Genomic DNA, 72,089 nt, shown 5'->3' with positions numbered 1-72,089 from the left:
TCGATGCTTAATTTTGAGGAATTGTGTTAGTAGAAAATTACCGGAGTGATGAACTTGAATTTCAACCCCAGTGAACTTTAATTCATCTATTTTTACCTCTTTAATTTCATCTGTATGCAAATCTTACTTGTGTTGTAAAATTAATCGCTAAATTAGTAAACTTTAATCAATCTGTGAATCAAAACAAATCCCTTGGGAAAACGATATTCGGACTTACTGATTTATTACTTGAACGATCCGGTACGCTTGCCGAGGTCTCAACAAGTTTTTGGCGCCATTTGGAAAGCACTTTGAAAGTCTCAATTAATATTCCAAAAACTTGTGATAGAAGACAACCTGTTAAACACACTTGTTGAATAGAGAAGAACCTAAAAGCATTTATAAAAAATAGACGATACCATGAGCTAAATGATCTACTTCATCCAACAATGAAGTCTTCGATGAATGCTTGGTATCTTAGTGAGAAACTTAAATGATAAAATCTCACTTGAACGGTAGAAAACGTAAAAAGAACTTTGTTGTTTTGAACATGCATTAAATGCTCAACGTTTAAAAATAACAAAAGTGATAAGAGAAAAGACATATTCTCTGCATGCATATCTACTCTACTTTGTGCAGCTTGCCTATTACACGCATCCACCTGCTTCATCCGATACAAATCAGAAGTGGACGTTAGGAACAAAGAAGACATTCACAGAATGTTCTTTCCATCATAAGTCGTGCTAGAAAAATAGTACAACCTACTTCTATCAAAGTACTGAAAAAACAAGCCTACTCTGACAAGTTGACTTTAACCAACGACTGCTTCATACGACAAGACTCAGAAGACTTAAGAATCAAGGCCAAAGCTTTTCCTAACAAATATCTTTTGAGAAGCCTTTTAATAGAAGATGATTCAAAGAAAGAATCAAGAGAATTGCTTACGAAGAGAAAAACATACAAAGAGGAAAAGAGTATAAGTAAATATAGTCGAGAGAAAAGCCCAAAAGAGCTCAAGAACTCAAAAGAAAATATCTGAGAAGAGAAAAATCTCAAGTATAGAAACATTCTCAAGCTTCATTTTTATATAAGCTTACTATTGTAAGGAAAGAGAAGGGAGAAAAACACTTAGCAAGTTTGTAGATTGAATTGTACTGAACATATATCCTTTTTGTGAGAGTAATCTTTTAAAGGACTTGTAAGCAATCTGTTAGATTGCACATTCTGAAGAGAATTCAAACACTTGTTAATTAACTCAGTTGAATTAAAGGATTATTAGGCAGTGTATCAAGTTGATACCAAGATTGCCTAGTGGAAACCAAGAGTGGGTGAAACTCAAGAAGACCACATCAGGTGGATACTTGGAGCGTCTAGGGATACCAGAAGTGGTGAAGAATATTGCGCAACCAAGAGTGGGTGAAACTCAATTACTCAGGGTAACAAGGGTCATTCATTGACTAGGGATGCAAATAATGGTGAAAATACTCAGTTGTAATCTTGTTGAAGATTATAGTGGAACCCTCTAAGGTGCTAGAAGAGACTGGACGTAGCTTAGTGGAGTGAACCAATATAAAAACGTCTGTGTACTTATTGCTTTGTTCTCTTAAATGCTTCTCTTACAAAACCTGTTGTTACACTTACTCTTGATATAAACGCTTCAACTGTTAAACAATTCTTTACTAAAAAGGAAGTTTTATTAAAACATTGAAACAATAATATTTTAACAACTGAAAAACACTTGAAAATATTTTATTGTTTTCCAAAGTCGAGCATCTAACAATTTGCATAAAATCTTTTAATCCTCGACTAAAGTGCTATTACACTATTTGCAAAAAAGTTTCCATTAATATTATTCACCCTTCCTCATAAAAATATATGAATATATGAATATTTGCTCCAATAAATATTTCTCATAAAAATTTCCAACCCTTTTAGGTTAGTAAGTAAAATGGGCCTAGTTAGGTTGCATTATTTAGCATATTTTTTGGGCTGAGTATGTACATAAGCCCCTAACTCAAAAGTTTGATCAGCATATTAGGAATTCTTTTGTGTGACTATAAATTTCCCTTTGGCCGAGTTGTAGCGGTCTTTAAGATTTGTAGGTGGACTGGTCATTTGGTTGGGTTGTTTGAGGTCGTCTTCGACCCTGCAAGTGAATTAGGTGGAATCTATTTCTGGTTATTTTAGTTGTCTTTATCGTATGAGTATTGTTAGAGCGGTGCAACGGAATGGTTAACGCGTTCAACAAACCAACGAAATGTTCTAACCTTAAACTTTTTATTTTCTTTTTAATTGTAAGAGTTTATTGGTTTGTGATAGTGAATCGTTAATTCTCATTTGAAATTAACAATTGGATGTAGGATCCTTGTGATCTGAACTAGTATAAAATCACCTATGCAATTTTCTCTCTTCCTTACACTTTTATTTGTTTTAATTTATCATTAAGCTTGTCTAATAGAAACCCTAGTCTTGGTTTTGAAGTTTAACAAAATAGCATGAAACAAAGAAGTCTCAGTGTATGGAAAGCTAACTCCAAACTAGAAATACACTTAGCAAACCAAATAGGGTGAAAAACATCTAGGCTAAGGAAACAAACAATTTTAAGATAGAAAAGACTAAGTTAAAATAGGGTGAAAACATTTAGCAAACCAAATAGGGTGAAAAACATCTAGGCTAAAGAAACAGACAATCTTAAGATAGAATAAGTTAAGAAAAACCCAAACCTAAACTAGGAAACCAACCTTCAGTTAGACACTAGGATAGAAAACAATCATCTAACACTGAGGTAAAACATCCTAGAAAACTAACTCTAAGCTAAAAGAAATATGAGATTAGAAAACCATAGATTAGAATAGAAGAACACAAAGCCATGAGCCAAGAAAGGGAAATGAAACTACAACTGCTCAAGAGATAGAGTAGAAAGCAAAAGGTCTGAAACAATAGGATAAAACTCTAGTTAGAAATAGGATAAAACTTTAGCTAAAAAGAACATACCTAAAAGTTGTAGATGATCATCTAGGAAAAAGGATTAAATAACGAAAAACTAGACTAAGAAAACTTAAGACATCAACCGAAGACAAACAACTCAAGACTCTAGAAAACAAGAAAACAACTTAGGATAATGATCAGAAAAACCTTAAGATAAAAACAAAAGACTTAGAGCCTAAACCTCAAACATACACAACCTAAAACCAGAATCCCCAAACATAGAAAAAGTTAGGTAAACACTTAGGCCTTAGGAAATAGAAAAATGTCTAGGTTAAAACACCCAAACGCATGGCTAAACGTTGTTGTGTCTATAGCGTCTAAGAAAAATTGAGTTAAACACTCAATGCTTATATAATACCCTAGAATAATTATTCAGCTTCTCTCGAAAACAAATAAGTCAAGACAATGTCTCTAACAAAACATATTAAAAGACATAATTATCAAAAAGAAAGCTTAAGCAAGTTAAACGTTATTTGTTTAAAAAGAGACAAAAGCTAAAGAAGCGTTTACTTGACTAAACGATGCCATGAGCTCAACCAAAACATCGTCTAACGATGAAGTAACTATATACGCTTGGTATAGAGCGAGAACTTTTACTAGATTTGATTTTGAGTGTTGTTGTTGTTGTTGAGTGAAGCTTGTCATCCTTTGTGAAGATTCAAAGGAAGTGTTCATCTTTTTTGAAGCATTCGAATGAGGTGTTCATCCCTTGTGGCCTTCATGAGAAGTGAGTTTCATCTCTTGTGGTAAGAAGAGAGGTGTTCTAAACCTTAAACTTGTTTTTCTTTTTAATTGTAACAATTTGTTTGTTTTGTGATAGTGGAATGTTAATTTTCATTTGGATTAACAACTAGACCTAGGATCTTTGTGATCTGAACCAATATAAAATTCTCTATGCAATTTTCTCTCTTCCTTACATTTTTTATAATAGTTTTAAATTTATCACTAAGGAAATTGGATTATAAAAGAAAATTATTAAAGACACGATTTGCAATAAGAAACCAATTCACCCCCTCTTAGTTTGTTGTTCACGCTAACCATTCCATGGCACCAAAATACAAATAAGGAATAATAACAAACTAAGTAAAGATAAAATATCTATCTAAGATATCTAATGATCTAATATAATTAACACTCTCTCTCGAAATAGTGCATACAAATATAACCAATTCTCGACCCTCGTAAAGACTTAGTGAAAATATTTATTTCTATACTCGAGTGATACCAAATTGTTAATGATTTGCGAACACAACATAAAAGACGACATACCAACCCAGAATACTCCCATTGAGCAACAAATTCAGGAGGTTGCTCCATATACATTTCTTCTTATAAATCACCATTAAGGAGCACACTATTGACATCCAGTTGATAAAGAGGATTGTTGAAGAGCCATCATGACTATAAATAAACTAAGAGAAGACATCTTTTCCACTGGAGAGAAAAAGTATATATGGACGAGTCAAACCCACTGATAATTGAAGAGAGGTTAAAAGAGACAATAACAAAAGAAGTCATGGACAAATAAGAGAGAGAGAGAGAGAGAAAGAGAGAAACCCTAAAAATTCAAGATTCTTCAATCAATACATTGGGCACAAATCCTAAAACAAAAGAAAGAGGCGACCTTGGCGCTCTGAATCGCTACCAGAGATGAGATGGGACTTGTTGCCACGCACAACAAAAAAGGGAGTAGATCCACAACTTTGGTAGGCGTGTGAGAGCAAGTAAGAGCTCTGATGGAGGCATTGTTGATGACACGATGATTTCCTGGTCGAGACGATCAAAACCGTGTGGTCATTAGTCAAAACTATAACTTCGACGACAGTAGTGGCAAAGACTACAATTTTTTTTCCTAAAATAACCTAGCTTTGATACCATGTTCAATATAGTAAAAACTATGTACGAAATTAATCTCTCTTGTATTGAATATACATATAGGGTATTGTATTTATAGTAAAAGAAATATAGACTAAACTCAAGATACAAATAAAAAATAATAACAAACTGACAGAAGATAAAAAATAAAAATAAGATATTTAATAATCTAATATAGCTAACAGTTTTCCAGCAAACATCACCAATACCAACAACCTTTGAAACACGATTACCCTTCTTCAACACTCCAAAATCACCATATGTCTAAGATGTGAAGAACTTCTTCCTCAGTGTAACATTCAATGTAACACCACTATTAATAATCCACATGTTCTCATCAGATACAAGATTAATAGACTCAATCACGAAGAAAAACAATATCACTACCTATAATAGTAGTATTAACACGACCATCATCATCATCATTCTCTTTCTATTTGTCCTTTTTATCTATGTTCTCCTTTTTCCTTTTAAAATAGTATTTTTTTAATGTAATCATTTTTATTACAATAATGACACTTCATATTCTTGTATCTTGACTGGGACTAGCTCGTGTTATTCTCTCTACCACCCTTTGGTTCCTTTTCTTGACTCCTCCCCTTATTTTTTGTGAAAAACACATCAAAGTAAGATGAAAAACACATCAAACTAGGATGAAAAACCATGTGTTTTCCTTCTCAACTCTTCATTAAAAGTACTGCTCTTTGCCATCTAGAAAGAAACAATGCCCTTAGGGGCTAAGTTTGTAACTCAAGACTCTAGAAGGGTGCTTAGTAACCATAATCCCACAAATTCATCTTGATACCCATTCTTGACAAACTGATCTAAGAACCCGTGAAACTCATTTAAATAATCTAAAATGGAAGAACTCTCCGTATATCTTAAATTCATCAAGCAATTCAACAAACATAGTCTATTATTGCCCAACTTAGAAGCATTCAAAGACTCAATCTTCTCCTACAAAGTTCTAGCATGTATGTCTCATTAGCTATATGATTATAAACATATAATATTTTTAACATGGAAAAACCCTCTCAATGTGAGAAGTAAAAATCCACTCCCACAAGCAAGTAAATAAAACTTTACTCAGATCAAGTATAAGTGCTAGAGGATCAAATCAAAAACACAAATAAGTGTCTAAACTAGCCAATACATAAAAACAATAATGCTCAAATAAGAAAAATAAAGAAAGAGAACTAGAAATAGAGCAATAGTGCAGAACTAATTTCTCAAGCCTCAAACATCCAATTGACAATCCCAATGGTCAAAATAAAGAATCCTATGTCGCAAACCTGTTGTCCAAATTTCAACCCAATCCAACCGTGAACAAAATAGGAATCGAAATTTTACTAAGATGGCTTAGTAAATATGCCAACAAATTTTCTCTCTCTTTTCTCTCCCCAAAGGTTTGCAAAAATAAACCTATCTCTTGTGACCATCCCTTTCCACTTAGATTAAATAATGAGACAAAATGGACTTGACTATGTTTGACTTTTTAAACACACAATTGAGAACTCAACCCAACATTTCCAAACAAGCATATATTTTCATTTTATCCAATTACAATCATCAACCCAAAAACAACTTACCATGTCACTAAATTTATGCCTAACATGTAGGCAACAAACTTGAAAATGTGCAATGACAATTTTGTAATTAAATAGTCACCATTTATGTTTGACCTATAGGCATCATTACATTTGACACTTATAAGTCAGACATAAAATTACGTCTATTATGTATACATTAGATGGACGTAAATTTAGATATGATCTATAAGCGTCAAATGAAAAACCCTTTTTTAATGCATGTGTTTAAAAAATCTTGTGTGCTACATTTCTCCTCACTTTCTCCCATGCACGAATCTCACCCTTGATAAAGGTGAGCATTTAATGCATTTTAGGTCTTCCATTGATGATTGAAAGATATGTTTTTGGCCATTCTCGTGTGTGGTGCATTGGAAAACATCATTCTCATGTGGGGTGCATTGGGAAACATTTTTCCCTTTGAATATTTTCTACATTAAGTTTATGCTTTGGATATGAACATCTCTTACGTTTTCTTTCAATTTTTTCAATAGTTTCAAGAGTTCAAGTTAAGATCAAATAACTTTATGATAGCAAGTCCACCAAACATCTTTCCTAACCATTAAGTGGAGTTGTAATTTCAATCATAGGTACAAAAAATGTAATATCTTTTTCATAAGAATATATACTATAGTTAATTTTATTAACAACTAATGGGAATAATCTTCTTGTGATATTGTCTCAAGAGTGAAGACCATGTATGTTGCTTTGGATCATTCGTTTGCACTCTTAATAAAGGTAAATAGAAAATTGGTAATGTATTACTAGTACAAAAACAGCGTATAACGTTACGCATTCAACGTCCAACCACTAAATAACCAATGTTAAAAATGAGCGGTGGCATTTTTGTAAATAAATTCAATTATTAAATATCGTTTAGAATTGTAATTCGACGTAAAAGATATAAAACGTCGAATGACTTTTAAATTCGATGTCAAAAGGTTAGCAAATTCAATAAAAATTTGAGCGGGACATTGAAAATTCATTCACTTTATCTTAGCGTGTGATACCCTCTTCTCTTCTCAAACTTTTCTCGAACGAAGTTTGACGAGCATCACATGTAATCTTTCTTTCATTTGATACAAATGCATGTTAATTAATTACTTTATGTATGATTTTTGTTTGTTTTAACCAATTATTTTCGTGCTCTTGTCCTTCGTAGGCGCATTCTGCTTTCTCTCTCACTAGTGACGAAACTTTATTCCGACGAACCCACTTTTTGAAGGTTAGTTTTCGTTTTTGTTTTGAAGAACTTATTTGTTGTTTTTTTTGTTGAACTTGTTTGATGTTGTTGTTTGGTTGAACTTGTTTGTTGTTGTTGTTTGATTGAACTTGTTTGTTGTTGGTTATTATTGTTTGTTGTTGATACTACACTACACGTTCATAGTTCATGCTTTATAAAATACCAAAAACTGAAATTTGTTGTTTTTTCTGCTTTGCAGGTCTCGTAGAGTTGTAAAAAAGGATCACAATTAATTAAAAAAAACCAAAAAAAAAGTGGTTAACGTCGAATATTGACAAAATTCGATGTTAAGTTAACGTCGAATTTTTTAAATTCGAAGTCAAACTTACGTCTCCCACTATGACGTCGAACTCGAATGCGTAATGCGTATTTAAAAACTAAAAATATTCGACGTTGTACGCTGTTTTTGTACTAGTGTATATAAATGAATTAACTATGCTCAAAAAGTATATACTTTAACCAATGTCCTTAAATCTAATGTAACTTTCACACGTCTAGTATACCTATGCATGATTTTTGCATGGATAACTGAATTTCTCTCTAAATTTGATGCATAATTATAAAAAAAATAAAAAATTATAACATACATAAATATACACATATTGTATCATACGTAAATTTTCGTCTATTATTAGGCCAATAAACTATTACATCCAACCTATATTTAAGTTATATAAAAAAAAAACTAAAATAACAACCATAGAAAGCTTTCTTTTTATTATACATAGTATCAATCCCTAACACAATGTTACCTCGCTGTTAAAATATTCTCTCATAATATTTAAACCACTGAATATTTACTTTTTAAGTATACTAAACCACCACGTCTCACTTTCACTACATTCCAAAATATATTATAATCTACATACGATATTACCACTATATTATAATTTTCCAATCTACATACGATACGATATACCACTATATTAATTCCCCCCCCCCCCCCCCCCCCCCCCCCCCCCCCCCCCCCCCCCCCGCCCTCATTTTGTAACTACACAACATTCAAACACATTTATTATATTATATGAACTTATAATACATTACATTTTTAAACAAGCTTTCAAGTACTATAATCTCCACTAACCCACACTAATTTACTAATTTATTCTTAACTGATTTAAGAACTACTCCAAAATCTTTAGTAGCTAAGGTTGGCTTTTATATAATCCAAACTGACAATTTATCTCTAATAGATAAATTGATTTTTATGATATTTCCATCACCAATTTGTTTTACTCGCCTAAATTGTAATTTGTTATCCAAAGTCACCATACTACCCATGTTACCAAAAAAGATACTCTTTTAAAGACATTAATTAAAGTTCCCTCCAAAGAAATATACAAAAAGCTTTGCCCAATGACTAAAATCTGGCAGTAGCTATGCAACAAAATTCTTTTTCAAAAGAGGTGAAAAAGAAACTATTTCTCAACCTGCTAAAGACATCATGTTTGCCAATGAAACTGATGAACCAACTGAGGTAGCTACTCAGGAAATGGTAGCAGTATTTGAGAAAACAGTCAAGAGGAAGAAGTTGCCCCTTACCAGAAAAGCAAAGAAAATCAAATCATCCTCAACAACTGGAGTTCCTACAAAATCTAAAAGAAAATTGGTCCCACCTACAAGCTCAATGACCCTAACTATCCCATCTCCCTTAATGATCAAAGCACTATCACAAAACAGGCTTTCTAAATCTGTTATTTCGGAATTTTTAAGTCTATTTTACAACAGAGTTAGATTCGGTAAACTTAAATTTTAGAGGAAATCACCCAATAAACTTCTACTTATTTAGTTAAACTCTTTCTATCAAGATTGCACCTGATCTCATCTGTCCAAGAATAAGGGCATTAAATTTAAGAAAGAACAAGGCAAAAAGGCCACCACCTAGTAGACAAAGTACTTTCGTCCTTCATACAGAAATTGGTCCTCGATGTTCCATTCTGAGAAAGGATTTTTGCGGAAACTGACTCAGGAAGTTGCTTATGACACCTGGAATAAGATGTTGTGGAGACACAACGATAAAGCCTCTTCATCAAATAACAAAGAAACTCCAAGGGATCTATCTCCATTATTACTCATGCTCATACCTTCTCACCTGATGATGTGACAACCATGTTCCTCCAAGATCAAAACTTCAATGTAAGAGGATATTTGGAAACCATAAAAAAAGGGAGCTAGAGGATTCTACAGTGTCTGTGGAGATAATTACAAGAAACTGTCGGGGAAGAATGGCACTCCATTGTTTTTATCCAAAGCAATTCCTGCACACAGCTTGGAACAAATTGAAAGATTCAAGAGAAAGATGAAAGCTATCAATGAAAAATATGTTTCCTTCAGAGTCTATGTTCTTCATATTCTACCCCTACTTATCATCTTTTTCCTGATTGACAAAATGGGAGAAGTGGAAGTGAAACATTGAAGAAACATAAGCATAACAAGCACATATAAATCGGGGGGAGTAAAAAGGACTTAATAGAATACTATCTTAACAAATGGTAATTAACAAGTAGTATAAATAAGCAAAGGGAAAATGGTATAAATGTATATAATAACCAACAAGTAGTGTATCATTTATCTGTTGATGTATACTTGCTTATTCTTTGGTAAATTATTGCTTTACTCTGATAATTAAGTTTAACTCTGATATTGATACATGTTGAATCTTACAAGAAACATTTCAACAAGTGGTATCAATATAAGTTAATCAGTAAGTAATATCAAACTACAAATCAAATGATATTGTGATTAACAATAGAGTGAAAATTGATCATTAATTCTGCTGTCAACAAAAAGCAATAATTCTTTCAACATAAGCAAGATAGCCTGTTTCATATATAATTTGTCATAATAGAAAAGGGAGAGATTGTTAGCATTAGATGCTTCAAGATGCTGGAAACCCCATTAGACGAGCTTGAGAATGAATAAGTTTTGATGATAACAAAACATATAATGAACCAAGCAGGGATAAGACATTACACAAACGTTCTGGATAAGCTTTAGATTGATTAGAATTATATCTTAGATAAATCTCTGGACATAGGAAGAGTCAATCAAGGAATAGACTTCATTAGACATACACACATGACCATTAGACGACCCAGTAACTCGTGAATTGATTCCTTATGAATATGAATATGCATATGTTTTGTTCAACTAATGTGTTCAATGAGTTTAAGCCAAGCACATCAAAACAGAGAACAAGTTAATGCTTGAAGAAAGAAGCATACATACGATAAAGCAACGCTTAGAGAAGCTAAGTTAAAAGCACTGGTTAAACAAGTTAAAGGCTAGATCTAGACAACCAAGCCATCAGACAAATGAGGTTCTACACAAGTGTTAGACAATAAACACTACATGGTCAAAATACAAGGACTACATGACTCAACAATGCAAAGCAAAATGAATGTATCAGACAACCACGTTGACCAAACATGTCAACTTAAAGTGGTAAAGCATTGGACTTCTACAAAAAAGTAGACAAGTTAGGACATGCATTAGAACAAGCCAATATAATGCATTAGACAAGTTAATGTAGAAGCACACAAAAGATACTAGATAAGTATCTATCAGACAATGACAAAGTGATCAAGATCAATCGCAAATTGATCAATAAAATCTGAACGTTGAAATGGAATACACTCTAATTGATCATCAAGAACTTTCAAATGAAGAAATAAGAAGATATGTGAAGATACACAAAATATGCTAAATTAAATACACATCAACAATCAAAAGGCATATAACAACTATAAATACCAAGAGATGAAGAACAAGTTAAGAAAAAGAAAGAAAAAAAGGAGAAAGTGTCAAAGAGCTAAAGCATTGTCCAATATATTCTTGAAGAGAAAGAGAAAGAGAGAAAACATTGTGGGTTTATATTGTCATATCCAATTGTTAAAGATTGATATTGAGTTGATCGAAACCATTGTAACCATCCTGAGTGAGATCATTTTGATTATTATAATCGTGAGTTATTGATCTTAGGAGGAGATTGAGACATAATACCTAGAGAGGTGTTGAACTCCTAGTCCCATAGAAATTCAAACAAAACCTAATTTACCCCTTCTAATGTACAAAAGTGGTCAACCAGGAAATGTCCAAAAGTGTAGTGAATCAGTGTATGAAAATCTGAGATTATTCCTTAACACTGTGAAAAATGGATATCTATCTAAAAACAATTATAAAAGTTATTTTAATGCATGAAAATGGTATATAAACCATTGAGATGTGTATATGAATGACAATAAACCTAAACTAAACTAAAATAGTGGCTAAAATGATGGAAAGTGAAAACCAATAGTGTTTGCCAAAATGTCTAAGAAAATCTAACTATGTATAAGTGTTTGATGAAATGTTGTAAAGAAACTTATATGCTATTTTACAATGGAACTAATTCATATAGTCATCTAGAACTAAAAGTAACACGAAAATGAATTTAGAACGTACTAAAGACTTCAAAATATTGAAACACGAATCAAATGAAAAAGCTGTAAAATAGAAAATGTGAATACGTGACAGTTGTGGTGCAGGTATGATTTGAATGTGATTGAATAATTTGGAATTGGAACTAAGTGTGCGAATGAATGTTATATGGATTGAATTGAAGATAGAAATCAAAATTTTGAACAAACAATCATTAGAAAATGAAAATCCTAAACTAAGCAATCCTAGGTAAACAAAATGAACGAATTTAACAGAAATACCTGTCTAGGTTCTGGTTTCTTCAGTTTTTCAGTTTTTAATGAAAGATGATGAATTAGAAACATCAAAATGAAATGGATGTACTGAATAAGATGAATGGAAAATGATTGAAGCAATGAATCACAAAATCACAGATGAACACACAAATTAACTAAAAACAGAAATTCAAAGAGAAGAGATTATTTTTGGTCTTTTGAATTATGGTTGACATTGCAGTCACTTAATTCTCAATTGATGACATTGCAGTCACTTAATTCTCAATTGATGACATTGCATTCTCTAATTTCTAGAGTGAATCTACTAAAGAAATCAGTGTTGATTAAAGAACAAGAGCTATTTTCATAAATTTGAGTTTAAGCTTTGGTGAATTTGAAGAAACATATGAGAATAAGAGAAGAGATTAATTGAACAGTGGGAATTGCATAGACATGAAAATAAGAACTGAATTTGAATAAAGAAAACCAAATGTAGTTACTGGAAACTAAAACAGATTCAACTTCAAAGCTTCTCCATCACCATGCTCACTTTGTAGTATAGGCAAAGGAAGAAATCTAGAGAAAATCTTCTAGTCTAAGAAAGCTCTAAAGTGCAGAAATGTAAAAGTACGTTTCTGACAAGTGTAAGTAGCGTTGTCTAATCTAATTTTATCAATCCATCTCAACTTTTATCAATCCAACATGGCAGCTCATGCTTTAAATGGCAGTAGCAAGTCAGGTTTAGCATGGCATCTTTCGACTCTCATGGCAGCAACTATACTTCTTTTAAATTTTCAATTGAAGTGAACAATTCAAGAATAACACTAAATTAACACCAAAGACACTCTCACATCAGAAAACTACTTTTAAACTCTTTCTATTTACAATCTAAAATTTACACTATCAAAACTTACAATTTGAATACTATATAAACTTGATTGCTTCCTATGCTAAACTAATTGAATTTGTCTAACTAAAAAACTAATACTAAAATTATCATAAAAGAAACTAATCTTAGGCAAATTGATACAAGGTAACATTATTCTACTCTAAACTAAATCTTGTTAGCAACAAAGAAAAAATTGAAATTAAGAAAGTTTTGATGATGAAACTAACTTTGTGTTTGAAGATTAAAAGAATTTGTTGTTCGATTTGTTGATCAATTTAAAGGTTTTGTAATAAGTGTATAGTAGACTTAGCATAGAAAGATGCCCACTAGGTTAGAGAGCCCATCAAAGAAAAGCATTTTGTTTGTTTGTCCAAGATTACCAATAAAAGTAATCTGATAACATAAAATAGATAATCACTTACTGTACCAATAAATCAATGCACTCTACTACAAAATTTGCTATGATCATCCAAGCCTATAAGAGACACTTGTTACGATTAACCCCAGTGTTAATGTGTTATCATTAGTGGGTTAATGTCAAAACCCAACCAAAAGATAAGTGTTGCAATAAGAGAAAATATCTATAGAATCTTCTTAATTAGAGAAAATATCTATAGAATCTTTCTAATTAGAGAAAATATTTATAAGATATTCTAGATTATTTTTCAGTATATTGTTTCCTTATTTTCCTTTTTTCTAAGATTATATTGTTATAAATAGAGGTAAGGAGAATGTAATTGATATGAATGAAAATAATTAAGTCTCTCTCTTTTCCAAGTTGGTATCAGAGCTCCCAATCTTCGGAGCTCCATTTCCACTGCAACAGTACTCATCGCTGTCGCTGTCCAATATCCTATCATTTATGACTCTTGATATGAAAGCTTACAAGGAGGAACTCGAGCACTTGAAAAGAATGGTTGAATGAATGAGTAAGCTCTTTAGATCATGTACTTTGTCCATGAAAGGTAAGATTTGTCTCAATATTATTGGTTATGTGTCTCAGGGTATTTGGATTCTTAATTCAAGAACAATTGATCATATGACACCTTTTTGTGTGTCCTTCAACTCATATGGTAAAACAAATAGAGAAAAAGTTATTATAGTTGTGAATGGTCAAGGTATACTTATATGTCATTCTGGGACATATAATTTTGGACTCATCTATTGTATTAAAGGATGTTTTACATGTTCCACAATTAGCCAACAGTCTTATCTCTATGAAAAAATTCAAAGGATTTAAATTGTTCAGTAACATTTTTCTCAACTTATTGTGTTTTTCAGGACATTGCCACGGGGAAGACGATTTTAACTGTTAAGGAACAAAGTGGAATGTATCTGTGGGAGTCTAATGACCAAAACAAAACAAAAATCATGAGTCCACAAGTTACATTTGAGACGTGGTAAAATTCCCAAATGGTTTGTTAACTTTATTGACAATTGTACTATGTCATGTGGACATACCTTATGAAAAATAAATTAGAAGTTTTTCAAATCTTTGCTAATTTTTTTTCGTCTTGTCCAAAATCAATTTGGAAAAAATATCAAAAGAATCAGGTTTGATAATGGTATTGAATATGTGAATCATGAATTTTTCAATTTTTTCGCTTGGTTGATCCCAAAATCGAAGATGAAACGGATGATGATGATGATGGCCCATCATCAACATACCCCCGACTATTTTGCCCCACAGACTCCTCAAATGATGACAAGTTAACGATCAACATTATTATCTGTAAATTGAAAGAAGACGGGACAACACTCGATATGCAAAGGATAGAAGAAGGAAATGGTGAAAATGACGTTGAGGCTCACCACTATTTATAGCAAGGAGGGGGCCCTTAAGTGGACAGTTAAAAACCATTGGATGAAGTTGGATTTAATGAACCACGTCACGTGACACTTCATTTCCTAGAGTGCACGAATATCGAAACGCCTCATGCATTTATCTAAATGGTTATAACTTCTCTCCAACTATCATATCCCTTATGAAACGCAATGAACACCTCTAACCAAGCAGCAGAGCAGGTAAATATACTAAGGCACCCCAATAATGGCTGAGACAACCTACACCACAAACCCCTTCACTTGTCATGATAGACTCGGGCTTGGGGGACCTGTGTACCATATGATTGCATGGTCATACATGGACCAAGCAACTAAGGAGAGGGTGTTACTCCCTCCACCACCACCTTATACTTGCTCCACCTCCCCACATTATTTTAAATACAATTATATCCTTAAGTTAAAAAGATTTTTACTTTTACCCTATTTTAAATAATTTGAAACCCTAATTTTACTTTCCCAGCACCCACCCACGGAACTCTCTTCCCCTTTCCTCATTTTCGTTTCACCTCCCGCACTTTCATTCCTTTTTCTTTCCAGTTTTTTTTTGGTTTGAAAGCTTCTATTGCCGCCGTGGTGTGAAGGAGTGTCGTCGCCGTGGTGTGGAGGAACATCGAGGAACGTCCAGAGCATCAACCCGCATGAGGAAGTATACATCAACGGAGATGTCACCTAATAAAACAAACTCTAAAACAAAAAATGTAACCTTTAAACGGGAGGTGACATCTTCAACGGATGTCAACATCCGTTTAAGGTAAAACGGATGTCGACATTCGTTTTTCCTTAAACGGATGTTGACATCAGTTGAAGGATGTCACCTTCGTTTAAAGGTTACGTTTTTTATTTTAGGGTTTTATTTCAAGGTTTATTCGAATACGAGGAAGCACTCCACGCACTGCACCACTCCACGTACTGCACCACGAGAGGGAGACTGCTTGATAATTCTTTCCACCACCACCAACCTTTGCAACTTGTAGTATCTCACAACGACGAAAGAAAGAGAAGAAGAAATATAATGTTAAAATGAAAGAAAAGTATTTTACTCATGTACGAAACTAGAATAGGTTATTAATGAAATATGTTGTGAATGGGTAAAATTAAAAAATAATAACCCTAAAAATAAAATTTTACGGAGGGACAAAATAGTAAAGGGGAGGTGGAGAGAGAAATGTGTGGTGGTGGAGGGAGCAACACCCCTAAGGAGAAAGGCCGAATGATTAGCTTACAAAGGAATTAGGCCCAACACAAATCATTTTAAGACAAAGCACGATTATAAATAAATGGATCGTAATTAGGCTATTGTTATTCAAAGTCCATTCCAAATCTACAAATACACGTTTGTGATAAAGAGGTAGGTTGTGACATCTAATACACAGTAATTGCTAGAAGTGTTGAACTTTTATTGACTTTGGTATCAAAGTTCCTTCTACTGATAATCTCCAAGTTTGACCGAACAAATAGATAGGACAAACGACAAAGTGATAACAAACTTTCATACTTTTAGTACATTTGTAATACGATTGACTTTCCACTCCATAATAGAAAGAATAACTTTAATTTGTATTTTAAATTTGATTTCTATATATTTAATAATCAATTATAAATTTTGAGATTTTAATCCTTTATATATATATAAATATATATATATATATATATATGTATATATATATATTTATTTATTTAAGTTATCAATTATACATTTACATTATTAAATCAATATAGTTTTTGCAAGAATATATATTAGTATTACTAATTAGTAAAATTGAATAAAAGTATTTATGTGACGATTAAGTTGAATGTTTAAATCATTAAAAAATATTTTATAAATTAAAATAATGATAATAATAAATTAGTTTGTAAATCAAAATATTAGATAAAAATCTCACAAACAAAGAATCCATGGTGGCTTCGTCAGTGTGACTACGAAATGTCCACGATATGCAGAGGCAAGAAACGAACATTTTCATTCAATCCAAGCTTAATTACGACCCAACAATTAAATCCTTAGACAGAAAATCTTCAAAGCCGGCTCCAATTTGAATCCGTGGCTGGATAAGGTTACATTTCTTACACCTTCCTTCTTCCCGAAATCCTCCTATTCTAGGTTTCTTCCTCAAGACCACACCACACTCTATCCTCTGTTCTTCAAGAATTAACACCGAGAAACAAGAGAGACTCTGAAATAAAACCCTAATAATGGCCACACTTCAAGCTTCCCTTCTCTCCAAACCTTCCCTTCCCTTTCCATTTCCATTCCCATTCTCCTGCCTCTCTCTGAGCCACTCTCCATTCTCCCTCTCCTTCCACTCCACGCGCCGCCTCTCCTCCACGCTCCTCTGCTGCACCTTTCGCTCAGACAGCGTCGGTTCCCGGTCCGAACCCAATCACAACCCCTCCGAAACCGGCTCGGGCAACGCGGAACCGGACCCCAGCGCGGGTATAATTTATTCGACGGAAGAAGATGCAGTTCAGGTTTCTGATTCGGGCGAGGTGAGTTTGGAGGGTGGGGAGACTGTGCTGCGGAGTGGCGTGGGTTTGGAGAGCGAAGGAAATATTGCCAATGGAAGGTTTTCGATAGTGGTGTTATTTGTGGGACTGTGGGTGAAGGCGAGGGAGCGTGTGAAGAAGGCTTTCGCGGAGTTTCTCGATTGGTGGCCATTTTGGCGCCAGGAGAAGCGTGTCGAGCGGTTGATCGCGGAAGCTGACGCGAATCCTCAAGATGCTGCTAAACAGAGTGCTCTGTTTGTTGAACTCAATAAACACAGGTCTGTTTTTGAAATTGGAAATGTTGTTGTTTGATGACTGCTCAAGAATAGAAGTTCTTGGAGCAATTCTTGCATGTGTACGGTGGCTTCGCGTGAAAGTAAAACTAATACAATTCAATATGCATTGAAGTGGTGAGGAAGTTTTGGACTTTGATTGCTGATGCATGTGCTCTTGCAAGAATTGTTCGGGTTTCAAATGTTTAATGATGTAGGACAGATGAAAAATTGTGAATTGTACTTAGATACATGAATTTGAGAGTTATTGGAGAATGTAGCTCCTCTAATGCTTACAGAAATAGAAGAAAATGTGACATTAGAGAAACTTTGGCTAGGTAGACAATTACACTACAGAGGTTTCTGACCTGGAGACTTTTTGTGTCAGTTTTTTAGAATATGTGTTAATTTGTTTGATTATGTGTATTTTTCTAGTCCTGAATCTGTCATCAAGCGGTTTGAACAAAGGGATCGAGCTGTGGACAGTAGAGGGGTTGCGGAATACCTTCGAGCTCTTGTGATTACTAATGCTATTAGTGAATATCTTCCAGATGAGGATTCTGGAAAAACTTCTAGCCTTCCTATACTGGTAATCGTTTTGTGGCATCATGTTTTTGGTACTCTGCTTTTCAATTTTTATTATGTGTAACCAAATTCTTAGTGCTTCATATTCATTGGTAAGGGTAGAGGGGTTTTCTGTACATCTTGATTGGCATCTATTTGTTTCTGCTTGATTTCCATCAGCATCGTGTATGATATTTGGATTTGTGTAGTAGTTGGTAGTTTAATCTGTAACTGTTTTGATCAAAATGCTTTACTGATGTTTGTTTTACTAATGAAGTACATTTTTTTTTGAAAGTATGTTTTTCTACCAAAATTGTTAGTTTCATGCAGTTCTTCATCAGATTGACATTTGCATCAATTCCTTTGTTAACAAATTAGTTTCATTGTATTTTCCTGATTTATTGTCAATTATGTGTAATCTTTTTTTTAAACTTTAGTTTTTGGATGTGGTCATGGAGCATATCCAAGAGGTAGTACCATAATTATGCCAACTTTTGGAGGATGATGTGTTCCCAGTGAGGTATTTATTGAGAGGGAGGGGGCGGGGGTATTAAGCTTTTGGCATAGTTGGTTCCTAACTCTATCAATTAAGAAGATGAAACAAATGACAGATGTAAACTTTAGTAATCAAATAGAGTGGATGAATTGTAGAAATGCGTCAACTGTTATTTGTGATTTGTTGACACACAAGAGACATGATAGGTTAAGCAATGAATGCAATTAAGAGAAAGTAGTGGTAGTGTCCATCTAGGATAAGTCATAGATTCTCATTGGAATTGAAGATTATTTGGACATTTGAAAAGAAGACAAATAGATAGGAGCCTCAGTAAGGAGAATGGACTAAAGGCAGTGCAGGATAGTATACTTGAGGATAAGGGGAAGCCAATAAATATTCTAGATGAACCCTTTGAATCAGAGTTATATCATATCCAAATAGACCTTTTTGAGAATTTAGTTTATGACATAAAACAATGGCTTTGTTTAGTACATATAATGGACCAATCTGGTAGGGAAGACTCTTTGGTGGTGTTTGTGTTTTTGTTTTACACAATAGATTTGATACTTTTGAAGTACTTATACACAGTTTTTGGCAGTATTTCTCTAACATACATCTCTGGATGAGTTATTTTGCACTCCGTTTTTGCCTTTAAACCCATGATAAATTTATACTGAACCGTAATAGGTGATTCTAGTCCTCCTACGACTGCATAATAAGAGATGATTTGTAATGGATACTTTCTTTTGATCATAATAACAGCTTTTAGACTTTTTTAGGTCATGATGTACTTGTGTTCTAATGGAAAACTGACAGTGAACGTATTTTTCAGTTGCAAGAGTTGAAGCAGCGTGCATTGGGTAACTCAGATGAAACTTTTCTGAATCCTGGAATATCTGAGAAGCAGCCATTACATGTGGTTATGGTAAAAATTATTGCAAAAGGCTTTCTCTGTGCTTTTAGTGGTTATCATTTTAAATCTTGTGGGACCGTATTATTTAACTTTTCTGTTGTAACCCAGATTCTTTTTCGTTTGTTTATTCTTTGAATCTCATGAAGTTGTTTCCTTGTTTAGGTTGATCCAAAAGTATCAAATAAATCACGTTTTGCACAAGAGCTTATCTCGACTATTTTGTTTACCATAGCTGTGGGTTTGGTCTGGTAGGAGGCTTCAGTTTTCCTTTCTTCACCCTTTTCTCATATATAATCCACTATTTGATTTTATATACTTGTATTGCTCACATCTTTTCAGGTTTATGGGTGCTGCTGCACTTCAAAAATACATAGGAAGCTTGGGGGGGATTGGACCTTCAGGAGTTGGATCAGGTTCTTCCTATGCCCCAAAGGAGCTAAATAAGGAAGTGATGCCTGAAAAGGTATACTTATTAATATGTTCTTACTTCTGTACTCAGATTTCTAGAACAGTCTGGAAAATAGATTATTCTGTATTTCTTGAGTGTTATATGATTCTATAGCTTACTCTTGAATAAGTTAGAGCTGCTAATGAGTATTTGGATGAGAAGATTCCAGTTGCAATAGGTTAATTAACACTGATAAGATTTTGAGTTGAGCATTACTATTCTGAATAAGCTATGAGTAGGCATATCTTGTGATCATTGATTTATTCCCTTCATGAAATTAATTTTTGCTTATCAAAAGAAAATAGTGAACAACATGATATATGTTATACCTCCATAACTCTTTATCTACCTAATTATGTCTTTACTTGCTATTTTGTGGACCGTTCAACAACTTAATGGAGAATTTTTGCCACCCCTTTAATTTCTGAATGATATCTGATTGTTCTGTTAGCCTGCTGTGTAGAATATACACAAAACCCGAAAGTTTTTTGCACCATACAAATTCTCATCTATTAATCTTCCTCGATCTTGCCTTCTCTGTCCTTGCAGAATGTAAAAACCTTTAAGGATGTGAAAGGTTGTGATGATGCAAAACAAGAACTTGAGGAAGTTGTGGAGTACCTAAAAAATCCATCCAAGTTTACACGCCTTGGAGGAAAGTTGCCAAAGGTCTGAAGATGTTAATTTATCATTTTTTGTCCTTTTCTTTTTCATGCTAGCTTTTGTTCATATTCTATTTTTTCATACATAGACTTCTTGTTTCTTAGTGGGAAGAATTAATTGTTCATTGCTGTGATGAGCTGATTCTCTCTAATCCTTCTCTGTATGTAAAGATGTTATGTTTGGTCATAGTAATATATCGTAATCTTTTGGTGTCTATTGGTTATATTGTTATTGTCAAGTGTGGCTTAAGTATTCCACTTTTCAGGGGATTCTTTTGACAGGAGCACCTGGAACTGGAAAAACTCTTCTAGCGAAGGTCAGTTAATTTCAGTTATGTCTTTTACAGTTTTTATGAAGTTATTGTGTTGTACAATTAGAATCTGTTGGTTGGTCTACCCTATATTCTTTTGGGATAATTGTCATTTTCAATATGGCACACTGCACTATAAGTTTTCTATTAGGAAGTTCAGTGGTGCACTTTGGATCTTGTCGCTCTCATTGATCTTTTCTTACACTTCACATAATTCTTCTGATCTGTTACTGTTACTAAAATTCTGCTTTATTGAAACCAATCTTCTTAGTTAATCTATTGAAATTTATCATTGTTATGATCTAATAGTGTTTGCTTTATCTGGGACCTTGAAGGCTATTGCTGGAGAAGCTGGTGTTCCATTTTTCTATCGGGCAGGCTCTGAATTTGAGGAGATGTAAGTCTCTCATGCTTTCTATATTTTCAACATGTCAATTTTGATCATGAAGACAAGTGATGAGTTCAGAAACAAGATATTTTACTCTGTTATTCTGCAAAGTAATGTGGGTGCATTACAAGTTATTTTAAAAATAGTTACCAAACTGATAGGGTTCTTGGTGACAAGAAACCCACTGGTTTGAACCACACAGCAAAATCACACACACAACACACATCAACTGCAAATGATTCTTTATTGCTGGAAAACACTCAACACAAGAACAACCAAGGAAGCAATCCTTCCTCCCAGGATGCAATGATCCTGTCTACTCTTATCACAGACAAAACATGTCCCCCAAAGACACTTATTTACCCTTATATACTAGGTACAAAAACAACTAACAGCAAACCAAACAAACTAACACCCTCTCACCTGACCAACAACTTTTCTCTACCCTCTAACCGTTTATGTCCTGTTTTTTGTCCCTTTTTTCCAAACATGGACCCTTAGGACTCTATCACAAACACAAAAATGCTTTTGCATTGCAACCTTGATAATGAGAATACAATTGTCAATTGTAATGCAAAATAGGTTTATGTTTCTGTTTTTGATTATGAAATGTATTTTATTTTATGTTGTTATTCTAATGTGTGCATACTCTTGTCATATATGGCTCAATCAGTATCAACCTTTCGCTAATGAGAAGTTGTCCTGTTGTCTTTTTTATATCACTAGACCTAGGATTGTCTTTAAAATCAAGTAAAGGAAATTAGAAGAAACTTGACCCTAAGCGTGATACCCTAGTGATCTCAAAAATATAAGAAAATAATTTCTCTCTACTCAGTCTCATTACATACATTGATTGGATAATTTAGGAAACAGGCATAACCTATTCTAGGAAACAAATCCCTTAGATTGTGGGATTGATACACTAGTAACAAAACCAAGATACAGTACAAAATTAAAATCAATAAGAATAAAATCTGAAACTTCCTAGAATATCTTGAAAGAATAAAATCTAAAACTTCCTAAAATATCTCAACACTCTTCCTCAAGTTGGTGAATAAGTGTTATCTATTCCCATCTTGGATTAATTATGTCAAAGTTACTGTTGTTCAACCCTTTGGTGAGTATGTTTGCAAGCTGTCCTTGAGTGGACACATATGGGGTGAAAATCAAGCCACTGCAAACTTTTCTTTGATAAAATGTCTGTCCACTTTAATGTATTTAGTTTCATCCCACTTTATCTTTAAGTCTTCCCGTTTAGCCATAGCGATACTCATATTCCTTGAGTCATTGCTCGAAATTTTGCTTAGGCACTAGATCTAGCTATGACACTTTGTTTTTTGCTCTTCCAACTTTCTAGGTTTCCACCAAGGAAGGTGCAATATCCAGTAGTTGACCTTTTGTCCATAACTAAACCTGCATAATCAACACTAGTATATGCCACAAGATTGACATCCTTGTTTCTTTTGAACAAAATCCTTTCTTGGTGTCCCTTTTAAATATTGGACAATTCTAAGAGTAATTTGTAAATGTGTTTCTTTTGGTTGATGTATAAATTGACTAACTAGACTCAAAACAAAAGCAATATTTGGTCTAGTGTGAGATAGATAAATAAGTCTCCCCACAAGTATCTAGTACATTTTTTATCCATAACAAAATCACAACCTTTGTTGCCCCTTTTCACAATTTCTAATAGCAATGATCTTATCCACATGTTTCTATCCCAGAATTCGAATGCTTGATAAATAAAGTGTGGTCCCCTTAGCTTTGTTTGTATTTAAGACTCAGCATGACTTTGGTGAATCTTCCAAACCATGCTCTAGGTGACTATTTCAACCTGAATAATACTTTTCTCAGCTTGCAAACTGTGATCGCCTAGTTGGCAAAAGGATACACACAAATTTATGGCCAAGATTATATTGACACTTCCTCTCCTATTGCCCAAATGACACCTATTCAACTTCTCTTTTCTATTGCAACTATTCATTGTTGGACTGTTTCAGTTTGACATGGAGAATGCATTTCTATATGGTGATCTTGATAAGGAAGCCTACATGGAGCAACTTCTTAGATTTGTTGCTTAGTGGGAGTTGATTTATATGGTATGCATCAATGCAGGTCCCTATATGGCCTCAAGCAATCACCACTTTCATGGTTTGAGTGTTTTTGTACTGCCATGTAACATTTTGGACTATTACAAAGTGAGTTTGATCATTCTCTATTTTATTGTCATTTCCCCCTAGGATGAATCTATCTAATTGCATATGTGTGAGGTATTGTTATAGCTAGAATAAGTATTAAATCTGGGTAGAAAGTAGTTGTATTACTATTGCTATACCTGAGTTGTACCTAGTTTTGTACTTGGGTTTCTAGTTCAGACGATTGATCTTTCCTTTTCTCATTGTACCAAAATTATATCATTACAAATATGATACCATAAGAGAGGTGTATTCGAGCCCTCTAAAATACAATTTCTCTTTTATTTATCTTGGGTGTTATCACAAACAATGATAAAGATACAACTAAAACAATATCTTGCTCAAAAGTTTATGAAAAAAAAATCTTGGGCACTTGAGGTATTTCCTTGGTATATAAGTTGCATAGCCCAAAAATAGTTTGGTTGTATCCTAGAGAAAATAAAAATAGGCTTTGGATATTCTAGAAGAAACAGGGATTTTAAATGCTAAGTTTGTAGACATGTCAATAAATCAAGTGTCAAACTTGTATCTGACCAAAGTGTACATGGATTAATTATATTTGCAACAAGTTATGCACTTAAGACTTGTATGCTTCAACTTGAGAGGGAGTTCAATAATTATATGCGTAAGAAGTAAATCTTTTACTATAAAAACATTTCTAGATTATATCTGCATTATAGAAACATTTTTTTTATTTTTGTTAAGAAGTGGACTTTAAGCCTAACTCAACCCCACAAAATCGGCTTGTAAGGTGAGGTTTACACCCATTTATATATAATAAATTGGCCTTATCTCTAGTCGATGTGAGACTTTTGACACCCCCCTCACGCCGAGGTATAGACATCATCTCGAGCATAAGACTAGACATTAATGGATGGTCCGTTAACAGCCCGATAGCGAGTGAGAACAACTTGCCCAACAAACAATAAATATTGCTAGAATAGGCTCTAACCTGGCTCTGATACCATGTTAAGAAGTGGACTTTAAGCCTAACTCAACCCCACAAAACTGGCTTGTAAGGTGAGGTTTGCATCCACTTATATATTATAAATTGGCCTTATCTCTAGTCGATGTGGGACTTTCAACAATTTCCTTATCACACCTTTATCACTAGAGAATATCAAGGCTCCTCTATTAATGTATTGATTGTATTTTCTCAAGTGTAAATAAAGCGTCTGTCTAAGAAACACATACTTTCAGTTCAGTCTCTTTCCCTCTCTCTCTCTCTCTCTCTCACTTTCTCTCCCTCTCTCTCTCACTTTCTCTCCCTCCCTCTCTCTCTCCCTCTCTCTCTCACTTTCTCTCTCTCTCTCTCTCTCTCTCTCTTTCCTATAGTTTTATTGTTAGCTTGAAATATAAACTAATATTGTTATACTATTTAAATATTAATATTGATGCCACTCATATTATATACCCTTTTTCTGTTTGTTTTATTTACATATATGTTTTTAACATGCAGGATTAATTCTTTTATGTGGGTCCATGCTTTTTCAATTTTTTCTTTGTGTGTTCCAAACAATGGAAATAATAGTTTTGGCTTGTTTTCATTCCCTACCTAATATTTTCTTTCATACCAACATACTATATGGGATGTTTCTTTTTATATAACTTCTCTTTCATTCTCAGGTTTGTTGGAGTTGGTGCTAGGCGTGTAAGATCCTTGTTTCAAGCCGCAAAAAAGAAGGTCTATTGTAATTTGCAAATGGTTTCCATAACCTGTTTGTCATCGTGGTTTTGCTCTATACTAGATTGGTACCGGTGTTTTTACTATATAAAATTTAATTTTACAGGCACCTTGTATCATTTTCATCGATGAAATTGATGCTGTGGGATCAACTAGAAAACAATGGGAGGGCCACACTAAGAAGACATTACATCAACTACTTGTCGAAATGGATGGGTTTGAGCAGAATGAGGTATCTTTGAACAATTTGGAGTGATATTTGTTCCTCTGGTTTTAGAAATTGATTCTATCAAAATAGCCTAACTTATTTAGATTAGGTTAACTTGTTAGAATAGGTTAACTTATGCATAGTTTTCTATCTGATCTATATGGTAGGATTAATCATTACTTTTTTGTATCTTTGATGTAAGAAACTTCTATAAATGATTGAATGAGCTAAAGAGACCATAACACTCTTAGGCATTTTATCCATACTTCTATCTCTGGTTGGTATTAAAGCAACCAACCTAGGTGGGTGCAGTGCACGGGGTGCTTTTTGGATGCTAGAATGATGCGCTGCCTCAATTTCTCTTATCAGACTCTCTTGTCCTTGTTCCAATATGCTTTTTCTCCTTTCATCATGATTAGAGTTTGGCCCCCATTTGAACACCTTGAAAGTTCTTTTCATACTCCGTGCTCTTTGTTTTTGATCTTCAATGACATCTGTGGACCTGTCCCCTCATTTTCTAGGTCACCCACAATTACTTTAGAGAAGCTTAATGATGACTACCCATATTTTATTAACACAATAAAGAACGCCAAGACAGGTTCTTGGATGATCTTCCTATGAAAACCAGACAGTTTGGTCTGTATATAGTGATTGGTACACACACATATCCCGGCTCTATCGAGAGGACCTGTCTCTCCCTTCCTTTCACTTACAATTTTCTCCAAAAAAACTCCTGAAAACAACCCTTATACAGACTATGTATAATAGTCTGTTTACAACAACTCACCGCACATACTGTTATAACTGTCTGTTACCCTTATTCCTTCTAACATATACTTTCTCCCTGAACCTATCAATACCGTCTCCATGAAGTTTCACCTTGTGCTCAAAGTAAAAAAGCAGGAAACTCAGTATTGATGGCGGTAGCAGCTTCCCAACTGTTTTCACTGGATGGGAGATGTTTTCAAGTGTACTAACTACCTTCTTTTTTCCTTCTTTTGTAAACTATATGAAACCTATAAATACTCCCTCCATGAATGATGGGGAATAGCATGCTTAGAGAGAAATGTTCTAATGACAATTAAGAAATTCCTAAAGGGTTTATAAGCTTCCTAGCAAGTCTAGAATTCAAAAGCTACAAACTATGCATGTTTACTTGCACTACAAGCAACAAAAGGAGAAAACCTATTTCTTCTTCTTTTCTTTTAAGTCCAAGCTATGTGAAGTCCCACATTGCTTGTACTATAAAGAAAAGAAGAGTTTATAAGCTTCTCTACAACTACAAAATAACGAAAGAATAAAAGAGACAAATACAAGTCAATGAAACTTATTCTACTCTTTTTTATGCTTGTTGTCACTTTGAAAACTCTTCATTGTTGTTCCATCTATGATCATATCAATGAAGATTCACCTTATCCTGATGGTGAAAGTATGGAAATTCTTTATGAATGCAGGCAGTAGATTCCCCTAACTCCTGAATTTACTCTTCCGAAATAAGTAGCATATGGAGCTGTTTAATTTTGCAAGTATGATTAGGCCCAAACTTCTCATCACACCTTAAGCATAAGCCTTTTTTTTATCTTATCTTGCAATTCTTCTTGGGACAATTTTCTAAACAGTTGATGGTGCTCACACAGCCACTGCACTCTACACTTCCTCGGTTGGAGTTGATAAAACCCACTGAATTCCCCCCTTCCTTTGAGTAACTATGAGTAGGTAGCAACTGTCACTAGGTGTTACTTTGAAGCAAGAGGCCGAATAAAAACTTCTTTTAACCTAATACCCCAATAACCCTTCCCAAGTCTCTTTTTCGTTTTCTCGAGTCTCACTGTACTAAGCAAGTGAGCATGTACTGTGATAACTAGGCAGCTATAAACATTGCTTCCAACTTTCTATTTCAAGATAGATCCAAACATCTAGAAATTGGTTGTCATTTTGTTTGAGAGAAGTTGTTGACAAAGGAAATTTGCATGAAATTTGTCAGCTCCAATCATCAATTTTCAAATATTTTGACTTAGTACTTGATAGAACCTTAAATTCAGTTTATATGTTCCTTGCTTAGTACATACAACTTGTATGCCCTAAAGCTTGGGAGGAGTGTCCAAATTGTGTTAGTTATTTGGAATAGATTCAAATAGGCTAATTTTTGCATTGTTTCCTAGATTTCCTAGAAATGAATAAATGAGAAGAGATGAAATATACTCTTAAGCATTGTTTCCATACTTGTATCTCAGGTGATTCATTATTTATCTTGTAGGGAATAATATTAATGGCAGCAACAAACTTGCCTGATATTCTTGATCCAGCTTTAACGAGACCTGGCAGATTCGATCGACATGTAAGCTCCTCTAATGAATAAGTTCCTCTAATGGACATGCAAAGAGACTGGCACATGCTTTTTCACTTTGTTTTACTTTTTGGGGTTCTGGGCTTCACTTTGGTGTGGGTTTCACTAGATTGTGGGCCAGTTCTAGGTTTCATTTTGTATTTTATTTTTGCTCTTGTAGCACCCTAGTGACAAGATGATAAATCAAGGTTCAAGCATTCTATGAGTAGGTTCAGGTCTTTGCTTTGTGGGATAGAATATGCTCTGCTTTTGTTTGTCCTTTGTTTCTCTGCTATAATAGGAGATATTATAAAAGTTGACATAACTTTTAGGTTACAATAACCATTTATTAAGTATTTATCTATTCTGATGGTGCAAGTTAATTTCCTATAATATGGGAGTTGCTATGGTAACCTTGTGAGTATAGTAGTACCCAAGGGAGTTGTCTGGCATTAATTGATTAAAGTCCATGTAATACACAAGATATAGAAACTAACAAATTCCCAATATCAGATTGTTGTACCAAACCCAGATGTACGAGGTCGGCAAGAAATATTGGAACTCTATCTGCAAGATAAGCCTATAGCTGATGATGTAGATGTTAAAGCAATTGCTCGTGGTACCCCAGGGTTCAATGGGGCAGGTGAATTGTGATTTATTTATGTGAGATGACCTTTTTATAAATGCAAATCTTATACTCCTTCAGGTTTTTCTATTGGACTTGCAAAGAGAGTGGCACTTGCTTATGATTTTGTTTCTGAATAACTTTTTCTATTGTTATATCTCCTTGAACTAGATCTTGCGAACTTGGTAAATGTTGCTGCCATTAAAGCTGCAGTTGAAGGTGCAGAGAAAGTAACAGCTGCACAGTTGGAGTTTGCAAAAGACAGGATAATTATGGGTACTGAGCGGAAAACAATGTTTATATCTGAAGAGTCAAAAAAGGTATGGCTGTATGGCAGTAAATATTGCATTCTGGTTTAGTGCTTGGAACATGTGCATTGTGCTTATGTGATTGATCTAGGCTTTACCATGTAAGGGCACTATTAAACAGTTTTAGTCCTAACATTCTAGATTTTCTTTTGGTTGATTTGGATCTTTATGTTTTAGATTTGTCCTGCATTTTTCCTGTTACCTCTATGATGGAACTTAACAATTGTATCCACATTAAATTGTTGAATCTGAAAAAACTGTTTCCATCACAAGTGAAACAAGGAAAAAAAAAATAAATTCTTGCTTGTTTCAACAACTGATTACCAATGTTCTCCCATAATTTAATAGAGCTTTCAGAACATTGTCTTGCAATTTTTGAGATGAAAGTGTACGTTTCTTCCTTTTGCACTAGGTTGTCAAAATCCCATCTGTTATAGGAAGGGAGCAGTATGATTGTGACATGTAAATTTGGGTTTCAATCTGTGAGCTTTTGACAAACCCTATAGCACTTGTGGGATTCTACCCTTAAAAGCTAGTTGTTTAGAAAGGATAACTGAACACTTAAATACACTATCTCACACCTCATACTATTCAATGAGAGTTAGGCATCTCATAAACATAATGCCCATTATAGCACCTTATCATAAACACCCAAGTAGTAAGGGAACCCATCCTTGAAAACTAGTTGTTTATGGGGAAGAGCTAAAGACTTAAATACGCCATCAAACAACAAATACTATTCCACATGGGATAGATGCACCAGATACTATCCATGTCCCTATAAGCTTTTTATGGGTTGAGTTGTGCAACCTAGAAGGAAAAAAGTTGTGATAGATCTTTTTTTCATTTGCAAGTTATATTTAAGGCTATTGAATAAGGTTATATTCTTGAACAAAAGTTTCTTTTGGGATTTATTTCATCTATTGTATGGTTGAAATTGGGGGAGATACATGTGACACTATGATTTTGAATAATCAGATTTTTCTGGTATGATATAATGAAATTTTCTGCCCTCTGTCCTCATCTGCAATCATAATTATATATCTGCTTTGGAGTTAATAATATTAATATGTTGATGTACTTCTTAGAAAATGAACTTAAAGTCTTACTTAACCTCACAAAATTTGCTAGTGAGGTTTGCACTTATTTATATACTATAATTTGGATACATTTCTAGATGATGTAAGATCTCCAATACACCTTTGTATGTTGGGAATTGAACATTTTCAAGTGAGACTAAATATTTGTGAATGGTCCGATAATGGGTGACGTGATGGGCCTGACAACCTTTGTCATGATAGACTTTGATACCATCTTAGTGAACTTTACAAAATGGACTTGTAAAGTTAGGTTGCATCCACTTGTATACTATAATTTGATCACATTTGTAGTTTATATGAAATCTCTAATAGTAAGCTTATATAGTTATATTTGTTAATCGTGCATTTGAAATTTTCAGCTCACTGCCTATCATGAGAGCGGCCATGCAATTGTTGCCCTTAACACTGATGGTGCACATCCAATTCACAAGGCAACAATCATGCCACGTGGATCTGCTTTAGGAATGGTCACTCAGCTTCCCTCAAGTGATGAGACATCAATAAGCAAGAAACAGTTGTTAGCTCGCCTTGATGTTTGTATGGGAGGAAGAGTTGCAGAAGAGCTTATCTTTGGCCGGGATTATGTCACAACTGGAGCAAGTAGTGACCTCCACACTGCTACTGAGCTTGCCCAATACATGGTAATTTTATGCTCCCCTGCATTGTGTCAAGTGCATAAAAGTAACTTTTACAAGAGAAAGTGTTGATAATTTGCTAATTGGAATCCGGAACATTTTACAAGTAGTACTTAAGTAAATACAACTTTTCTTTCCCAAAATTATTTGGTGGATGGCATTTAGAATTTTCTGCTGAAACTCTTGACTTATCCTGTTATTTTTTCTGTATGCACAAGGTATCAAATTGTGGGATGAGTGATGCAATTGGGCCAGTTCATATAAAAGAACGACCAAGTTCTGAAATGCAGTCACGTATTGATGCAGAGGTAAGTGTTATGAATCGATATCCTTTATAACTGATGACAAATCATATTTGGGTTGTTTTCTTCCTATTCTAAGAAGTGTATTTTTTTTTATCAAATGTGAAAATCACGATAGGATTTTGACTTCTATACTTGATCTGCAGGTTGTGAAACTCCTTCGGGAGGCATATGATCGTGTTAAAGCCCTTCTAAAAAAGGTTAGTCTGATTATATTATTGTCTATAATTTTTTTTCTTTTGGGAAACCTTTTTCTTTCACTTTTAGGGTTAAAAGAATAATTTCATTAAGAGAAGAAACTTTAAATGGTTTGGACGATAACTAGTTAGAAAAAAAACCGTCAATTGAGGAAAGCTTCCAATCCGTTCGGATCCATTGGCTATAAGCTCTTCTAGCTTCTACGCTATTTTATTTTAGATCCTGTCACTTTTTCATTTTCAGGTTATTTATATCCATCGATTTTCTTGATTTAATAGTTGATGTTCAATGATACACATCAGAAGGAATACAAGCTATTTCTATCTGTGTCTGACTCCTGAGTCCTGTTCCTGTCTCCAGTGAGCCAAGCCAACTAGGGGTCTAGAACACACATTCTTGATGCGAAAGTGTGCTTAGTTTTTTAAATAAAAACGAATATGTCAAATGGATATTTTGTTATTTTAAGTCTGCTAGTTCAATAATTCACCTTGGGGGCTTTCTTTAGGCTGGGGGATCCTTGACACAAAGCAAGATTCAGACTACGCAATCTCTGTTGTTGTGAATGACATTAATTAATAGAAGTTGTCAACCTTGAGCAAATTTGAGATCTGGTAGTCTGGTATATGGAAATTTGTAACACTAGTATCTTCTGACATTATTTCAGCATGAGAAGGCATTACATGTGTTGGCACACGCTTTACTAGAGTATGAGACACTCAGTGCAGAAGAAATCAGGCGAATACTTCTCCCATATCGGGAAGGACGGCTATCAGAACAACAGGAACAAGAAGCAGCCGAAGGGGATCTTGTGTTAGTGTAATTTATCTCTCCAGTCCTGTCCATTACTGTACTATTTTAGGGGAAGCTCTGTACAGTATACCCAGAAGCCCTACAGGTATATTTCCGAATCTAGTTTCTGCAGTTCCCCTCTTCGTGCATGCCATTCTTGTCGTAAGATGCACATAGTAAAAGGGATACACAACGTTGGATGTCTGCAAAACAACTAATGCTACTTACAATGGCAAAATGTCAGCTGCTAGATTACCATCGCCCTTGCTGAGGGCCCGAGGGCAAATATATTTTTTTGTGAGAACAATGTATCATGTAGGAATTGACCATTTTGACAATTGCATTTGAAAGCCTATACATAATTCATTTTTTAAGAATTTGTTAAAAACATTCAGTGACTTTTGTCTACTGGAACATGCTACAAGACCCCCAACAAGCCTCGGTACTGATGACTGCAGCTTTGTGTAAGATGTCTAGCATATTCTGCATCAATTTATTTAACAGCAAATAATAGTTGAAAGTGTTACAAATAATTAATAGATCCTGGATTTAATAATACTCCTTGCACAGGGTGCAATCCCTGATGATTAAATATAAAGTAAACCGTGATCTGATTACAATTCCTGATGCATATAAACTATTTTAAGTTTATCTTTAAAGTAAGGTTTATTTGGGATTAATTTTAGAGCGTTAAAGTCTCAACTAGGTTCAATTTAAGTTATATCAATAATACTTGAAATCAATTTAGATGAAATTTATCCCTTGCTATGCTGGTGTTGTGCTAAATACGCAGTCGAGAAAATTCACTCGAATTGTGTTATAAATAGCTTGTGATGCAACTTTTATCAAACAGTTTATGTAATAACTTGTCGTTTGGTGTTTCAAATTACACATACTCGGTACAGAAGTCAGCAAAAGACTAATAATGGATGGATTCTTAGGAAAGCTTCAATTTAAACCATGTTGAAGATTTTGTTGTAAATGGCTTGTATCGTATGTTTTACTAAAGTGCTTCCTTTTCCTTATTTTATATTAAAATATCAAATTGATTAAAGTTTAAATAAAAATTGTAGAAATTAAAGTTCTAAAATATAAGATTATTTTTTTATAAATAAGTTTAAAAAGTTATTTAAAAATCTAAGGTGAATGTCATTATAAATGAAGTTTTATTTAAGGTAGTAGCACTCCTTTCCGTTCTATTTCTTACAAAATGGTTTACTACTGTGTAATATAAAGATATTATGGATATAATTCACACTGTTAAATAATAATATTTTTTTTATTCTAAAATGTATTATTTAGAATACAAAACTTGCATTTCGAAATATGTAATTCTAAACACAAAACTTGTATTCTTGAATGTTTTAATTCTAAATACAAATTTTTTATTTCGGAATGTGCAATTTAGAATATAAAATTTATATTATGAAATGTATAATCGAAAATACAATTCAAAATTTATATTTTAGATGTGTAATCTAAAATATAAATTTTGTATGTTGTATTTGTATTTTGGGGATTCAGGATTATGCATTTTTCATGGACAAGTTCTTCCTATACCTCTGCATTTTAAAATTCTAATTTTATCGTATTTGAAATATACACAATTTGGAGATGTTTCATAATATACAATCTGGAGATGTTTCGAAATGTACAAACTTGAGGCATTTTAGAATGTACAATACGAAATGCAAAAATTGTATTTTGAATTGAACATTATGAAATACAAAGATTGTATTGCATTTGTTTTTTTGGAAGTGTTGCCATATTTGGTTTTTGTGTTGTTATTTGTTGAGTGTTCTAATATAACTTTTTTGGGTTGTTTGTAATGGAGTTGATAAGGGTAGACATATATTGTTGGATAGTTGAAACGTAAATAAACTTAGATTCTCTTGAAGTGGATGGAGCAGAAATGCTCTTTAGTATCTATAGTTGATTGAAGTTGATATCTTTAATGTGTTTATAATTGTTATGATGCTTTGTGCGAACTCTTTTATTGAATTTTTCACTAATAGTATCAAACTAATAGACAAATATCTAGCATACATCAAAGACCCTTAAAGGCAATCAAACCAGCAAACTCAAAAATAAGCATAAGAAGAAGGATCATCTAATCTAAATCTAGATTCTACAAGTCAGACTTAATAAAGAGACTGGAGGTTAAATTCTTCTCATCCTTAAGAACATATCCTTGGCAAGAAAAATGAAATTGTTAGAACTAGGTTGTCATTCAAAGATAGAGACCTATTTTTCCTTATGCCTTGAATACAACCAAAGAACATAATGAAGACTAAATTCTAGCCATGGAGGAAGAACTTAACCAATTCACCAAAAACCATGTTTGAGTGTTAGTTCCTCCATCTGCAAATCAAAGTATGATAGACACAAAATGGGTCTTACAAAACAAGCTAGATAAAGAAGATAGTGTAGTAAGAAATAAAGCTAAATAGGTAGAACATGACTTCAGAAAGAAGGTATCTACTTCATTGAAACTTTTGCTTTGGTTTCGAGACTGAAAGTGATAAGAATTTGATAAATTTATCCAATTAATGAAAAAATTGCTTTTCTAAACAATTTTATTGAAGAGGAAGTCTTTGTAAAATAACCTCCTGATGTTGAAGACTCCTAAGATAAAATATGTTTATAAACTTAAAATGGTTATGATCTTAAAGAAAATGCTAGAATTTCTACAACAGCAATTTTCATTTACAAAATGATTTTATAAGAGACAAGGCTTATATAACCTTATTCATAAAATGCAACAAAGATTTTGTTACCGTTCAAACTTATATTAACAATATATTCTTTAATTCTATTCATGAGAGTTTGTGCAAAGACTTTTTTAAGTTGTTGCAGAGTGATTTTCAGACGAGTATGACAAGTGAATTAAAGTTCTTCTAAGGATTTGAAATTAAAAAAAAAAACAATTGAATTATATATTTACATTGCAATTAAAACAATTTTGTGTAGAAAGTATATTTTTAGCTTTCTTTGGTAGTTGCGGTAGTTTTGCACGTAGGATACTAATACTCCAGAACTTGTATTATTTCTTATTGATACTGCACGTAGGATACAAGCCTGAACAACAAAAACCAATTGAGTGCTGAAGAGAGGCTTAGAAAGTGCTTTGTGGAATTTGTGAAGTTCAAGTTTCTCTCAGTGATGATACAGTTTTGATTAAATAAAGCATGTTGAACAGTTTGGTAGGTGATTTGAAAGTAAAGAAAAAGATTGAAAATATGAAAAGAGAATGGTCTGTGCTAAATTGGAAAGAAGAAAAGTGGGAAACAAAATATGAAAGGTGAAGAGTTTGACTATGAATTGGTAAAGCTTGAAGAGTATGTTTCATTGTGCAGGCTAATCAGTGTGCTTCTGTGGGGTCATTGTTCTTTTAGATTTTACAGTTGTAAGCATAAAAAGAATAGAGGAAAATTACATTATGAGTTTTAGCCAAAATCTGTATTCATTTGAATTTATTAAGCAATGACAACATATGAGACAAGGTCAAAAGAGAAAGTTCAAGACCACCAAGCTAAGAATCAAAGCATCATATTATTCTACAATTATTGGGGTGGGGGAACACGTTACTGATCTCATAACCTTTGGTTCTTCTTTAGGAGTAAGATTGTTTCCTTTTGGAAAAACATTTTACCCTCTTGAATTTTTCTCCCTCTCTCATGAAGTGATGATCACTACCATCTAGTACAATCTTCCTACAAAATCAGATTGTGTCCTCCATAATAAAAAGCCTCCACCTTTATGCATTGGATCATAATTTACAATTAATGGGTGTTTTGTCAAAGCGACCAAGAAACCAAAACCATTATATTTGTACTCCTTTTCTTGTTTACCACTCACTCCATTTCATGGAGACAAACAAATATGCCTTTAAACTACTCCAAGAAAAATTGTTCTAAAATACTAAAACCTTTGTTATCAACGCCATTCTTATTCCATCATGTTCACATACCAAGCGTTATCACATACACCGACTTTATAGAAATAATTTGTGTTATACTCATGAAAAAAAGTAAAATGAACTTTACTTTTGTTTTCACAAGAGAACAATACAAAAACAAAAAATAAACAATTGCAAAGAGGACAAGCTGAAGGTGAAGCATGCACTGTTCTGCATCCACTAGAATGATCGTTCTGAATCTTTGCATTCATAAAAGAAAAAGAGGGTAGGAAGAAAAGAAAAAAAGAAAGATCTCCACGCAACTTAGAGAAAGGGAAGGTCTACGGAATGTAATCCACATGGCTATGCCACCTTTCTTGTTTCTGTAAAAAGGGTGTGTGCACTTAATCATAGTTAGATAATCCAACTAACGACTAACAAAGCAAAGGGTGCGTAAGTGCTGAAAAGTTAATCCTGTGTATCCCACTACTTTGAATTAGTTGTAAAAGTGAATCCCCCAAATTCTTCACTATGTTCTTGGCTTGTCGTGCTATAATAGACATGAATAATCAATTATCAATCAGCTATTGACTGAAAAATGCATAAGTCGTCGTGCAATTAAACCATATGATTGAACTCTTGAACAGAGAGTATGACAACTGATAACAGCTAGCTAAAAACTAACAAAACTAATTCCAAGTTAGTTTTGTAACTTTATGTACCATGATCGAGTGCCTTTTGGTCATACCGGTATAAAACTTGTTCTTGGACGAGTACTTTTCAGACTATTAAGTCTACATGTACTTGATTCATCCCTATTTGGCCAGTACAACATCATATAAGACATTTAATTACTATGGTTCATGGTTAACTATAATGATTCAAAAGTCAACAAGTATTTGAGTCAATGGGCCCAAGCTCATCCAGGAAAAAGCAAATAAACAGTGAGTATAAATAACACATTTCATGAGGTATGTTAATTATGTTTTCATTACGCAATTATTGTTTGTTGACGTGAGAGGCTAACTTGAGCAGAGTGTCTTGTACAAGCACAATCCATTTTTGTCTTAAGGAGAATAAGCTCTAGGGAGGAGGACGAGTATATAGAGATTGAAGGTTGGAAGTGTTTGGAGAGTATTTGGAGATCTTTGCAAACATACTTGACTCTGGAAGAACAATTAGCGTTCACCGTTGGGCTGACTTGTATTTTGTGAAGAAAGCGTCTATGGTGTCTGCGAGAAGTAGAATGGATGGAGAAGAAAGACCCTCCTCGGCTGACATAGTCGCTATTTTAGAAGCCCAGACAAAGATGTAGTAGAAGTTCATCGAGTTTAAGAAAAGAAGTGTTGAGGAGATGGACGCCTTGAGAGAGAAGAATGCAAGAATAAAACAGAGGGTTGAGGTTGAAGTAATGACTACCAAAGCGTCGAAACCAATATCGTGACGAGACGGCGAACCGAAAACAAAACAAGTTTGAAAAGAAGTTTTAGACTCGCCACCATAATTTATTCTAGAAAAACTAAGGAAAATCATAAAATAAGAAGTCTTAGCACTCTACTATGTTTGCCCGAAGGTAGTATACATTTAATTAATTAATTGTACAAAGTTGATATGATTTTTAAAATGTTTAATTTTCTAAAAAGTAACACTATAAAGAAACAAAAACATTTTTTTTGTTTTATGGATCTGACAAGGATTGGCATTATTCCAATGTATTCTCATTCGAAATGAGAAATCACGGTTATGTGGTACTTTGTATTTTTTTGAAAATTATTATGGATTGTTTTGAATTTTTGAAAAGTGAACTTGACAAGGACGACCCTTCCTCTTACGTATCTCCATTCACGATGAAAAATCAGGGATAACATACTTCTGACACTTTTTCATTGAAAATATTGATATTTTTTATTTTTGAGTATTTTATATATTTTCTGGAATTATTAAAAAAAATGTTATATGATGTGAATGGTAACACAAACATAAAAGTTCAAGTGATGGATAAGACTATATTTTTTATTTTTGAAGATTTTATATTTTTTTTGTATTTTAACATGGTTGAGAAAAATGAAGGTATTAAGCATTAGGACAATGTTGACGATCACATGAGTACTCTTACCTTTAAAACATTATTTAATTATTTAGAAATAAGAGTATTTAATACTAGGATGATGCACACGATCACACGAATAGTCAAACCTTTAGAAATACAAAAAAAAATCAATTTTTTTTTAATTTTATAACTTTATCATTTTTTTATATTTTCTTAAGAAGGAAAATGAGTTTGAAAATCTATGATATACAAATGTAAAAGAGTATAATGGAACATGTAAAATAAAATAAATGTTGTAAAAAAACAAAAGAGAAAGCTAAAGTGAATGGAACGAAAGAAAATAACTTTATAGAATATGGTGTGTATGGTCTGGATTGGTGTAGCTTGACTTAGGACCAGATGCCTAACTAGGAAGAGAGGCTAGAGGAAACTCTCACACTCTCTCTCGATGACTCTTAAGAAAAGAACAGGCCTGAAATGATTTCAACAAGATTCAATTCTAACTCATCTCAGAAGTCCCTTACAAAGGATGGGGATACTGGATTTATAGAATATTCAGCCCCCTGGTTTGTGCAAGCATACATCAACCATCATACAAGGATTACAAGCCACATGGAAGCACAACCTTTACATATGTGACACGTGCAACAAAGAAAATGTGAAGTTACTGAAGCAGCTCACTAACGTTAAGCGCAAGATGACTTTTGTTGAGCGTAGGTTTGAAAGCAATGCTCACATGAAGCTTCTAGACATGTTGGCACTATGCGAGCAGCTTCCTCTGCTGGGCAAGGTCCTGTTGTTGCAAATGATAGATTTGCTCCTCTTTTCCCTGTCTTGAGCACACAGAAGACTTGATTGATGACGTAAGTGTGATGTGAAAAGTGGTTTAGGGAATGCTCTTGAAAGGTTAGGCCAACATACAAGTAAAGGTTTAGGAAGAGTCTTTGTGGAAGACAACCTAAGTGATCTTCAAGAAAGTGAAATTACAATTTGGCAAAGTTTCACTAATATTTATTTTCAAGATGAGTTTACAAGAGGAGGAGCTCTCCTTTCATAGCAGAAAGAGAACCCTTTAGACAAGAAAAAGGTAAATGCATTTGAAAGAAGGTCATTGAACTATCTAAGGTCCTAGAAGCTTCCTTTGTTTAAGGGGAGTGCATGAGAGAGCCTTTTTTCTTCACCAACCTTTCAAGGGAGCCTCCCCCTTTGAAGAACGTATGAGGGAGATGTATCTCTTTCCTTTCAAGGCCAAAGACGCTCCTAAAGTCCAAAGTTAGCCAAATGTGGCGCAAAAGTTCTCCAAGGCCCAAAACTAGCCCAATTGACAACATCTTGACAACTTTGACATTTACTGACAGTTTGAGTCATAACTTCTTACACAAAACAACTTCTTACACAAAACTCCAAATGAGCTGATTGTTTTTTTGTTGGAAAGTAGACTCAAAGAGTTTTCATTTGACTATAAGCATGTATTTTCTGGATCTCTATAGATGCAGTGAAATCTTCAAAATCGCCTACATTTACTAATCTCTCTAGATAGGTAGGTCCTTGGCCCAAAATACAAGGCCTAAAGAAAAACATATGTACATATTCAGAAAGCTTAAGAGAAGAAAAAAATAAACTTGAACACCATCTTCCCAAGAGTAGAGTCCTTATTCTTTTTTCATCCTCCTAGTCATACCTTAAGTTGTAGCTCATCTCCATCAAGCTCCCAGAATGATTTCCGTCACTCTCAAGGGAACGAAACCTATAAAGAAACCTCCATACCTGTAAGAAACTATATTACATAATAGGAAAAAAGATTATAACATTTTAATTTAGTCAATATATCAATATAATTTCAAAACAATTGTAAATTACAATCACAAAACATATAACATATCATAATTTAAAATATTTAATGCACTTCTAAAACACATAATAAATAATCATCCCAAAATACTAATATATTATGATTATTATCATAAAGATAAAGAATGAATACACATAATAATTTATTAAAAAAATTCAAATATAAAAATTAATTAGAAATTTCTAAAATAGTAATAATACAACTATTCTGAATAATATTTTAAAAATAATAATCAAAACTCTTTAATCCAACTTTTAATTATTTTTTAAATACAATACAAAAATTTAAATTTTATTTTTTAACTTTTAATCACAAAAAATATTCATTTCACTTATTTATTTATTAAAATATTATATATAAAATGATTTTTTAAATTTATAATATGTTCATCTGTCATGATATGTTCATTTTATCCTTCATAAAAAATCATTTCTAGTGCATATATTAATATAGAAAAGGTTTACATATAAAAATATTTTAATTTATATTATCATATAATAATATAATTGTATAATTATTTTTTACATGATTTTTATTTCTATAATACATCTATATTTTATATTATTATAATAGTTTATTTAGAGGTTGAAACCCTCGGATCGTCCTCATATTTGTTGAAGAATCTCAAGCAGGTCCTCGTTTTTGCAACTGTCTCAATTGGGTCCATATATTTGAAAATTTGAGTCAATTAAGCCATGTCCGTTAATATGTTAATGTGTATTGTTTGATTATGTGAAATTTTTATTTAAATTAATAGATTATGACATGGCAAAATTTAATTGGTTTATGTTAAAATTTAGGGATTTTGTTTGCTTTGAGTTAGGAGAGTGGTGTCGAGGAAGTGACGAATAAGAGGAGAGCCGCCACTGAAACACACATCTCCACGAAGGGAACGCTGCGCTTGGTTCATCGGACTCGAGCCCCTCTTCCCTGCGACCACCGCACTAGAACCCAAGAAAGAGAAAGGAAAAACAACGCCGTCTCTTGCGAAACGAAGCAAGACCAATACGATTGGGGAAGAAGAGAACTCCACTATTACTTGCGCGAAGGAAGAACCTTTGGATTACATAAATTACTTCTCTGTATTTTGCTTCCACTCTCGTTACTATATTACAGAAGCGTAAAAAGGAGCTCAATTAGCAAAAAGGCAAAAGTGTTGTGTGGAGAGAGAGAGAGATAGAGATAAAAAAGAAAAGAGAGAGGGAAGATGGGTTAGGTTGAAAAGGGTCTTGGTATAACATTGTTGGTTTGGTTAAGTTTACTTTAGTTTGGTTTAGTTTTGTGGTGATGGAAGTAGGAAAATTCAATGGCATGAACATCTTTTGGAAGAAACAGAAGCAAGTTTCAGAGTTGTGGCAGTTGCACGACCAACAAAGCTGGGAGTGCAAAGAATCATCAACCCATTAGGAATAAGTGCAAAGCTTCGTAAAAAGCTGGAAGAGGAAAATCCCAACACCAACATCAACATCCGTAAGGGTCTGACTCTGGATCCTCACAGGAATTTCCAGCAATCTCATCCTCTCCGATTTCTACACCGTCAACAATGATAAGATGAAGAACCATCTTAAACAGGTTTAGACACGGAGCTCTTAAACCCACTTCAACTACCGAAGAAACGGTCTTCCCTCCCTCCTCTTCCATCACCGCCTTTATCGCTTACTTCAACCGAACATGCGAGAAAGATGGGGAATCACAGAACCACCATCTCCATCACCAATCACCAACACCGTCTAGATCGGCTATAAGAGCTCCGCGATCGGCGGCCAGCGACTGACGACGAGGTCCATGGGGGAATGAGCCGAGTGGAGTGGGTGGTGGAGGGAGTCTTACCATATCTGGAAACAAATTCCTTAGTTCGATTAGGAATAAATTGCCACTTCAAAAACTCTTAATTTTAAAAAAAATTCCACATAATAAAACACTTGTACATCAGCGTGCAACACGTCAGCATCTTGTTCACTCGTCTGTGAAAACTTAACAGACATGGCTTAATTGTCTCAATTTTTCAAATATATGGACCCAATTGAGACAATTGCAAAAACGAGGATCCACTTGAGATTCCCCAACAAATAAGAGGACGATCCGAGGGTTTAAACCTTTATTTAAACAAATATAATAATAATTATATTGTTTTTCTAAAACAAAAAAAAAAGTCCATATAAGTTTTTTATTTTTAAATTGTTTACACTTTACATTTTTTTATAGTTTAGCTTTGGTTTAAACCCTCGGTTAGTCCTCATATTTGTTGGTGAATCTCAAGTGGGTCCTTGTTTGTTTAACTGTCTCAATTAAGTCTATATACTTGTAAAATTAAGCCAAATAAGCCCTCTCCGTTAAGTTTTCTCTGACGGCTTTAAACTATGATAACGTGTTTATGCTGATGTGCATTATTTAATTATGTAAAATTTTTATTTAAATTAAAGGATTATGACATGACAATCACTCCTCGACTCATCATCTTCTTCATCGTCTCGATTGAATGTGGTGATCTTGGTTGAAGGGTGAAATAGAGGATCCTCGGGTTCATAAGTGACAGTCATAATCGTGAAAACCAAAACCCCAATAACAAAAAATGAGAAGCAAACGTTCCCAATCATGGCCATGGCATTCAGACCTAAATTCCCAGGTCGGAAAGTCCCGATTTTAGAAAATGCAGACCGACTCATCATTCTTATTATGTATCAAATCACCCCTGAGATATGTATCCTACAAGAACATCAAAAAACAATGATACCTAGTAAAGTAATAGGGATTATGACAACGAAAAAAGGTTTAAAGTTGTCCTTTTTATTAGAGAGAAGAAATTATGAAATGAACAATCAAAGTAATTTGAAGATCTGAAAATGAATGAAGCAGAAGAAACTAAATCTTATGAGAGTGAACATGTACAGATACAAATACCCGTTTATCGAAATTGCAAGATCTGAATTCAAAATTCAAAATTCAATTGATAATTAACCTTTTATCTTGAAAAAATATGGATCAAGCAGAAGGGCATCACTCACACCCTCTCTCTCTCTCACTCAGTCACCCATCTTCACTGACACCCTCTTCCGCAACCCCACTCACCCATCTTCACTGCTTCCTCAAGCTCTCCCTGTGCGCCTTCAAGATCGTCCTTTTGCAGCTCCCACCCTAACGCCGCCACTGACACCGAAAACGCCGACATATTGGACTGTGACTCTTTCTCTCTCTACTCGCGGTGCATCGGCCATCGAGTCGACACCATGGAGGAATCTACAATGGAGGAACCACCGCCATTGTCTCCAGCAAAACCTTTATCAGCCTCGAAGACCAAATCTGGGCCCAAACCAGCGATCCCCACCGCGAAGCAGAAGACCAAATTAAGCGTCTCACCAAGGACCCTCAGGTCGTTCCTGCTCTGGTCCAGCAACATGCACTCGTTCCTGCTCTAGTCCAGCAACATGCACATAGTCAAAGCCCCCGACATCCGCTTCCACCACCGCCAACAACGCCCTTCTCCTCTTCCAACGCATCCATCAACAGTCGCGACCTGAACGCTTCTTCACCTACATCATCGGACACCACCACCACCTCGTCAACAAATCTCATCTCTCCCACATTGTTTTCCCCTTCCACTCCAAGATTCGGCTAAGCCCCAAATCCCAAAAAAAAAATCAAACAATTTCCAATTTTTATCAATTTTTATCCTTTAATAGAAAAATGTTCAATCAATTCACAATACCTGATTGAGTGTTACCAGGAGACGATGAAGGAGAGGACGACGCAAGTGGCCGAGCAAGTGGTGGTGTAAGAGTAGAAGGTTTTGTCTTGTGCCACGTTAAACACTGATAATTTTAATAACAAATTCCATGTAATATAACACTTATACGTCAAGATATTATATGTGCACCATGTCAGTAGACTTTGACGCCGTCTGTGAAAATATAACGGATAGGGCTTAATTGACTCAAATTTTCAAATATATAAATCCAATTGGCTCAATTTTACAGATATATGGACTGAATTGAGACAGTTGAAAAAACGAGGACCCACTTGAGATTCCCCAACAAATATGCGGGCGATCCGAGGGTTTAAACCTTTAGCTTTTATATTTTTAGACAACTTATTTCTTACCTTTTTCCATATTTTCTATCATTTTTATTATTAAAAATATTTATTGATTATATTTTCAATTTCTAAATTTTTTTAATATACACACGAGTTTTAAACTAAAAGTAAATAACATTAGTTATTATACTACAATTTATTTGCATGGACGAATATTTCTATTTTTGGGCTTCAACTTTTTCATTTTTTAAATTATAATTGTATTTTTAGCTCATCTATTCCTTATAATACATTTATCTGCGATAATTTAATACTCCAAGATACATTATTCTTTTATATGGCGATCTATTATTACATAATTTAATAGTTGAATTATAATTTTTATTAATATTATTTTGACATCAACTAAATGAAATTCCCATGTTCCAATATAAATAAATGAGTATAACATCTCAATTTTAGCAATTTACAACTGATGAAATAAAACTTTGTAAAATTGATAAACCAAAAAAAATTGCTTTAACATATATGATATTAATACATTTATCTAGAAAAATAATTACAATAATAAAATATATCTACAACACATAAGGAAAACTATTAAACGATGAGGAAGAATACTATGCAACATTGTTGTCTTCCACCAAAGATGCTTCAACACATATCCCTTATTTGTTCACATCAATAGGGTGATCATCACAAAAAGAAGACAACACAACAACCACAAAACACAAAATAGGATAAGTTAGTGTGCAAAAAGAGTTTTCATAAACAAACATAGAAATAATCATCATATATTACTCATTCATAAAACAACCATATCAAACATATAGATTCATTCTATACTCAATTATCCGGATAAAGTATTGATGTGAAATCTCGAGAGGTCTTTCACTTGTGGTGATCTTTACTGCTTTGTAAAGTCATTGTGAAAAAAACCACACACAAGGTTAGTTCTTTAACATCTTTGGCCAAGGTAAAACTTCTATTCTAGACTCAATTATCCGGATAAAGCATTGATGTGAAATCTCGAGAGGTCTTTCACTTGTGGTGGTCTTTACTACTTTTGTAAAGCTATTACGAATACCACACACAAGGTTAGTCCGCTAATATCTATGGCCAAGGTAAAACTCCTAGACTAGGATCTTTTGCACCTCTCACCACATACCCCATTCTACATTACATGGGTTTGAATGCTTATTAGAGCGACATGATAACCTTCAATGTCTAGACTACCATTTCAATGCATACACTAAAGAAACACCATCATAGAATCTTCCCAAGAGATCCATGGAATTATGCCAACACATACAATGCTCATCTTCATTACAATATCATACATGAATAAACACCATAATACTCTTAGACATGCATAAGGTACATTGCATTCTATCTCAAACAACCATAGGAGAAGAAAATTTCAAACATACACACTAACGCTTAAAGGTGGCACCAAGCGCAATACTTATTGCAAAAGGTGATGCTTAACGCCATTCTTCTAGCAACAAGTTGTGCTTAACGATACTTTTTAGCGCTTAGCGCGCCCTAGAGTTAAAATGCTCTAGACCTGCAGTACACAGATGGCACTTAACGACACCTTGGCACCGCTCAACGACAACCCATTAACAGAATTGGGTGCTCAACATCACCCTGACACCACTCCACATTATCCCATTCGCAAAATAGGATTCTCAACGTCACCTTGGCCCTAGTTAACACTATACTAGATATCAACAATTGTATTTTATTCTTTTGAAGGAATTTATACCTATTCAATTTATCAAACTAATACTCCTTTCTCATTGCATGAGTTCAAAATAGTTTTAAACGTTGAAGCTCATACCACTTGACCAATTGCTCATATTTAAGCTCCCTTAATCACACAAAACCAAGTTCAAGCTAGCCCAAATCCAAGAATCAAACATTTGAATCCCATATGCTAAAACATCCAAATTTCATATTACACAATCTTCACTAACTCAACAATTTCATCTAAAACACAAATCAAACAACATTTTCACATTTCAACATATCACACTCATTACATAGATCAATTATTCAGTCAATTCACTATACAATTATAAAATTATAAATCTCAAAATATTTATAATTTAAAAACAATGCAATTAGCTTTCCTTACCTGAGAAACAGATGAATTTGCTCTAAAGAATCCCAAATCCCTTCAAGGCCATAGGACCCTAACCAACAAAAGTCCTCCCAACTTACATGCTCTATCTACATATAAAAACAATATACCATAATGATCACTAATCAAAAGGAACCCATATAGATGACTAAAAGGATGCATGCAAGTGAAATACGACTTATATGCAACTGATAACATAAAAAGGGATGAAACTCAACTTACATGAACAAGAAATAGTCCAAATTGAAGAATTCGTCATAAGGATCAATCTTACGGTCTCGGTTCTTCAATAAGACGAGTATGATGAAGAACTCTTAGAGAGACATTAGATAACCCGATAAAAGTGGTTTCTAAAGAAATTGTGTGTTTTAAAATAATAAAACTCAGTTCATAACAAAACTACTTATATTAAAACCTTTTAACATTAAAGTAATCAAGTCTCACTATTTTTAAACTATTATCCCTTTTAAAATGTTATTTTTTAGACTATTAGTGCTGTGAAAATGGGTTGTAACCTGCGGGTTAACCCGGCTCACCACAAATTTGACCTGGGTTAGGTTTGAAAAAAATGTATTTTTTTATGCGGGCTAGTTTTCAACCCGGCTCACCAGGTTGAACCCGTGGCGAGCCGGGTCGGCTCACTAACCCAACTAATTTAATTTAATTATTTATTATTTTGTATTTCAATATTATTAGTTAACATTTTTTTTTATTTTGTAGATGGCGATAAGGAAGATTTTTTCAAGAGAGAAAAATATTATAGATTTATCTATTCAAGACTCTAATATTATAAATGGACAAGTGATACAAAAATTATCAATATTAAAAATTTATTTGTTTGCTTTTTGTACATGTTTTTTTATTACGCTTGCATTGTATGATACTTTTTTTGTATTTTGAATTATCTTTAGAGTTTAATATCATTTTAGTGTGACGTTTATTTAGATTTAAATTAAAAAAAATTGTAATTTTTTTATTTTAAAAAAAATTATAATTAAAGGAGCCAGTGAACCAACTCTTTTAACCCACCAGTCGGACTAGATTATTAATTTTTTCAGCTGGTCAATAAGTGAGCCGGGTTAAGTTAACTCACTAGGTGACCAACCCATGGTGGGTTGGACCGGATCGATCCGAGGTATCTGTTTTGACAGTTCTAACTATTACAAAGAAAATAATGAATGAAAAATAAACATGAATTGACTTAAAAAATAAAAATAAAATTTTTTATTGATGATATGAAAAACAGAAATATAATAAAAGTACTTTAGTATTTAATTTTAAAAATAAAATTACAAAAAATATATATAATATAAAATAAAATAAAATAAATATAAATTAAAATTTAATTTTAATTAAATTTAACTTAATAAAATATAATTTAATTTTTAATTAAATTAATTAAAAAATATATAAATTAATTTTTTATATATCCATTTAAAAACGGATATTACTTGCTTAGTTTATGTCAATTTTATCACGTTCATGGATTTTTTTTCATCCCTAACCCATACCCGTTAAGTTAACCGAAAAATATATGTTCATAAAAAAATGATAATAAAATAATCATATCTGATTATTTACTTGATATTTTATAAACCAAATAATTTTTGTCCTACTAAGAGGTAAATTTGTATCTGTTGAAATACCATTTTAGTCCTCCGAATCGCACCGTTCTTGGTTTTTTGGCCACATAAAGCATTTCTATCCGTATTTTTTATGATACATGCATTCTTCTCGGATTATATTTTTTCTCCAACAGTGTTCCATCTCAGTTCGTTTTACCTTCGCCTATGTCTTTTCTTGTAGAGACGAAGAAAAAGTGAAAAACAAAACAAAAGCAAACAGAACCTGGCTTTGGCGATCGGGTTTATAAACCAAAAAAACCGCACCGCGAGGGCGAAGTGGAAGAGAGAAAGGGTCTCGTAGAAAGGGCATTGCTGTAATTTCCCAAGCGACCCTCTCTCTTTCTTCCTCATGTTCACATCCAACCACTTGAACAGCAACACCATCAACAGCAACAGCGACACCACCTTTCTCTCCGTTGGTGGCGGTGGCAAGTGCAAGTTCTGGTTAATGGCGGCTGTGGCCTCGCCCTCTACTCCGGCGGTGGTTTTCACCGCTCTCGCCGGCGTCGCCATCGTCGCCGTGATTTTCTACGGCGCCAGTAGGTAAAACAGAAAATTTTAGAAAATCGAATTAGAGCGTCCAAAACCCTAACTCCGATTTCGTTCCACTTAGCCGAAGGGAAAGCTTCTATCTGTATATGTACAAATAACTATATTTATTAAAAAGATAGCAAGTATTGTTATTTTTGTAACTATTATAGATTATAGATGAATCCTCGTGGACGAAGCCACAATCCATCTTTGAATTCGTCTCCTCCTCCTTCACCTTCTCCTAATTCTAATTCTTCTTCTTCATCCTCTTCTTCAACGTCGTCGTCTTGGACCCCTTTGCGTTCGGTTCTATTCGTTGTTTCCTCTTCCTCACCGGCTTCTTCTTCTCGTTCTCCCTTCAATCGGTGAGTTCCTCTCTCCCTTTCCTTTCTCTCCAATTTGATTTCTTTCTCTTACAGCTCTGAACGGTGTGTTTCGCCTCAGATTCTTCAATTGCTCTGTGTTTGTTATTTCCTGCCAGATCTCTGTTTCTCCGCATTCCCTAATTTTTTTTCCGTCACCTTTTCATACAGTAGAACATGTTATTCGAAATTGAAGCTCCTTTCCTTTATCCCTGATCCATTTCAAATCAATCAACAAGATCAAGCTATGATTGCATTCGTGGATTCATGTGATAAGTTACATTTTACAACAATTTATGCATTCATTTTTTTTCCTATGTCTTCACATCAACGTAGGCTCCTCCCTTTAATAATATAAGCTAAAATATTCATAACAGAAAAGGCAAGTTAACACTAAATTGAATGACTAGTGAATTATAGGCTGAGGTTTGTACTTAGTTGTGTTGAAAGAACATAACTGATGCGAAACCTGAGTAGTTAATTTATTTTTTTTATTTTTTTTCATATGCAAGTGGAATGATAATAGTGTGCAAGTTGGATCCATCTAACACTATATGCATTTATGTGTTTTCATTCCTTACTAAAAACTCAACACGAATGTTTTCCGTGTAGAATTGTAGTTTGTGACATGCTAAAACATGGCATGCTTTTTCAACCTCTTCACTGGGAAAAAAAAAACCACAACTACTTGTAGAAGTTGTCTTTCATGCTAGTGTGCTGTTGTTTACTTGTGGAAAAATGTCTCTCTGTGCATTTTATTTTTTGGGATACAGTTGTATGTGCATTTTTCTGCAACTTTGGTTACTTTCATGATTAATTGGCTCCTTATCCTCTATTCTCTAACCTGCAAGTAGTAATTAATTACCCCATGTTTTAGGGGCCGGCTTAAATCACCATGGTCACAAAGGAGAAGAAAACACGCACTGTCATCTCATCAATGGAAATCCTTGTTTACAGAAGATGGTAAATTCTGTGATGGTGGAAATAAGTTCCTGAGAAGAGTGCGCAGTGGAGTGAGTTTACCTATTCTTTTTATTGCACAAAATTATGTTTCATGTACATATTATTAGAATTAATTACATTATTAATTTTTTATGCAGGGTGTTGATCCTAGTATTAGGGCTGAGGTTTGGCCATTCTTGCTTGGAGTGTAAGCTATTCATTTCTAGATGATAGTAGATCTTTACTACTTATTTCCTTACATACTTGATGAATTGTAATCATCCTTAAAATAATACCTCTGCCTGGTTTTCTTCCTCATGTGTGCATTTGGAAGGATAATGATTCATTGTTATTTCTATCTTTAGGAATACTGGAATTTGATCATTTTCTTTTTCATCATGTATATATTTGAAATTTATTCAGATAAAATTTGTACAACTACTGATTATACTTTAAACATGCAGGTATGACTTAGGCAGCACCAAGGGTGAAAGAGATGTTATAAGAACTCAAAATAGGTGGGAATGCAAGTTTTATCTCCAAATGTTTGATTCATTTTATTGCTTGTGCTCAATCCATCATGTACTGTTAGACTTAAAATGTATATTGTTTGGATTTTTTCCTTCCTGGGAGGGGTGTTAACATCATTTTAATTTTATTCCATATCTTTATACACAGAAAGCAGTATGAAAAACTCCGCAGACAATGTCGGAGACTCATCAAGCAAAGTAATGAGCAAAATAAGTTAAATGAAGTCGGTGAAATCAGCTTTGAGGGAGATGGTAAACTTCTGTCTCAAGATTCTGGTTCTGCCAGTTCTGATGATGCAGCCAGTGCTAGGGAATCTCTTTCTAGTGAGGATAGAAGCTCTGATGTTGACCGTTCCGACGATCTGTCCAGTGCCCTGTTGGAAGGAGAAGATGTGAATAACGCTGATGCCTCTACATTGGATACTGATTTCTCTGATTCAGACTCCTCTGAAGGTCCTGAAGTAATTCAGGCAGTTCCTTCTGATGATGTTAAGGAACGTAACAATCCAGACAAAGCTTCCCAGGAAGTATCTTCTATCACAAAAGCAAAAATCCCATCAAAGGCACCAACCAATGAAGATTTTTCCACCTGGCAACGAATCATCCGACTCGATGCAGTACGTGCTAATGCTGAATGGATGTCATGTTACCCATCTCAAGCCTCGGTATCAGAAAGTAGGGCACGTCGAAGTGCTGAGGCTGTTGGCTTGAAGGACTATGGTCACCTAGAGCCTGGCAGAATCTTCCATGCTGCTCGACTTGTTGCTATTCTTGAAGCATATGCTCTCTATGATTCTGACATTGGCTACTGCCAAGGTATGAGTGACCTGCTATCTCCTATAGTTAGTGTTATATCAGAGGATCATGAGGCTTTCTGGTGTTTTGTTGGATTCATGAAGAAGGCACGGCAAAATTTTAGGCTTGATGAAGTGGGTATTCGCAGGCAACTGGATTTAGTTGCAAAAATAATCAAGTTTAAGGATGCCCACCTTTTTAGGCATTTGGAAAAGCTTCAGGCTGAGGATTGTTTTTTTGTCTATAGAATGGTGGTGGTAATGTTTCGAAGGGAATTGACATTTGAACAGACCCTTTGCCTATGGGAAGTGATGTGGGCAGATCAAGCGGCAATAAGAGCAGGTATTGGGAAATCTTCGTGGAGCAGAATTAGGCAGCGTGCTCCACCAACAGAAGATTTATTACTTTATGCAATAGCAGCTTCGGTGTTGCAGAGAAGGAAATTGATCATTGAGAAGTACAGCAGCATGGATGAGATCATTAAGGAATGCAATAGTATGTCTGGTCATCTTGATGTTTGGAAACTGCTTGATGATGCACATAACTTAGTGGTCATCCTGCATGACAAAGTAGAGACATCATTCTCATGACTCCAATAAACACTCTACTTTTCATTGTTATGGTAAAAAAATTCATCTTAGGCTGCCGGATTTCTCCTCTGCATCTAAAATAAGCACTGGAGCTGCAAGAGCTTTTTGCATACTACTCTGAGGTATTTGCTTGATTGTGTCGATAACGGTGGCTAATGTGTGGATGGTTTCTTCAAATGGGAATGTTGTCTTTTTTTATTCGAGTCGGGAGATTTTTCCTTCTTGGGCTCTGCCAACATCCGTGCCATCTGAATATCTTCGAACCATTCTTCCCCTTCATTTCTATGGTTGGTTTTCGAAGGTTAAGTGACGAGTTCAAATTCTTAAACAGTTAAGTGACTTAACTGGTCTTAGATTCAACGACATCATTTAGCGTTTGATTGGATTAGTAACTGTTAGTTTGAGTTTTCCTCGGGATCAATTAATTATGGTCTTAAATTTTTTTAGGACAATAACATGTTAAAAGTGTAATGTTGGAAGACACGCTTCTCTAAAACATTTTTGTAACAGTTGGAAAAGTTCATTTTTATTATTTCTTATCAGTTCTGAAGAACCCTAGATTAACTTCTTTTTTTAATTTATCTTTCATTTTGAAATATTGGCTGCAATTCTGATTTGCCCTCTACTAAGAACTGTATTTTATATGTTGGGAATTCTTGGCTGGATTACTAGTATAATCTCGTAAAAATCTAATTTTAAAACTGCGACAATAATAGCTTTATAATTTATATTTTATTTTTAATGTTTTAATGTAGATATTATCTATTATTAAATTTAATTTTACAAAAAAGTTAAATGTTAAAGGGGTAAAAGAAGAGACTATTGGTATACCTTTTATATTTCACTATTGTAAAAGAGAGTGCCAGTGTTAAGGCAGGAAAAAGAATACAAATATTTATTCAAGCAAAGAAACCAAAATAAAAAAGGAAAAAGAATAAAAATATTTATGCAAGCAAAGCAAAAAAAAAAGACCAACACCTCTTTCAAGTTGGAAGGATTAAAAGGCATATGACAAGCATTCTACGCTTGCATAAAAGAAAAAGAATGGTTCAACAACTGTACCAGATTTTCCAAAGAGTAGTAATCTATTTCAACGTGCTTAGTTCTTTCAAGAAATGAGATTTGAAACAGTTTGTACCACAACCTTATTGTCATAGTAAATAGTTATAAGAATTGCAATGGAATGGTTAATGTTATGCAGAATTTGGAGAAGCTATTATACACTATTTTTTGCATTTCCATAAGATAATAGAGTTTTCTAAGAAGAAAGAAAAGTTTGAAAGAAATCTTCCAGTGTTAATGCATGATCGCCAGTTAGAATCATAGAAACCTCAGAGCTTCAGATCATTTGAGACAAAATAATAACCACTATGCAAGTGGACTTTTTTTTTTTTTTATCTATATGAGAATTTGTAATGTTGCTTGATGATGCCATGTAGTTATAGAATTCAAAACCTCACAAAAAGAAAATAATAGCATATGTGATGTTAATTAGGTCTAGCATGTGAGATAAATAAACTTTTCAACGAGGCTTCTATAAATGGTATCAACAAATTGAAAGTATTGTTGCAAGACTTGACAACTAAAAGCCGTGTATTTTTTTCATATTCCAACTTCTAAACTAAGGAGGAAGTATTTCATATCACTAAGATCCTTGATAACACATTTGAAATAATAGACAAATTCTAAAAAGGAGGAGTTGAATAGAGTTTAAAAACTTTTCATAATTAGTGTTAGATGTTGTTTGTAAGGATTATACTGTGTGCAGACACTATTAAACACCGACGAATTTTTTAAAACGTTTAGAAACACAAGAGATAGTAGAGATGAAAACTCATTTTTATACTGGTTCATTTCAACTGAGTTACATACAGTTCTTCTTTAAGCACTATTAAAGGATTTCACTAACTTTAATAAGTTAAACAAGTTTCACAACTTCTTGTTTTCACATAAATATTTTATAAATGATACCATCATTTTGATCATATATTTTATAAATGACACCATATCACCACCCAAAGCCATAAGCCTTCTTCCTTTCCTACCATAGCTTCCGCATCCATGTCCCTTTCCCCCACATACTTCGCAAACTTCACCTAAAGGATCAAATCCCATAGCCTCTTTTCTAGCTTTGGACCATCCTCGCTTTAAGGGTTGTCATCATTTGGTATCAAGAGTTTTGGTTCTTCAAGAGCTAAGTATTTTTTGTCCTGATTTATCCTTTCAATTTTTTTTTTCGTGTTGTATTTATTGTTCTTGCTTGTCTTGTGTTTTTTTCATTCATTATATTGATGTTTTCATGGTTCTAGTTTGTTCTTCTTTGGAACCATTCGACTTTTACACTAAGTTTCCATATATTGTGTGTTTGTGTGCTTTTTCATGCTTTTGAGTCTTTGTTCATCTTTATATTTCAGTCATATGTTAAAACTTTGAGTCATTTTGATTTTCAAAATATTTCATGTTGTCTAGAGTCATGTCTAATTCTTTTGATGTCTTTACTTTGTAGTTGAATTTTGAAAAATCACAAAAATATATGTTTAAGTGAATTTTTGAAACTACAACATATATGTACCTTTGCATTCTTTTAGTTTACATATTTGATTCCATAGTTGTTGTTAGATCATCAACAAGTTCTTAGAGTTAAGTTTTCTTTGTGTCATTTATGAGTTTTATGTTCTATGTTGATTCTAGTAAGAATTTCTTCTACTTATGTATTATGAACTTCCAAGAAGGACTTGTGGTGTGTAGTAGTGTGTTTTATGTACTGGAAAATCAAAACAAAAGAAGAGACAAAAAGGTATAAAAAAAAGGTAAAATCAAAAAACAAAAAGTAAAAGCATATTCATGTACTACTACCATTACTTTTTTATGTACACTCTCGTGTTGATTTTGTGAGGTATTTATGTGAACGTGTTGTTGTTTTACAACCTTTTCACCTTGCAATTGAAAAGGACAAGAAGCACCACTTTTACTCTAGTATTTTTTTTATTTTGTTCATATAATCTAGAGCTTTTCTTTAGGTCTTTCTTTTCATGTGCTAAACTTTCTTTATTAACTATTTATTTGCTTGGTTGTCTATTTGTTATTCACCATTTTTCATTATAAACTCCTTTTGAGATAACATTTGTTCATTTAGACCTTTTCTTGCTTTCTACATTAATATCAAAATTGTCAAACATTAACCTGACTTTGACATCAAAACATTTTTTATAGATGCCCTTCGAATAGTATTGGACAAACAACTACAACAAATTTAAAATAAAAGACAATGCTTGGACCTCTTGGACGATTACCTAAACATGAAATATTAATCTCGACCTTATATCCCAAAACATATGCTAATGTAAAATTTCAAATCTTCATGTTAGTACTCAAAGCTTTGCAGTTTCTTAGTAGTGTCCAACCGCTCTAGCATAAGGCAATGCTCATGGATCGAGGTCCTCCGCCTAACAGGGCGCTAAAGGTAGGGTGCATGTGTCCAGTACAAGAGAAAGCTCTCTAACAAGCTAAGGTTGTAACGAGGAGCTCGAGCTTTCAGAAACGCACCCATAGACCCTTCTAGAAGGAGTGGAATAACATCAATAAACATTTACCTTTCACATTTCTTAGGGACGACCACATATGGCTACAGAGTTTCTTTAGCCCAAAGAAGTAAAAGAAAGTGTGGAGGGAGTAACAATACCAAAGTGGGTGCATAGAATGTGGAAAGCTAAGACAAAAGCCCAACTGTTAAATGGAGCTGCGTCGAGACAATCCAAGACCTAGTTTGGAGAGCAGAGTGGCATAGAAGACGCTAAACTTTCCAGAAGATTTCAAGGAGTCATTAGCACACACTAGTTCATCTAACTCACACCGGTAGACAAGAGCTTGCTTATGAAGAAAACAGTTAATTTGGTGATTTGAAGTAAACATGGAATTTTCCCTTCAAAGATCCAACGTGGCCCAAGGAAAGTTGGGGTCATGTAAAGTCGCTATGGGATACCCTAGGATTTAAGGAACTCGGGGTTGACAATTCTAAAACCACAAAATAAGTCAAAAAACCATAAACCAAAAAACCAAAACAAACCAGAAGCCTAAAACAAACTACAAAGCACTCAAAAATTCCCAAGCCCCCACACAAAAAAGAAGACCACCCCTAACTACGGTCAAAGAAGAAGTTTGAACGCAGAGAATGGCTAACTTGCATAGTAACCTGGAAAGTAACACCTTTTTCAGAAACCTAAAGTGTGGTTATGCATCACTTGCTTAGGAGAAGAATGAAGCAAGTATTGAATAAAGAAAGATTAAATGCTACAAAGAGCAGAAGCTAGAGCCTCCAATATTAACAAGACTGTTAGAATGAAAAGAAAGACAAGATAGAGGATGCGTACCTGAGGGAAGAAGAAGACAAAGCACAGTGGATTTGGGGACTATTGTGGAGGTAATAATGGATTTGACATTATCACACGTATAGGATTGGAAATGTGAAGGATCACACTTGAGAGTTATTATCTTAAAGGTTTAATTATTTCGGAGGTCCATAATCGTCTTAAATAGATCCTTGTGTTTTTTTATCCCAATTAGGTTTCTCTTTTGTAAAATTGAGTCAATTTTGACCTTGTTGTTAAATTCAGTGGACGGCGTTAAAATTCGTGTGTCTTGACTTTCTGACTGCGCAATTTTAAATGACATAGTCTCATTATGTGTAATTTAAAAATGAAAAAGAAAAAGATTAAAATGACCACGATTAATCAGCTTTGACCAGATGAACGATAATGCTAATTCTTACCATTATCTAAGCATCATTTTAGTAGCAAAATCAACTTTTCTTTAGCTTATTACTTGCTTAAATCCTCTCTTTTATTTAATTTTAGTATTTATCTATATTTTAAGCTACATTACGTAAATAATACTCTAATCCCTTGTTTTTTGATTTATTTCGATGTTAGGAAGATCCTCCATTACATTGAAGAGCTTCGGTGATCCAGGAAGCCATTGATTTAATAGTCATTTTCGCTTAAGCGAGAATAATTTAGCTTAAGCGAGAATGACTATCTTCTCCAAGAAGAATTCTCGCTTAAGCGAGAATAATTTAGCTTAAGCGAGAATTCGGGCAGTATATATACTCACAAGCAGAAAGAAAAAAGGGTCTTTGGTTCTTTGGAGGTGCGATTTCACGTCTAGAGCTCATGGAAGGCGCGAGGAGCTTGTGGGAACATCTCCTCCTCTTCCTTTGGGTCTCTTTCTTCTTCCATCTTCCATGTTTGTAAGCTTTAGGGTTCTCCATGGAAATAGAGATCCAGATTCATCTTGTTAAGGTTAGATGTAGCCTATGAACTCTTGTGTAATGAATGATTGTTTCGTATTTATAAATGTCTTTTCTATCTATTACTAGTATTCTTGTTTCCGATCTTAAAGATTGCATGTAATGGAGACGTTCATGACTTGATTTTGGGGTTTCATTGAGCCAGGGATGGGATATGAAATCTTGAACTGAAACAAGAGTCCTTGTGGGTCATTGAGCCAAGGATGGGATATGATTCACATGTTGTCTTAGATCCTAGTTCTTAATGCGGGTTTGCTTGTTAGATTGTCCAAGGGATTGGAGTTTGATAAGGAAAACCTAGGCTCTTTCACCTAAGGGATTAGGGCTAGAGTGTTTTAGTGGATTGACTTTAGTAAATTGATAAAGAGGAGATGAAATTGGTTATACACAAGAGTGCATTGGTGAAAACTAACCTTAACAATGTCATTTCATACCATTTCTAGTCTTTTCCATTTCCAAGTGTCTTCAATACCAAAGTCCAACCTTGTAATTACTTGTGAATTTATCTTTTTGCACATATTCTTAAATGATAAGTTGTTCTTGAGTCTAGATGAATTGTTAATCGCACAATTTTCTAGTATTACGAGTCTCTTGGGAAAACGATACCTGGTCTTACCACGGTTTATTACTTGAACGATTTGGTGCACTTGCCAAAGAGATTAACAATGAACGTAGTCGATGAGGGACTGCCACGTGGCAGCCCCCTTTCTCCCAAATTAGGGTTTTGCAGATGAGGCAAAGGAGCTTGCACCGTGCCGCAAGCGAAGGATAAAGAAGGCGCTAGAAATTCCTCTCGTGGTGGTGCGTCGGATGTTGGTGCTTCTTACAGGTTCGATTTGGGATTTTACGGAAGTAGAAAGAAGCATTGGCTGATGGAAGAATGAAAGCGCTGCGATTTTTGTGATTTTGGGAATGATTAGTAGGTTTTGGATTGTTATTGGTGGTGAGGCGCAAGAAAGAAGATAGGTTGGTGGTTCTGTTTTCGCTTTTCGCGATTGTGGTTCCCTCTTTGCAGGTTGATGAAAGCATGAGGGAGATGGTGGTTTTGCCCTGGCTACTGGCGGCGTGGTTTTTTGATGGGTTTCTCTGTGTTTGATTTGCAGATGGTGATGGACGAAGCTTCGTGATGGTGCGTCAATGGAGGAAGCTTCGCGTTTTTGGGTTGGTTATGGAGGAGATTGCGATGCGATTTGGGGCTGGCTTCTGGTGGATGGTCGTGAGCGCGGGCGACACGATTTGGGTTTGTTGGACGGTAGTGACAGTTAGGCACTGACAGCAAGACGTTGATGCAACGGCGCTGTGTTGGCGTTAGGTGGTTGAGTCGTTGTGGTGGTCGGTTCTGCGTCAGGGATTGGGCAGTTTGGGTATTGCGACGGTGAGGTTAGCGGTGGGTTTCTCATGGTGTTAGCTGGTCAATCCATGAAGTTCAAAATTAGAATAATTAAGTTCCACATAACTCTGCCACGTCATTAAAAATTGCGCAGTCAACAAGCCAAAACATACAAATTTTAACATCGTCCATTGAATTTAACGACAATGTCAAATTTGACTCAATTTTACAGAAAAGGAGTCCTAATTGGGATCAAACAAAATACAAGGACCTATTTGAGACGATTATGCAAAAATAGAAACCTCCGAAATGATTAAACTTATCTTAAAAGCATTCACACATCTTTCAAGGAAAGGATGTCAGGATAAGGGAGGTAACTAGGAATGACAATGAGTCGGGTCGGGAATGGATAGTGTGTACCCGCAACCCAATCCAAAAATAAAAATTCCACCCGCTACCCCCGCAGATATCCGTTTAAAAAAAATTCACAGATATTTTAAAACTCGCGCGTACTCGTTGATACCCCCGCAAATATTAAAAAATATATATTTTATACATTTTTAAAATAAAATTACAAAAAAAAAATATAAAATTTAATATAAATGAAATAAAATATAAGCTAAAATTTAATTTTAGTTAAATTTAATCTAAAACATGTAAATTAATTTTATTTTAAATTAAATTAAATTAAATATAAATTAAATTATTATTTTTATTTTTTGCGGATAACCGATATTTGTAGGTCAAGTAGTATAATAAACACACTCGACCCATTTATAAGAAGTGGGTATTAAAATATCCGCTATCCACAACCCGCAGATAGTAAATATTTGTAGGTACCAACTATCCATCATGAATTTTACTTGTAGATATCCATAGAGGCGGATTTTTTTTCCTTCCATGGTAACCTCGAGGCATGGACAGTTCAATACAACCTTTACACCTTGAAAGGCTCAAGTTGAACTACTTACCAAGCAATGAAAAACAACCAAATTTAAGGACAATCGGAATGGATTAAAGAGAATTATGGACCCGACCTCTTCATGCAGAGAATCCCCGAACATAATGCAAGGAGAGGTGTCCGAAGGCTGAAGGCCGAAGCCCTACGTTAACACATATGGGCTAGTATTTCAAAGTCGAATCCAATTGTGGTCTTTGTTTATGTATAACCTTTATCCTCTCCAGTCAACCAAACGGAGATTTAGTAGGGATTTTTTAGATAATTTTACTTAAGGATAGTGTTCGCAGTTGTAAAGAAACATCCTTCAATAATTTGATAATAGTGCATTATGCGTTTAACTTTTTTACTTTATAAATATAAGAAAAACTATCAGAGACAAACTATTTTGGCTTAAGCATAATAGTACATTCTCTATCTCGATATCTTAAGTTAAAAAGGTCGAATATCATTTGTTCTTCGGCAAATAGGTCGTTGATGTAATTTGCAGAAACAATGTTATTTAAGATGTGAGTCTTTCCTATTTGTGGACATTATTTATAGTTATTGCATAAGAAGCATGCAAAATGTCATACAGGTTACTATCGAGAAGATGAAATTAATACATACCCATGGTAATATAGAGTGGGAAGGAGGAACGCATCTCCTTGTTCAGCAAGACAAGACATGTATCTCATATGCTGACGTGGCACCAGCTCTTAGAACAATGTGGTTTGGATTAAAAGTCACTTTGTTTCCTCTAATCTTTTCCATGAAGTTTATCAATGCATTCTTGAGGGAAGGGAGGTAATGGTAGTCCTAGAACAGAGCAAGCTTTCAGAATGTCTCCGGATCACATGTTCTGGAAGACAATAATTTTCTTCGGATTAAACAATAAATTGTTTAATCCTGTTAGGATATTTATCCTATTTTATCATCATTATATTGTGTCAAGGGTTACCCTATTTATCATGATTATATTCTGTCAAGGGTTACCCTATCTATCATGTACTCTTGTGTCAATTTATTATTATAAATAGAAGATTATGAGAAGGATCAATCAAGCCTTCTAGAATTATTTTATAGTTTAATTCTCAAGTTGGTATCAAAGCGAGTCGATTCCGCTCTGGTTTCTGTCTTCACTGGTACGATTCGTCTTCTTCAGAGATGGCATCTACAGTACTCTTTCCTTCTCCGAAAGTCCATCAGTTACCTCCGAGAAGCTAAATGGAAAAAATTATCTATCATGGTCTGCTGCTGTTGAAATGTGGTTCCTTGGCCAAGGGCATTATGACCACCTTGAGCGAGATTGAGGCCATGTGCCTACAAAAAAAGTTGATCAGTGGAAACAAGAAGATTTCTAATTGTGTGCACTGTTATGGCAATCAGTGGAACTCAAACTTCTTATATCTCTAAGGGCTTTCAAAACTTATCCCTCCTTTTGGCAAAATGCTCAAAGCATTTATGCCAATGATATTCAATGTCTCTATGACACTGCAAACAAGCTCGCATTTCTTAAAATGGCAGATTGTGATATGGTGTCTTCATGATTGAAGCACAATTTGTTGTCGAAGAACTCATGATGCTTTTGGAAGCGGACCCATTAGAAGATATCAAAATGAAACTAGACAAATTTTACATGGTGTTGATCCTTCGTGCCCTTCATCCCGATTTTGATCATCTTAGAGATCAACTTCTGACCAGTCATGAGGTCTCCTCCATGGAAACATTGACCACTCGCCTTCTGCGTGTCCCGGTACCTCAAACTTAAGAAGCACATGAACTAATGGAACCATCTGTCATGGTTGCCACACAAGGAAGAGGAGGACATGACACTAGAGGAGGAGGACGAGGAGGTCGGAGACGTTCTCAATGCACATATTGTAAAAGGATGAGTCACACTCAAGAGAATTACTACTCCTTACATGGTTTCCCTTCCAAAACTGTCAATATTTCGAAGACTGAAACTTTCACTTCGAAGACTGAAACTTCTACTTCTAAGTTCTCCGAGGATGAATATCAAGAGTATTTATGGTTAAAGTCTAACAGTTTGGAACAACCATCTTAATCTCCCAGTACATTAACAGTCGGCGTTTCTCAATCCATGAAAGGTCAAAATTCATAGGTAATTGACTCAGGTGCTTTTGATCACATTTATGGTAATACCTCTTTGTTCTCATCTATTTCCTTTCGAGAAAAACCTCATTTCATAACCCTTGCAAATGGATCTAAAACTTCCTCCAAAGGAGTCGGTCATGTTTCTTTGTCTCCCTCCCTCAATCTCAACTCTATTCTTTTTGTCCCTAATTGTCCTTTTAATTTAATTTCCCTAAGTCAGTTGACCAAAATATTAAATTTTTTAATAACCTTTGATCACAAATATTTTGTTATATTGAGACGTGGTAAAAGGGAGATAGATTGGAGAAGGATATGAAGCTGACGGATTATACCATTTTGGATCTCGTCTAAGGGTGTCTTGTGTTGCTGCTCCTAATCCTAAACTGCTACATGATCGACTTGGCCATCCTCATTTGTCCTAATTAAAAAAGATGTGTCCTGAACTTAGTGGTCTAGAATGTGAGTCATGTCAATTAGGAAAACATGTTAGATCTTCCTTTCCTAAAAGGTCTCAATCAATATGTAATTCTAGTTTTTCCATCATCCATTCTAACATATAGGGACCTAGTTGTATCTCCTCCTCTAGTTTTAGATATTTTGTTACCTTCATTGATGGGGTTTACCTTATGAAAAATCGTTCTGAATTGTTAGTCATCTTTACATCCTTTTTAAAAGAAATGAAGAATCAATTTGGTCAAGTAATCAAAATATTAAGAAGTGATAATGCAAAAGAGTATTTCTCATCCTCCTTTTCTGCCATCTTGAGTTCTCATGGTATCTTACATCAGTCTACTTGTCCTCATACACCGCAACAAAATGGTATAGTAGAACGAAAAAATAGACACTTGGTTGAAACTAACAGTACCATTTTACTTGGTGCCCATATTCCTGTCCATCACTTGAGGGATGTCATCTTAATTGCATGTTATCTCATTAATAGGATGCCCTCCTCCTCTCTTGATAATAAAATCCATTTCTCCATTCTATTTCCTAATTATCCTCTCTTTCATACATCTCTCTGAGTGTTTGGTTGTGTATGTTTTGTTCATGACATGTCTCCAAGTCTAGACAAACTTTTCGCTCGTGCTCTCAAATGTTTCTTCTTAGGCTATTCTCGACTTCAAAAAGGATATCAATGTTACTCTCTTGAAACTAAGAAGTATTACATGTCTACCAATGTCACATTTTTTTAACAAACTCCTTATTTCTTTCCATCTGTTCAGGATGTTTCTATCCTCCAACAAGTCCTTCTTATTCCAGTGGCTGAGTCAAATAGTTCCATTGTCTCTATTATTCCAAGTCTTGATCACAATCCTCCTAAACTCGTTTCTCCACATATTGAGATCATGCCACACAGGGCCCCAATGGATAATCTACTTCCCCAAGACAATAGTGAATCTCCTATTTCAGATTCTTCTCCCTCATCACCTCCTCCCACGCCTCCTGGTGTAAATGATTTAGCATGGCGTATTGCTCTCAGAAAAGGTACTCGTTCCACTCGAAACCCTCATCCCATTTATAATTTTCTTAATTATCATCGATTGTTGCCCTCCTATGTTTCTCTTTTATCCTCAGTGTCTTCTGTTGTTATACCCAAGAATGTGAAAGAAGCACTTGATCATCCTTGATGTCAACAAGCTATGATTGCAGAAATGTAGGCTCTTGACTACAGTAATACTTGGGAGCTGGTGCCCCTTTCCCCGGGCAAAAAGACGGTTGGTTGTCGATGGGTGTATGCAGTTAAAGTCGACCCTAACGGTGAAATTGATCGGCTCAAAGCCCGACTTGTTGTAAAAGGTTACACTCGGGTTTATGGTCTTGATTATTGTGACACTTTCTCTCCTATAGGTAAGATGACTACTATTTATCTCTTCTTTGTCATGGTAGTCATTCGTCACTGGCCACTTCATCAATTGAATATCAAGAATGCCTTCCTACATGGTAATCTTGAGGAAGAAGTATATATGGAGCAACCTCCTGGGTTTGTTGCTCAGGGGGAGTCTGGTATGATATGCAAACTTCATCAATCTTTATATGGCCTCAAGTAATCACCACGTGCTTGGTTTGGAAAGTTTAGCTCCATTGTTCAAAAATTTAGGCTAAAACACAATGAAGTAGATCATTCGGTTTTTTATTGTCATTCTTTTATTGGGAAATGTGTTTACTTAATAGTATATGTTGATGATATTGTCATTACAGGAAATGATGTTGTTGGAATATCTCAACTGAAAGAGGACTTGTGTAGACATAGGATCTTGGAAGTCTCAAATACTTCTTAGGCATTGAAGTAGCGCAATCAAAAAATGAAGTTGTAATCTTCGAAAGGAAATATGCTCTTGATATATTACAAGAAACAAACATGATTGATTGCAGACCGGTAGATAGCCTTATGGACTCAAACCAGAAATTAAAGACAGAAGAAGGTGAATTATTCTCCGATCCAAAGAAGTATAGAAGGTTGGTTGGAAAACTGATTTATCTCACTATTACAAGGTCAGATTTATCCTTTGCGATTGGAGTGGTTAGTCAGTTCATGCAGACTCCATGTGTTGACCATTGGAATGCTCTCATTCGCATTCTAAGGTCTGTCAAAAAGACTCCCGAGTAAGGATTGTTATATGAGGATAATGGAAACATTCAAGTCTCTAGGTATTGTGATAGCAAATTTGGCAGGTTCAGCTATATAGACGATCTACTACAGGATATTGTGTTTTTCTGAGAGGAAACATTATTTCATGAAAAAGTAAGAAACAAAATATAGTAGCTCGATCAACCATTGAAGCCGAGTATAAGACAATGACATCACAAACATGTGAACTTATATGGGCGAAACAATTCCTTCAAGAGCTTAAATTTTGTGACATTCATACAATTTGTATTCTCTAGCTTATTTATCCTATCTTATCATCATTATATTGTGTCAAGGATTACCCTATTTATCATGATTGTATTGTGTCAAAGATTACTCTATTTATCAGTTTAATAATAAGTAATCCAAAATACATGCTTCATGAGATGTTCCACAATGTTTAATCCAAAACAAGTTTCCGGATCTATTAATACTAGATTATGTAATCCGTAACCTACTTAAAACCCTCAAACCCTCAAACGTCACACACCCCATCCCACTGGAAGGTGAAGAAAGGAGGTTTGGAGGTAAGGTGACATAATTAACTTCTTATATTTTATTATAAATGTATAAGGATAAAATTAGAATATATAATTTTAGGAGGTTGCAGCAAGGAGAAAAAATGGACATAAGTAGAAAAGGCCTACATTATAAAGTGTGGACCCTACCTAATTTTTAAAATCTTTCTACTCCTTTCCTACCAAAACTCCCATTCTATTCATTTTCAATATCTATGTCTCCTCTTTTCCCATCCAACTAAACTAATGTTAACAAACTCGAGAACTCAGAATAATTCAGAAGGCCAAATAAAAGATAACATTTTATCATAAAACTCATGATGTTCAAAACCATAGAAATCACCAAACACTAGTACCACTGTTACAACAACAAAAGTACAACCCTGTATCCGAGATCATTCCAAAAACCATAGAAGCACAGCGGTATTGTAGCACCATTTTATGATACTTTTGCCCTTGAGAAGTCCATCTCTGGATGCTGCCAACACATGACAGTTGAATGTCAGATCTCTCATATCAATGAAGAGCATGTGATGAGAAGAAAAATAAGAAAATCAGGAGTTCACCTCGCTCATAAATTTCTTTAAGATTTCCTGTTTCTGGAGCTCATCACTAGTAGGGAGGCCCATAGACTTCTGTCTCTGATCAAACTGTATAATAAAAGAGAACTAAGCCAACTAAAAAAATGTACTCTAAAATCCAAAACAGTGTCATTAAATGTATGTAATAAATCCGTTACCATCATTTTTTCTACAGTCTGTCGAGTTTCAGGATCGAGGTCGGCAAGTTTGCTGTTCTCGGGCTCCACTTTTTGGGTATCAATTTCAGGGTCACCCTTTACAACACATTTCCACCACTCCATTTGATTATGCTTGGTCAAAAGAATAGAAATTGTATTCTGATCCTCTGCAAAATAGATTTGTACATCAGTTCCACATGAAGAGGTCATCATTAATAAACAAAAATAAATACTGATTCCAGCAATATTGATTCGTGGACAATGAGTGAAACAGCAAGAGGTCATTCATTCTCACTCAATTAGTTAACAAAAAAATTGAAATCTGATCCCTGCAAATTGGTTCGTAAATAATGAGTGACAGTCTAAGAGTTCGTTAGATCTCACTCCAATAATAAATATCAACCAAATACAACTACTTAAGCTGGAATACTAGAACGTTCATACACTATAATAACCGCCCTCAAAACTATGTCAAGTGAATTCATACATTAAACATACAAATATAAAACTCCAGAAATAATAATTATTATCACTCAAAAAGGATTTTTCCTAGAGATAATGTAGTAATCCTTTACCTATGCTCCAATAACAGTCATCTGGCTTTATGGATTCATATAGTTCACCCTGAAAATATTTAAAAACATAATCCACAAAAACGTTACAAAAACTACACAGAAACTAAAGATAACATAGCTAGGTTGAAACAATAAATAATCTTAATGAATTAACACGTATTCTCTAACAATAAGTTTAACATAAACTTACATCAATTATTGGTGGTTGGCCTTTAAGTCCAACTTTTAGATGATTCTTCTTTATATCGCATATGACAAACCTAGATTTCGTTCCATTAGGCACAGGAACACTCACATTGACCTCCTGCAGAGTTTGAGTCCAGGAGTAACTTTCTAGATCCAGACCATTACCTTTGTTTGGTACTGTTCAGCCGTTGAAAACAATTAATAAAATTAAAATAAAATGTAACTTCAAATAAAGAGTTAATCAAGAATCAATATATATACAAGATATAAAATAATTTTAGTTGTCATGAATGTGCTAAAATAGAACACTTGTACAAATGATTCCTCAATACAACAATAAATAACTTAATCCACTAACCATAACACACATCTTTTCATATTAGTTCAAGGTGCCATAAAAGAAACAAATAAGGGATGCTAACTGGAATTTAGAACCATTCCCTTTACTCATCCAATGTTAGCCAAAATCTGGAGTATACAAGCAAACATGTATGATCTTGCAAGTAGAAGAGACCCATGCAACCTAATGTAGGAGGAGGGTCAGAAAAGTTTGAGATCGCTGTGGGATCATGAGTTTACTCGCAAAATTGATGGATCATTTATCATGTTGATTCGTTGTGTGGAGAGATTCTCATGTACTTGGCTTCTTTGGTCAGGTTTATTGTGACCCATTTTGCCCTTAGGATTCCCAATCGTATATTAGAGAAGATACAAAGCATCATACACGGCACCACTTCACTCAATGATGCACCAAATCAACAACGGACTCGAAGCCATTGTCAGGCATCATTGTCATCAGTCATTACATGAACTAGTCATCATTGATTGTCGTTGCTGCTCTTGCTTTGTGGTCATCAACCATCAACAAGGCGCACTTCATCATCTCCAATGCTCATGTCACTTTTTATTCTTAATATTTTCTTTTGTTCTTGCTGCCACTCAGATTTGGAGTGTTTTGTTCCATTCAGAATTTGAAGAAACAAATGGCATCAGGTGGCAGTAAACCTATTGAAGTTCAAGTGGTGCATCTAGAAGTGAAAGTGGTATTGGATCAAGGACTGGGGCTGCATGAGTGATTGAGTTTCAATTGATGGAAAAGCAAGAAAGGTGAAATGTCAATATTGTGAGGAAGTATTAACACGCAGTTTTCATCAATTGAAACTTTATTTAGCAGGAACATCAAAGGATGTTTGAGCAGGTATAATAGTTCCCACAGATGATAAAAACTAATGTTGGGTGTTGTTTATTAGCTGCAGCAAAGGGGAGTAGTTTGGGTGATTCAGATGATGCTGGAAAAAGTCCAAGGCAAGAAGAGAGTCAAAACTTCATCGAGTATTTTAAGCAAAGGGGAGTGAGCAATCAAAGTACTGTCAATGCCATTTTCGAGAAAAGTGAGGGGGGATGTATGAAAGTAATTACCTTTTTTTTTCAAAACAATGCTATACCATTTAAGCTAGGACGGAATAAAGACTTCAAGTGGATGCTTTACTAGGTTGCTAAACATGTTAAAAGATTTAAGCCACCATCAAACCATAAAATTAGGGTGAAATATTTAATGCTACAAGACCAGTGAGAGTTTGGAAGAACATAGACACTTTTGGAAGTAAGATGGATACGCAACAGTAACTGTCGGATGGGCATATTAGAGGAGGAGGACTACCCTTAACTTTCTGGTAAATAGCACTAAGGGGACCTTTTTGGGTAATATATTGATGCTTCTAACATGTAAAACAGCTAATATAATTTTCAACATGATGGATGATGTTGTTGTATTGATTTACTGTTAGAAGTTTTTGAGAAGAAAATACCACTTCAAAAAGAGCCAATAACAACTGGTCAAAAATTCACAACCTACATCCATTCAAGAACTGCTCTAATTTCCTAAGTGCCCAAATTTACTATGAGAAAAAGTTTGATAAGACCAATCAATACTTGTTTTGCCAATTCTTATTTGACTTTGGGATGCTTGAATGAAAATAAGGGATTATTTATTAGGTTGTTCGCATTCAAGGAGTGTCAATTTAGTCCATTTATAAAGACTAGACATGGAATGCATGTGGAAAATTTGATATTGGATAATGGATTTTGAATTGCATGAAGGGTGTTTTGCCCCTAATTAAGGTGTTGTGCTTAGTGGATTCAAATGAGCAGCCAGCCATGGGATTTATTTATGAAGAAATGGATAAGCTAAAGAGAAGATATAGAGTCTCTTCAATGGAGTTAGTAAAAGGTAATAATAACTAATTATCTTTCACAAGTTTGATTTTGTAATTTATTTTTTACTTATAGACTTTGTTTGGAGATTAATTTATATATTTTTATCTTTCTTAGCTACACCCTCCTTTGGAAAATCATTGATCAAAGATAAGACGACCAATTGCATAGACCATTGCATGTTGCAAGCTATTATCTTAATCCCATGTTGCACTATAATCCACAATTTAAAGTTGATGATGAAGTGTGACAAGAAAAGTATGGTTGTTTAGATAGATTGACGGGAAAAATTGATGCGACGTCTAAGATTGATGCTCAGATTGAGGATTTCAAGAGCAAATATAGATCTTTTGGTAGTATAACATCTCAACATGCACTTAAAAGCAAAACAGCAGCTTGATGGTGAGAATTATATGTTGATAAACATCTAGAAATACAAAATGTTAGTTATTCGAGTATTGTGTTTGACTTGTGGTTCATCAGGCTGTGAGTGTGATTGAAATGCTTTTGAGAGTTTAAGAATTTGAATTTATGAAATTGATTTGATAATTGTTTGACTATACCACCAAGTAGACTAGTAGGCTAATAATATTATGTGTTAATTAATTTTATAATTATTCAGTACCACAAGGAGAAGGAGATGGTTTACAGCAAAAGAGTGGTTTTGTGATGGCTAATTTAGGATTGAACAAGGATTCAAGAAAAAAAAATGCTATGACACTCAATTCTAATGTCAACTCCTCCATTCCTTTTGACTCTGACAACTGAGTTTGAATACTCCTAACTGCCCTCCACAAAATATATGCTCTACCCGTATTCTCTTCCCTTATTATATTGCTTTGAGTTCCCATAAATTATCTCAACCTTTTTATATCCGTCTTTTATCTATTTCTTATGTTTCAATTCCAAAATTTATAAGTGACAAGATGTAGAAAAAAAAACAGTAAAAAATTATAACCTCAAGAACGTGTAAACTTGACTTAAATAATTACTTAAATAATTGCAATTTAGAGATGTCAGTCAAGTGAACCTTTTGACGTGACAATCGAACCACTCTTTATATTAAGTTTAATCCTGTCTTCATAAAAGATCAAACACATTGTTTGACTGTATTTTATTCAAGAAAAGATTACATCTAAATATATTTAACATATATTTATTAAGTCTTAAAAGGAACTCACTTATTATATTTGTTACAAGATACGTCCAATTTATATACAAAATATCATTAGTTACAAGGCTTAGTACATATTTTTCTGTATTATTTTTCATCATAAATATATTTTTAACTACTTTCACGCTTTCAAGGAAATTACATTCAAACTTCTACACATGTATTAAGAGAGCGTGAAAGTTAAAATAAATAACGTTAATCTCTTACCTATTGAAGCGCTCTCTTGGTTCTTCTTTTTCTCCGCTGCCGCCGCCGCCTCCTCTTTGGATGCTTCTACTTCCTTCTTTTTCTTCTCCGCCGCTGCCGCCGCCACCTTCGCAGATTCCAGTTCCTTCTTTTTCTTCTCAGCCGTTTCCACTACTGCCTTCACTTTAGCGGCTCGCGCCACAGACACAACCTCTTCCACGGCGGTATCCTTTTGGAAGAAGTCGCTTGTTTGGGCAACGAAATCGAATACTTTGCGCAGAAAATCTTGAGGGTTGGAGGTGTCAAAATTGGCGCTGAACAAGTGAGTTTCCGATTTAGACGAGGCAGAGGGTTCAGAGTAACTAGCGTTAATCTGCTCCTCTTCTTGGTAATCGGAGATTATCGCCATGAATGGAAAGAGCGTGAGAAGTGTCCAAGAAAATTAAGAAGTGGCGGGACGGAAGAAAAAGACACATTAGGGCTTCCTTCAACAAAACGGTTTAATTTAAACAAAAGCAATCTAAAATAAATAAAAAATAATAATACTTTTACACTCACTTTCTTTGTCAACACTTACTTGATAACTATTTTTAATAAAAAAAATATTATATTAAAGTAATAATAATAAATATAAATATAAATACAATATTATAATAATATAATATATTATAAAATTGTAGTTTAAAGATAAGTGGTATTATTATTCTTCTAACAAATATATGTTTTTTATCATTAGAATTATTAAATATATTATAAATTTATAATTGATCTTTACTTGTTCACTTTTTTTTTACTACGAAACTCACCATTATAAAAGCGGTGATATTGAATTGATGTTTCTGAAACAATTTAAAATATTTTGTTTTAGAAGCATAAAATTTAAAATCTTCTAAAACGTTCTAGTTGACAAGATTCTCGAAATTTCCTAAATCTTTTTATTGGAAAGTTTCGTTTGGCTAAATCTGGCACTTCGCCATTGTCGCTAGGTTGTTCCTCTTATCATGCCAAGTTTTAATGTTACTAAGAAGGAAGACAAAGGGTTTGAGCTTTGTTTACTACTTTGCTAGTCTTTGGTTGATTACAATTTTTATGAAATTAATATTTTATTTTCTTTTGGTACATGTTAGAGGTCAGTGGGGTGCAAATCTCATTTTACAAACAGGTTTTGTGAGATTGAGTTAGACTTAAAATCATTTTCTAATAAAACTTATCTTAGCGAGATCTACGTGGGCATTCTGTTTCATCCGTTGTCGGGCCACTATCGGACCACCCATTAATTCTACTCTTAAGCTCGAGATGTTTATATCTCGACGTGAAGGGAGTGTGTACAAACCTCACTTTACAAGCTGGTTTTGTGTGGTTGAGTTAGGCTTAAAGCTCACTTTCTAATAGTACATGTTTAGAATAACAAAAGACTTTAATACTTCATTAAAGTTCCGCAGTTTTTACTAAGAGTATTCAAAATACACATGTGTTGTGACTTTATTTATAAAATAATTATTCACAATTATTTTTTAGATGTCCAAGCACAAGGAACATGTCTATGAAGCTTCATATAAGGAGTTCCACCAAAAAGTATTACTCACTAGAAAACATTTTTATATTTATTCTTACACTTAAATCAAATTCTAAAATTCTTATTGATGTAGATTTTTATATGTCTAGACAAACCTACCTCGCAAAAGCACCACTAAGATTTTGTTACACGTCTTGCAAATTTGAAATCTGAATCCAGTAAGAATATTTTGCATCCATTATGGAGTTCCGATAAAGCTACCCACGATCTCACTCATTTATCCCTACAAATAAATCAAAGCATCTTAGATGACACACAATAATGGATCTAAACTCCATGAACTCTATTCAAAACCAAATTCATCAACAACTCGACCAGAACAAGCAAAGCATGAGATAACACCAGATTGACTTACAAATTATGTGAGAAAAAACTGAGGTAATGTTGAGAACTCAAATTGAAACTTTAACTCAATAGTTGAAGCAACAACATGAAGCCAATCTACAGGCACTAAAGGCCAAGCTAGACAACCTGGAAGGAGAAAGATCATTACGACATATCCACTCCCGAGGACAATCTCTTATAGTTCAAAACATATCACTTCTCGGCAAGTGAAAGGCAATCAACCTCGAAAAGAAAACGCCATCCCTCTAGGACACCTAATGATGGAAGACCATCAAATAATCAAATTGGACCTCTTACTAAAGCCATGGCAAGAAAGATTCAAGAAGAAGAATGATCATTTAACACTTTACTTTTATAGAAGGTTACTTATGAAAATCCTTCTTCTCTTGTCTAAAAACTAATAGTTGTAAATGATGTTTTTTGTAGGATACAATAAAGGCAAGAACCATGGCCAACCAATCAGATTTGGGAAAAGCATTCTTCAAGGAATCAGCACCAGGGCCGCTTCAGCGCCCTCAGATAGGGGGTGCCCAGTGCAGATGCATCAAATAGACTTCCCAACTCACGTGTGGCCAGGCACCTTCAGGAGAGGGGCGCTCCAGCACCAGTGGAGCTGCATGAAGCACGTTTTGGCAGCATTGTCCATGTGACCCAACATGCTTCCCATGACCTAGCTAGCTTAGCCTCTAATCTCATTTCTTATTTTGAATTTTGGAGGGAAATTAGATCAGAATTGAGGCCTCTCTTCACCTATAAATAAGAGGGTCTCCCCTTTGTAATTGCCACTTTTGAGCTTAGTGATATGCTGTTGAATTCATTTCCCAACCCTAATGCTCTTGAGACACTCTTGATTTTCAACTTCTCCACCCTTCCTCTAGCTTCCTTCCTCTGTAGGAAGGCCCTCTGAGCTGTGAGGCT

The 72,089-nt window shown here is 34.3% G+C and overlaps 3 protein-coding genes across 4 annotated transcripts; 2 read left to right on the top strand and 1 right to left on the bottom strand.

The window, feature by feature from the left end:
* The first annotated feature begins 16,979 nt into the window (after window positions 1–16,979).
* On the top strand, window positions 16,980–32,519 carry LOC108338294 (ATP-dependent zinc metalloprotease FTSH 11, chloroplastic/mitochondrial). The gene is made up of 17 exons (XM_017575085.2): window positions 16,980–17,840; window positions 18,270–18,423; window positions 19,727–19,819; window positions 19,970–20,055; window positions 20,147–20,270; window positions 20,805–20,924; window positions 21,184–21,234; window positions 21,564–21,625; window positions 25,438–25,495; window positions 25,602–25,727; window positions 27,961–28,041; window positions 28,543–28,672; window positions 28,826–28,974; window positions 30,422–30,703; window positions 30,916–31,005; window positions 31,146–31,199; window positions 31,862–32,519. Exons 1-17 carry the CDS (start codon window positions 17,272–17,274, stop codon window positions 32,015–32,017), a joined length of 2,385 nt encoding a protein of 794 aa, XP_017430574.1. The 5' UTR covers window positions 16,980–17,271; the 3' UTR covers window positions 32,018–32,519.
* A 15,177-nt stretch (window positions 32,520–47,696) lies between these two features.
* On the top strand, window positions 47,697–51,892 carry LOC108338449 (rab GTPase-activating protein 22). 2 transcript variants are annotated; one of them, XM_017575341.2, is made up of 5 exons: window positions 47,697–48,132; window positions 49,360–49,495; window positions 49,583–49,632; window positions 49,889–49,942; window positions 50,103–51,892. In XM_017575341.2, exons 1-5 carry the CDS (start codon window positions 47,939–47,941, stop codon window positions 51,337–51,339), a joined length of 1,671 nt encoding a protein of 556 aa, XP_017430830.1. In that variant the 5' UTR covers window positions 47,697–47,938; the 3' UTR covers window positions 51,340–51,892. The 2 variants fall into 2 exon arrangements, with proteins under 2 accessions (XP_017430830.1, XP_017430831.1); XM_017575342.2 differs by having other exon boundaries at window positions 47,704–48,485.
* Window positions 51,893–64,451: 12,559 nt separating this feature from the next.
* Window positions 64,452–69,743, bottom strand: LOC108336444 (protein BOBBER 1). The gene is made up of 6 exons (XM_017572900.2): window positions 69,272–69,743; window positions 65,681–65,853; window positions 65,491–65,539; window positions 64,916–65,082; window positions 64,743–64,826; window positions 64,452–64,654 (listed from the first exon to the last, which is right to left on the bottom strand). The coding sequence occupies exons 1-6, from the start codon at window positions 69,657–69,659 to the stop codon at window positions 64,616–64,618; spliced, it is 900 nt and encodes a 299-aa protein (XP_017428389.1). The 5' UTR covers window positions 69,660–69,743; the 3' UTR covers window positions 64,452–64,615.
* Window positions 69,744–72,089: the final 2,346 nt, after the last annotated feature.

Source organism: Vigna angularis, chromosome 7 (genome assembly GCF_016808095.1).
Source record: "Vigna angularis cultivar LongXiaoDou No.4 chromosome 7, ASM1680809v1, whole genome shotgun sequence".
Taxonomy (NCBI): Eukaryota; Viridiplantae; Streptophyta; class Magnoliopsida; order Fabales; family Fabaceae; genus Vigna; species Vigna angularis.
This window is presented reverse-complemented; position numbering and strand designations above follow the sequence as displayed.

Excerpts from the sequence above, each read along its gene's own strand:
- LOC108336444 (XM_017572900.2), bottom strand. The coding sequence starts at position 69,659 with ATGGCGATAATCTCCGATTACCAAGAAGAGGAGCAGATTAACGCTAGT. Across the intron at positions 65,083-65,490 it reads TGACTGTTATTGGAGCATAG|AGGATCAGAATACAATTTCT; the intron begins GTAAAGGATTAC and ends TCTATTTTGCAG. Across the intron at positions 64,655-64,742 it reads TAAAGAAATTTATGAGCGAG|CATCCAGAGATGGACTTCTC; the intron begins GTGAACTCCTGA and ends ATGTGTTGGCAG.
- LOC108338294 (XM_017575085.2), top strand. The coding sequence starts at position 17,272 with ATGGCCACACTTCAAGCTTCCCTTCTCTCCAAACCTTCCCTTCCCTTT. Across the intron at positions 19,820-19,969 it reads AGCCATTACATGTGGTTATG|GTTGATCCAAAAGTATCAAA; the intron begins GTAAAAATTATT and ends TTCCTTGTTTAG. Across the intron at positions 25,496-25,601 it reads TTCAAGCCGCAAAAAAGAAG|GCACCTTGTATCATTTTCAT; the intron begins GTCTATTGTAAT and ends TTAATTTTACAG.
- LOC108338449 (XM_017575341.2), top strand. The coding sequence starts at position 47,939 with ATGTTCACATCCAACCACTTGAACAGCAACACCATCAACAGCAACAGC. Across the intron at positions 48,133-49,359 it reads ATTTTCTACGGCGCCAGTAG|GGGCCGGCTTAAATCACCAT; the intron begins GTAAAACAGAAA and ends CCCATGTTTTAG. Across the intron at positions 49,943-50,102 it reads GTTATAAGAACTCAAAATAG|AAAGCAGTATGAAAAACTCC; the intron begins GTGGGAATGCAA and ends CTTTATACACAG.